Below are 65,586 nucleotides of genomic sequence, written 5' to 3'. Positions count from 1 at the left end.
TGGAAGAAACTAGGCCTGCCTAGGTCATGCATACTCGATGACCTCTACTCATGATGTGGGGGAAAGAATTTAAGGAATACAGGAATACAGGAATACATAGGATCCACCATGAAAATAAAGAAATAAAGCAATAAAGGAATTTTTAATAATAATAATAATAATAATAAAGAAAAGCACATATTCACATCCATTTCTACCTCCAGGTCTTAGAATGATGGTGGAGCGTTTGGATAATCAGTTTAATTGCTTTCCTGGTTTCTAAATGTTACAAACTACTAACTTTAATACACTGTCTAATTGGTTCGTAATAGGTTCGTATAGGATTTCTGTTAAACACAACTAGGAGTAACAATTTGTTTACATCATACATGAGGTAAGCAACATACAGATGAGGTAATGAGTTAATAATACAAATTAATGAGGGACAAGTAATTAACAGAATAATGCACCAACAGGTACTTATAAAATAACAGGAGCACACATCACAATTTGGAGATTATATTAAAATCACCATACATTACTGGTTCATTATTTGACATCATAGTAGACTAAATGGTAATTTGTTACTTTGCGAATCTGTGGGATGAAAAGAGTTACTTGCCCTGGTAGGGATTTGAATCTAATGGAATTTATGGTCTCAGATTCTTGCAATTTAACCAGGCGGGTAAGAGCTTTTACCTTACCATCCATCAGTTCATGACCCTTACGGAGAGGTGGCTGAGGGTCAGGAGCCAGGTTGTCTTGATAGCTGGGCCATTTATGGCTTTGTTGCTAATTCTCGAGGCCCCAGCATGTCCCAGGTCTGGTCTGTGGTCCAGGGGTGGAAGAGAGCCACCCATTTTGAGCAGGTCAGAGTTTCAACAGGGGAATAAATTTTAATCTATCTTCACCACATAGGTATACCACATGGGGTGCATAGCCCAGTTGTGTGCACAGTTTGTTGGCGATAATGAAGTGGGGTGGGGGATCCCTTTTTGTTGATTTACATTTGCTTGCTCTGAAAAGCTTCCATACTGCAAACACAGCCCAGACAGTGCTAGGCTGAGCTAGGCGGCACAGGTGTTCCAGAACACTGGCCCAAAGCATGCCACCTTGTGTCACTGTCCCTTAAGTATGGCTGCAGTATCCACTGACAGCAAGCATGAGCTCTGTGTGCCACTGAGCTCTTTGAAACTTGAATGGGTTTCATTAGCATGTTTGCTAATGCTCCAGGGAAGTGCTCACCGTTTCACTTGAGAAGGCGGACATGATGACAAAGGTGTTCTTTCGTTGCAGTAGGAATGCTTCTTTAGTGTTCATTCTCGTGGCTCAGTCATGTGATTATTTTAGTACAGAGAAAACTCTTAACTTCCTTATTTAATATGGTGTCAGCATTGTTAGTAAAATACACACCCTCTTCTAATGGTTAACCATATGCTAAGCATATGGTAAATGTGAACTGCTAAAGAGCGTTTCTCCTGTGGGCCCTGGTAGTCAGGGAGAGAATCTGTATCTTTTTTAGTCTGAAGACTTTATGAGACTGTTGGCAGTGGACAGAATATCGCCTCCATTTATCTCAGGGGCAAGCACAAGTGGTTATCGCTAACAGTAAACAATGTTTATTTATTTATTTAAATTCTTTCTTTAATTTATTTTTTTTAACCGCCTCCACAGATTTTAGCAGATTGCCTTTTTAATGTGTGAGTTTTCACAGGTTGTTTGGAACAGAAATAGTTAAGTAGTATGTTTTCTTCAAGTCTATTGCATGCTTTCTGAGCTGTATGAGAGCAGGCCACTCTGAGCATGGCATTGCTGTGCCTCGCTGGACTGTCTCTGCAGCTGGGCACAGTGGCATTACAAGAGGGATTTCAGTTGGCATCGGGACCAGTGCAACACTCCAGGTAGCTTATGTGACTAAGAATTAGACACCACAGCATCTGTGAATTCCACACCCAGACAGAGCTGCAGTAGTTTTATGTTTTAAATGTCCGACTCCAGCACAAGGTTCTAGTAACACCCTCATTTTAGATTACATGTCATGGTTTTGTGCACAGGCTGAAAACCAACCCCCCCCCCCCCCCCCCCCCCCCCGTGTTGTTTCTCATTTGCTTTGGTTGATGGCGCAGTTTCTTGGTGCCAGTTTCTTCTGTTGTGTAAACTGAAATGTGAACTTTTTTGCCCCATTCCACAGGCAAGCAGGAGGTTTACAGTCCATTGGAACTCTAAAAAACCTCCTGAGGAGCAGTATTTGTCCCTGTGTTCATTATATTTTCTCTTCTTTAAGCAAAATAGGAGATCTATTTTCAGTCATTCATTAAAATAATTTCACAACCTAATAGCTGGGTTACTGTAACTTTTTAAAATTCCCTTTTTAAAATTACATCTCCAATTGTTAAACAGCAGGTAAGCTTATGATTTCCCTATTTGTACTCCAAGCAGGAGTTTGGTTGAAGCTGGTGATTTTGCACAGTTTAGGCACAGGATACAGGAACAATTCCCCCATGCCCCATGCAGATGTAACCTGCTCCCCCACCAGCTGTCAACATGCATGTTTCTAATGAGCAGTCTTAAAGAATTTGTGGTGGGCTGTCACGCTAGCTATGATGGGGCCAAGTTGCACAGTAATAGTGGTTGCTTGGGGGTTGGGGAGATGGGGGAATGCCATTAATGACACAGATGACATCCGAAAAGGAAATGATCCACAGACTCTGGTTGACATTGGCTGGCTGGTTTTAATTGGTTGTTGAGCAAAGTGTCTTATCTTTGTAGATCCCTGGGGAGCCATTCACACTGCTACTTACGTCTGACTCACAATTGCATAGTTTTTCCGGTTTTCATGCATATAACCCACCCACACAACTCACGCATGCATACAAACACACATATACACACATGCACACACTTGTACACTAGTTTAATGGAGCTTAAATGGAGATGGTCTTTTACCAATAACATCATTTCAGTCCAGCTGCTGCAGAGCCTTGCTGTGTAACTTTCTCGTATGTCTTCACTTCTGAACTCCTCACTTTGTTCCTTACTGAATGCAAGGCAGCTTCTGAGAGCCTCGTGCTGCAGTGCTGGTTCTCGCTGGTCAGTCCAGAACATGCTCATATTACCACCATTACAATAACCAGGCGTCCGGGGAGAAGTTAAATTTAGAATCATCTGCTGATTAGTGACGCCTGCTCATCAAACAGACATCAGAGTGGAAATGGCATGCACTGTGCTGGCCTATGCAGTCGTGGTCACCCTTCATCTTTAGGAATGTCTTAAAAAAGAAGAGGAGGAGGAGTAAAGTAGATTCTGGGAAATTATGAGTGGTTTTGTGTTGGGTCAGCAGTTTCCCTCGCCTTGCACACCGAGTAGAAATGGATATGGGGATGATATAAAACCCAAGCCTTTCCCACACCCTTTATTGATTTCTTAATAATGAGGAACCTAAAACAGGCCCAGTGCAGTGAGCTGGCGTGTGGCAGACATCTTAAAGCATGCTCCTGCAGCAGTCTACTGTAGCCTGGCGGGACATAAAAACGATCCCTTCACAGTTGGCTCAGCTCCTTTGTATGCCTACGCTGCATCACGTTTTTATGTGATGCAGGTACATGATGGTCTACTTCAGGAGGTTTTAAGAATATCGTGGATTTAATTTGTGGTTTCCCATCAGATGCCACTGATGCCTTTCCTCTGATTGTATATGTATTGTGGAATCAGCAGTGAGTTGTCCCTTGTCAGGCTATGAAGTGGCAGCTTTTTAAGCAGTAAAATCACCCAAGAAAGTGACCAAACATGTTGATACAGAAACTAAGCCAATCTACTGATTCTTGTCCTTATCTGTTGAGTAGATGAAATAGTCTAAAAATACTGATTTTGATTTTGATGATAAATTGCTGAAGTGATGGGGGGAAAAGGGGCAACTTATTGCCCACTCACAGTTATATGTCAGTTTCCATTGTAGTTATGCAGGCTAATATAATAAAACTGATATAACAGACTGAGGCTGTAGACTTGAGAGTTAAGCTCCTTATTTAGACCAGTCAGTGATTTAGCATCAGAAGAAGTACGTTTATTTTGATATTTTAGCATATGTCATTACAAACATATATATATACATATACACACAAAAATCAGAGATGCTATGAAATATGAATGTGCCTTAATCTCTTCCTAATAATAAAAAAGTGGAAGGAGTGGGGGCCGAGGATTAGTGAGCAATAGGTTGAAACATCCAGGGTGAAACATCCAAGATTCTGGAGTCTGCCATGAAGATGACACCAAGCGATGAAGTGCTTGGTGAGTACCTCAGACAGTGGAAACCTGAGGAGGAGGATGGGAATGAGGAGGAGCAGGAACCATCATGGGAGGATAAACCCCTGCACAGTATGTTCCAAAAGCAAATAGTGGACGTGGCTGATATGGAAAAATCCTACCAATGGCTGGAAAAGGCTGAACTGGAAGACAGCATGGAGGCACTAATAATGGCAGTACAGGTACAAGCTCTGAATACATGATCAATAGAGGTTGGGACCTACCACACCACACAGGACCCCAAATGAAGGCTGTGCAAAAACGCCCCTGAGACAATCCAGCACATAATAATGGGGTGCAAGACGCTAGCTAGTAGAGCGTACATGGAATAATGCCATAACCAAGTGGCTGGCATAGTATACAGAAACATCTGTGCTGAGTAGCGGCTGGAGGTTCCAAGGTCAAAGTGGGATACACCCCCGAAGTTAGTGGAGAATGACCAAGCTAAGATCCTGTGGGAATTCCAGACAGACAGGCAGACAAAATGTTAATGTCTAAACAACTGGATATAGCAGTGGTAGCTAAACAGCAGAAGAGGGCTATAGGGACAGATGTGGCAATCCCAATTGATAGCAACATCAAGAATAATAAACACAGAAAGCTTGAGAAATACCAAGGGCTGAGAGAAGAACTGGAATAGATGGGGGTGAACGCAACAGTGGTTCCAACAATAATAGGAGCACTATGGGCTGTGACCTCCAAACTGGGAGAATGTCTCCAGCAGATCCTAGGAACAACATCTGAAATCTCCATCCAGAACAGTGCAGTCCTGGGAACAGCTAAGATACTAAAGCTCCCAGGGCTTTGGTAGAGGACCCGAACTTGAAGGAAAAAAAGAGAGACCGCCTGGAGGAGGGCGAGTGGGGACTTTTGGATATAAAATTCCCCGTGTGTGTGTGTGTGTGTGTGTGTTAGTTTGTGCTAGTATGTGCGTCATCAAGTTAAAACAGTAAAAAAAGATGCAAATACATGGCCTTTTAGGGCTTCCGTAGATATGTGAGTACAATTGATATGTCAGTATAATATAATTTACGATTGTAAACTCTTTGTTCTAAGTAGAGAGCTAAACGCGCTTTCGGAGATGTAACTAGAATGGAAAAATTTGTGAAAACATTTGGATTTAGCATGCAAAAATACATAACAAACAGCTGTTTTTCTTTGCTCTGAGTCTTTGTCCTACTTAGATAGTTGGTTATGTTTAAGATGAGGTTTTCACGTGCATATAACATAAACCACAAGCATCACATCGGTGGGAATATCCCGAGGTCTTGCAAAAGGTAACTTAATCGACGTTTTACTGTTCGTTATATTTAACTTGCAATTAGGCCATCGATTAGTCAAGATAGCTAGATATCCTACGTTACCTAACCTAGTATGTGTTTGAAAGAAATATAGCTAAATATATTAAATCAATAATAAATGCTGCATTTATTTTTCTGGTGCTTGTAGTTTATAGCTACGTAGCTAGCTAGTCATTTCTTTTTCGCAGAATATTGCTGGTATTGGACCAAACTTTACTTTCATATAAATACTGCACCCGAGGAGAGAGCACCGGTTTCACACACACACATATATGTGAGCTTTAAAGAAAAATATATATATATATATATTGACAGCCACTTTTCATAATTGTTATTCGAGTCCCAGATCAGAATATGTTCATCATGTCGGTCTACTGTCCAGTTGTCTAACTTACTGAAGCAAAGCGCCGGCACTCAATGATCACCTTTATGGATTTCACTAACCCTCCCAGACTTGACAGGTGGAGATGTGCAAAATGTAAAAATTATTTTTAAATGTAACGGGAGGAGCGTTGATGAATATAACGGTGTAAAAGTACATTTTTGACCTCGCAAAGGTACTCGAGTATGAGTATAAAGTACCCTCTTCCAAAACAAATGTATAATTTGTAAAAGTATAATTTGTTAAAAAGTTACTTAAATAAATGTAACAGTAAATGTGGTGCGTTACTACCCGCCTCTGATCACGTAATTATAGCAAATTAGCAAATACTTAAATTATTAGACATGCCAAGCATCGCTCTAAGGTCGTTAGCATTAGCATAGTAGCATCAGGTTGATATGTGACTTTCTCCATTTAAAAGGTTTTGATGGTTAGTACTTCAAATAAATCACATGTAAATGTTAATCTTTGGCCAGAATTCTCCAGAAGACACATTTTCCATTATGTACCTCTGGTGATGTGGAAAGTCTCCCTTTTCTGACCTGTGAAATGTATTGCAGTAGCACTGCAAAAGTGAAGTTGTAATTAGCTTTAGAATAGGAAAAATTCTAGGAATTTATAGCAGAACTCAAAGATAAGCGGTTCTTGTCTGTTGGGCTACAGAGCGGTGCCACTATTCGGAGCATTTGTATGTGGGATGCATGTCAGTTCTAGATTATCCACTCACCAAGAACAATTTCAGTGTATTGCATTTTTGTCCCACTCCTCAAAACATAGACTAAATAATTGTTCCACATTGTAACTCAGTGATGAGGCAGGATTTGTTTTTTTGTTTTTTTCTCTGTGTGTGCACTAGAATAATTATGCTATGTTGACATCACAGCGATTTCAGGATGAACTTTCTGGGGACACATGCACCGCATGCAAGGTTGGGCTCCTGTACTCCTCTCCTACGCTTGCTTCACTTCATCGGTTACCTGTAAAATTCCGAATTGAAGCTCTTTTTTGTTTATTTTTAAAGCCCTTTATAGGTTAGCACCACCCCATATATCTGATCTTCTCTCTCAGCATACAACAGTCAGGTCTCTTAGATCTTCTGAGAAATGGCTCTTGTCTGTTCCACGATCTTCTCTGTGGTTGCTTCCTCTGCTCATTAGATCCGCTTAGAAACATATCTTTTCTTGCTGGCATTTCTGGCCATTTGTGCAATGTTGTTTAGAAACTTTAGCAGCTTTTTGCCTTATGTATATGTGCTTCAGTCCAAATTTTATCCCTCATGTCACATGTTTATTTTACTGAATGTAAAGCGCTTCGGTCAACCATGGTTGTTTTTAAATGTGCTATACAAATGAACAAACTTTTGAAGTCTTGAATAATTACAGCTGGGCATTGCAAAGCAGATTACACTGATTATTTGTATTTATTATTTTGTAGCAATATGCCAAGCTTGAATGAATCTGCTCAAATGATTAGATGGCTGTCTCAAACAGGCAACTATAAATGGTCTTGACTTGGAAACCTCTTCCCATAAGACTGTATACTGTGGCTTGGGTTGTTGCCTCTACCACATGATTGGAATCAGGCTTTACTGGCCAGGAATGTCTATGCACACTACTTCTACAAATAATTTGTCTTTGGTTTTTTAGTAGCTTTTGACACACAGCATGGTGGTGATAGTGATTCCCTACAGAAAGAGGATGTAATGGAAATGGGAAGAAAATAAATGGTGTGTGTATGTGATGGAGAGAGAGAGAAAGAGAGAGAGAGAGAGAGAGAGAGAGAGATGGGACGGTTTGACAGTGCAAGCCTTGCTCACTGGCCTGGGACTGATCTGTGATTAGCGGAAACTCTTGCAGGGTTAATCCAGGCAGCCTGGTGAGGCCCGGACTATCTGCTGTTGGTTATCAGTGGCCCAATGCACACCTCTCCCTGGATCTGCTCCACAGAGCTGCACATGCCGATAAAGCCCTGAACAAGGACGCAGCTAATGCGCACACCAGAGAGAGAGGCAGCGTTGTGTGTGCGTGGGCATGTTTGCATCGACATGTCCAGTTTTCAGATTTGCACTCTAAATTAAATCTGAGCTAATCTCTACCTCAGCCGGTAGAAGAAAACAGGTCAACATTCACGTAGAATTGCGAGCATAGCAGTAAAGAGTCTCGCCTTAGTCTTCTTTACCGTTCATTCTATTCATGTTGTCTTATTCTTCATAGGTTATCTGTCATCATATTCTGCACACCACATAGTATACATTATATGCAGTGGCATCTTTTCATGCACTATTACTCCTGCATTCCGATGCTTGGACTTTTCCCTGTGAAGGTCACTCTGCTGTCATCAGCGTTATTTTCATGAGCGAAGGTTCCGCGAGACTGGAACCCTCCTGGCACATCCTCCGCCATTAATCTCTCTGTGCAGGTCTATAAAGGAGGCTTGAAAGGAGGAGGCGGGAGGCAGCAGACAACAACGAGCATCCTGGGACGCTTCTCTCACGAGCCATGGCGAGCCAGCTATTGGTGATGCTTTTCTCCCCTCCTTCTCTTTAAAGGCACGTTCGTGGTGGTTAATAAGCATTAGTGGGGATGATGAGCTTTTAAAAGCTCGGCACGCTCTGCAAAGCTGCGGTAATTAACTCCCATCCTCTCTCTCTCTCTCTCTCTCTCTCTCGCTCCCTCTATGCCCCGCCCCTAGCTCCGCCTCCTGCAGACACCTTTCCAGACCCCAGTGCTGCATGACAGCACATGACAGTTTGTCTCAGGAGTGGCAGTCACACTGGTCCTAATCTGTAGTGTTTGCATTGTTCGTGATCGGTGCAGGTTCACCTCTGTGTTTGTGTGTCCTCTATTAAAAACCCTACTGAGGAAGGCTATAAATGTAGCCCACTCCGGAGAGAAAGGTGAGATAATGTGGCAGAGCCTGTCAATTAAGCGCCTGCAGCTGACAGCACTGGCTGAGTGGGCTGGTGGGAATGTGGGAGAGATGCAGACAGACAGGTGTCGTTTTGCCCTCCAGGAGGGTCCTTACAGCTGGCCAATGAAACCTACTTCTGTTTTCAATCTCGCTGCTAAGAAAAGAGTCAGATAATAGGGTCCCTCGTGTGTACGTGTACGTGCGCGGGTGTGTGTGTGTGTGTACCACCCATGGAACGCACGTTCATGAGTGTCAAATGAAACAGACAAAGTGTCAGTTTTCACCTTCCAGCAACAAAACGCCTGCTCCTTCGTGCTCGCACTGGTTCACTGCAATTAATGCAAATTCTCCCCACCACCTGTCGGCATGTGCGTGATGCTGTTTTGACTTTGAACTCACAGGGGGCACGTTTAGCCGATTTTGAGATGCCTTTATTGAACAAGTTGGCAGGAGAATTATTCACTTAATTCACTAAAAGTGTAAACAAGTTGACATCCTCACATAATTTATTCTCATGGCACTTTTGCTGAGGCTCGTTTCATCTCCTCCAACATGTTCCGACTGTAATACTGACACATTATATTAGGTAGAGGATGTACCTAAAGGTCTGAGTAACTTACTCTTCTCATCATTGCTAGAGTTTAGAGTGTAGGTGTTTTGACAGTAGGTACAGCTATGTTATCTGTGCTCGTAATAAACTTTATTTAATATATACATTATGTTAAACTGTATTTTAAATGTCCAGTTTACCCTGTTGTATGAGCATGACAGTGTCAGCCAATATAATTTATTGTCCTAATGACATAAAACTGATGTCATTATGACTAGGAACAAGACGTCAGAATAGATTTTTTCACCATTCTAAGATGCATAGCATGGTTTTATGGTTCACCAGGTCCATCAGATCTGGTCATAGGGGATGTGTAATGAGTTCTCCAGGATGCCACAGGACCGCTGGACCGTTGTGCACTGAACGGCGGTTTTCTGTTTCCTTCCATTTGTATGAAATTGTCCATGCTGGATCTTATGAAGTGGTGTGTTACAACATGCAGGCTTGCTCATTATTGCTCGAATCATCAATCACACTGTCTTGGGGTGTCTGAGTGTCACAATGAGTAGGAGCTGTGGACAAATCTATATTAAAGCAAAAAGTTCTCACAGGCTACTTGGCTAGGGATTTATAGAAAAGGTTTTATAAATGTCTTTAGGCACACTTACATAAGTGCTTGCAGTTTTAGGGAGAAAAAGTAAGTCTTGGAGATGTTTAGAAATAAAAGAGGATTAGAAAGTGCAGGAAAATGGATTAGAATTGTTCTCTTTTTTGAGAAGAGAAATTACTGCAGTTATAATAAATCCGTTATTCAAATCCCTCTCAAATGGGCGTTAAGAAGTCACCTTCAAACAGCAGTACTTTTCTTTCCCAGTGAACACTTTGGCTATAAGCATGGGCAATATTGTTGATAGTGGTCATTATTTTCTGACGTTTGAAGTGAAAATTGAGAAATTATTTTCTCGTCCTGAGATTTTGCGCAGCGAATTCTAAAACGAAGCGGCGGTCATCGAAAGCATTACAGAAGCACCGAGCAACCGTTGGTAGAGCAACCGTGCGAACATTAGTATCGCTCAATTCTGCTGCCTCTCTCTTTAACGTCCGCCAATCTGTCTTCATTCGCCTTTTGGGCCTGTAATGTTCCTAATAAATAATGATATGTAAAGTGAAGCCCCGGTGCGTGTGCGAGATGTGTACTGAGCTGGATGTGAGCATTAAAACGTATAGGCGGTCACTATCTATCAGTATTATTGCTGCCAGAGTTATGGGCCGCGGTCTCGCTATTTTCATTACACTAGCTAACTTTTTTTTCCCATCGATCATGAGTGCTCACGGCTTCAGACTCAAATCTACAACAATCTGTGAACATAACTCGGTCCGAGATATATATATATATATATATATATATATATATATATATATATATATATATATATATATATATATATATATATATATATATATATATATTATATATATATATATATATATATATATATATATATATATATATATATATATATATATATATATATATATATATATATATAAATGTTCACTCCTCCCTTTTCTCCTCTTCCTTAGTCCCACTGCACCTCTGTTCATCTTTCAGAGCTGTATGTTTCCATGTTGCTGAACAGGTAGACTGTTTCCTTGGGTGAAAGCACTGCAGAGAGCCCTCGGAGGGTCTCTCTTTTAGCCTGCGCATGTGTGCGATTAACGTTCGCAGTATTGGCTTTCTGGCAAATTGGTAACCGTCGTCTTCAGCGCTCCATATGAGCTCAATAGGAGGAGACAAAGAGCTGCGCCGGCTTCCTCAAGGTAATGCTAAAGATTGCACCTAATTACGGGACTTCAGCGGGTTTATTTCCTGAAAGCAGTCATAAAGTCCAATAGCCAAGGCCCTAGAGACACATTTAAGCTGCGCTGCCTGAACAAAGCAACAGAAATCGACGACAGCAGACCCGAGGACATGGTTGCTTGGGGGGAACATGAAGTGGTGAGTCTGGTTGCGAAATTGGGACAGAAATGAATTCAGTGTGCGCAGTTTCCTTTACATAAAAGTATAAGGAGACATGCGAGACATTAAGGGAAGCGTACTGAAAGAGGAGCCGGCCTGTTGGACCTAGGCGGCAGCAAGGGGATAGGGACAGACTACTTAGAACCTCTGGTATTTATCATGATATGCTTTTAAAAGTTTCCCTGATGCATAGTCTGCTTTGATGTTAGCCCAGGCAATGTGTGGTGAAAGAAGAAGAGTAACCTTGAACAGCGCGTTTGCCTATAGGCCCAGCTATCGGTTGATTGTGCATCTCCCCTTTAGCTGCAGGAGGTTTCTGATTGTGTGCTTAGCATTCATTTCCAAAGCCGTCCATATTCCTCTCTACAGTAGCCCACCTTGGTTGCAGTAGGAGTGTGGGGAGGCCTAAGCAGACATCTTGAAGGAGCACCGGCCCACCTCTGATGTCCATGCGAAGGACTGGCTGCCATGGAGTGCTTGCAGGAGTGCATCAGGAGTGAGACACAGAGCATGCTCAGTATTAACACGGCTGTACCCGACATGTCGTGGAGTAAGCTAAAGGACCCCTTATGTGAGAGGGGCAGTTTTTCGTACCACTCTGCAAAACTTTGACGGTTGTTAGATGTAAGCAGGAGAATTTCTCAAACTTCATCCAATGTATGAGACTGACCTTCTGATCAGAGAGAATAGGTCAAGTTAGTATATCTAGTTTAGCTTTCCAGTATGAATATAAACTGCAGCTTGGTACTTCAAACAGTGTGCCCCCTGCCCCAAAAGAATGGGAAAAAAAGAAAACAACCGTTAAGTTAGCTTGCACTAGACAGAGCAATACATCTTTTCTTATCTTACCTATACATGACATCCTAGGTTTCTTGTCAGGTGAGAAAATCTATGTCCACGTTAAACCAGGCCAAATTTTCCCCCAGGACAGCATTCTACTGGTGGGCTATATTGGGGCTGAAATTACCCTTGAAGATTAAAACAGTGCTCACTGCTCCTGTCCAAGGTTACTGCTGGGTGTCTAGGGTAGAGGAGACTTGAATTCTGCTCGCTTATACTTTCTGCCCCCCACCCCACCCCACACGCACACAGAGACAGAGAAAGAAAGAGGGAGAGAGAAAGAGAAAGAGGGAGAGAGAAAGAGAGAGAGAGAGAGAGAGAGAGAGAGAGAGAAAGAGAGAGATGCTTGTCCATTCAGGGAAACCAAAACATCTGTCATGCATGCATTTATGCAATTACATTTCTAAATCAAATTACACAGAGGGACCATTAATAAAATGACCAATTGCCCATATACAATCACGTTAACACAATGTAACATTTAGGGCTCTAATTGGATTTGGTTATGGAATGTAAAGAGACTACCGTCACAGCCTTGGACCACATATTTGTATTTTGTTTTTTCCAAATGTGATCATAGCCTTTAACGTTCTTCCCCAGAACCCCATCCATTCTGTTTACATAATCCCTTAAGCACGGTGGTGTCACTGCATTGATTTACAAGAGCTTTTTCCTCCCTCCTCAGGGCAGGTGAATTGGCAGTATTATTCCCCATCCCTATAGACACAGACATGAAGCAAAAGTTCAAAGAGAACATTATCACCTCTTACCAATACATACGGAACGTCTGGTAATGATCACGAGAAGGCTCTCATCTCCTTTGCACTGTGAGAGGCATAAGCGAGTCATGCGTGAGTGACAGGATAAGCAAGGGCCCGTCCTCCCTTTAGCTAGACCACCAAATGGTGAAACACACTGCCAGCTCAACACTCAGGCAGGTCAGGCCACCCGGATCAAATCCACATGCTTTGCCTAGCCGGCGAGCCGTTTAAGGACAACAACAGAAATAGCCACCGTTTTGCAAACAGGAAAGATTCAAATGTTTCCTTTGATGGCATGCAGTGCACTTTAAACACAAATTTTGATGTTGATAGGAAGTCAACATTCACTGGGAAGTTTTTTTTGTTTAAGCACCCTCTGGTCTGCAGGTCACCGTGGTTCATTCGAAGTTCACGGGTGCATGACACATTCCAGGACCTCTCCTCTTCAGCCACTAGCGTGTCAGCTAATTTTATAGCATATACTAACTTCCCTTCAGAGCAGGAAAAAAATTAACTAGTATAAAATTAATTTAAAGGGCATTGTATTGAGAAAATTTTATCTAAAATTACAGCTGTATGCCACTTGTGGTGGGTGCTGAAGACTTATCCTTTGTGTTTTTGTGTTCAGTCTGGTGGACAGGTGTATAGTGTTTGATTTTGACTTCATCTGGCCACGTGGAACTAAAACCAAATAAGCAAGCTATTCAGTTAATGCTGAATCCAACACAAGAGGTCCTGAGATATGACTCTAGAGACTTTCTTTGGGAGTTTGTTGCTGTTAATTTTTGGTCTTGTACTTCAAAATAGCATTTGTAAAACTGGGCTATGTTCACAGGAATGTTTGAGCAGTTAAATGTGTGAAATTTCATACCCAACAGAGAATACTTCACTTCAGATTAAATCGTACTCAGTGATATTGCCTAGAGCCTAGGGTTTCACATAGTCCCTGGAATTGGCAGCTTCTGAATGCAGTTTGTATGTTTGGCAGGCAAATTGTTTACATTCATTCTCTATGAACAGATATGATTTCATTTTTCATTTAATTCATTTATAATGCTTTATTGACATGACTGTGATCATGCAATTTTGCCAAAGGTATACAAAAGTAAATATGTATGTAAAAAGAAGGGAGAACCTCGCCCCCCAACAAAAAAACCAAATGAATAAACCAACAGACAGCCATACCGACAGTATGTCTTTATAGTGCTGTCATAAAAAATTAAGAATTTCCTGAAAATCCTTTTTTAAACATTATATATAAATCACTAATTAAATGACAGATATGAATCACTTTCAGTAAAACCTTAATGTGTTTTAAATCATACCAAATGTGACATAGTACTGTAGACAAATATTTAAATCCACAGACTCCACCACATTTTGCATACTTTTAATTTCTACCAGTATGAGTAGTCTTGGGAGGGAGGGGTAGAGCAGCAAAGGCATATAATTATTTCAGACAGTTTTGCTGCACAGGGCCAGGCGCTTCAGACTGCTGATCAATGCCTCTGTAATGACTGTGGATCTCTCTGACTGTGGCATTTAAAGACGATCAGCGCATCTCGACTCACGGTTGAGCGGGAGAGGAACGATTGGCCGTGATAGTGCTCCACCCCCAGCCTCCCTTGTGCTGCTCAGCAGAGTTGGTCTGTGCATTGATTGAGCTCTGTCATGCTGGGAACATGTGTAAAGATTCATGTAACACAACTGCAACAGATGCCTTCTTTGCTAAAAAAATATATCTCCAATCGGGCTGGATTTTTTTATTAATCTACCAATGCTTGGAGTGGGTCCAGCTGCTTTCCAGGAGCTAAAGGAAGACTGCAATCATTTTGCAATTTTAAGCACAGAACAGTTCAGCTTGCAATTCTGACCTCCTGCAATAAATTGACAAGCAATCCCAGGTCCTCTGAAATAATGTTTGTGCTTATGTACTCTTGCCTTCAGTGAGCTGTATTCACTTCACAGAAGGTTGTAAATGTTGGAGGAAGCCTAACCCACTTGGTTCCACTCTCAATGCAGCACGACTGCAGGTGCTGCAGACATGTCGCCGTCGGCCGATAGCTTTTGGCACAGCTTTATCTGTGCTCAGGCCTCAGCGGATCTCACTTATCACTCTCACAGCAATGAGAAAAGCAGGCGAAATTACAGTCGTCCATCATAGCCGATCCTGCTCAGTTTACTGTCCAATTTGTCTGGGAGCTACACGGATAAAAATCCCCGAAAGTGCTTCTTTGTGCTGATCAAATGGACAGGAAGTAGGTCAGGATTCGCGGGACCTTTCTAAAACCCATTTCTCTCAAGCTGCAATTAGACAGATACTCTTTTTTTTTTTTTTTTTGCGGTGTTCTCACAGACCTAAAAGCATTGACTTTGCAGCACAGTTCACCTAAAGCAATTAAGTCAAGAGTTGGCCTATGAATGCATGTTGTTTGTCCCCAGATGTATGTGAGTGGACATACATGCTAACGACACCTGCCAGTGGTCAGTACACATACAGTGATGCTGGCCTTGTATTGGATACTGTACTACTTGAAATGAGTCAATAGTACTACATAAATAAGGTTCACAACAGATTTTCTTTTGATTTCTTTTATTTTAAATGTCACATTGGTTTATGAGTAGTTTCAATAGACATTAAGGTGGGTGGAATTGTACACTGGGCCATATATTTTCCAGTCGAGTTGTATGTTCCAGGGCAACCCCCTGCACCGCCGAAAAAAAACGACACTAATTCCTCCTCAACATGAATATGTCATGAGTTGTTCACCCTGTATTAGCAGCTCAGCCTTTGGTGCGGAGCTGGACAGCACTGCTTGGTCAGCAGGGACAGGGTTGTGGTGTCAGGATCTCTGGAGTGGATGTACTCTGTTCCTATAGGTCACGCATCAGCACCTCGGCCTACACTTGCCCACTGCCCTTGGGGAAGAATCATCACCTCACTGAGTGATGCAGCGCCTATTTGAGTATAGGAATAAATCATAGCTTGAATCCACAGCATTATAGGCTTTCCCCCCCAAGTCATCTACCAACCCAGACAGGGTTTTTTCTGCTTTTGTAAACTGGATATCACACATTAAAACTTTCCATTAAGAAAAAAAAGGAGCATGGAAATCTGGTCTGTTATATTTCTCAATAAGGAGGCAATCGAATGACAATTTCTACTTGTTAATAAATCTGGATATGAAAAATAGTGATTGTAAGAAGCAACTCAATGCATTTCACTGGTAAAGTTCAAAGGACTTCTTACTTCAGAGTTCTTTTTGTTACTTATCAACCTTTCAAACCTCTGAGCCACTTACCAAGATAACCTTGTTTATTGGGTTTAATTGTGATTTAACTGTTTAGAAACTGCTGCATAAGCACAGTGTTGGTGCAATGATTCATTCCAGGTGGTAAAACTAAGTCAATTTTAGGTGCAGTAGTCTCACAGGTACCAGTGTTATAAATCATAAACAGTATGAAATGGCACTATTACACATATCTATGACAATAGCAATGTACAGTTTAAATCTGGAGTTGAGATACTCTGTGTGGAAACTTAGGCCAAAGTTTTATACAGCATGAGCTTGTGAAGGTGTCATCAATCACTCCTCTGGCCACCAACCTTTCTTGATTTTGAAGAATGATCTTAGTTCTTTTTGAATTTTGTTATTGGACTGCCTGTGTCTTGTGCTATATTAAAGTACTTGCAAATGGATGCTTCATGGCTCATGGAGTCATAGTCATTACAGAATTCTTCACTCCAAGCAGATCCAAAAAGTTTTTGGGAGCTACATGCAGCTTTGGCACTCATGAACAAAATATCCAACATCTCAGCCTGGTGGTAGAAGATCTTGTTCACACCATCAGTGGTCTAACCAACAAATTCACCCCAATGGTGCCAGTTTACACACCACCTCCTCAACCCCCATGAATGCTCGAACAATCCTCGGTCACTCTGGCATGTCTTGCTACACTAGATAATTATGATGGCTCACCGGGTCTCTATCAAGGCTTTTTGCTACACTGCTCATTGTATTTCAGCCTAATGCCCACCACTTTCTCTTCTGATGCTACAAAAATCATGCTTATTATCATACTGCTCACTGGAAAAGCTCTTCAGTGGGCTACAGCTATCTTAATCACACAGCCCTATGGAACTCACACTTATGCTGTCTTTGTATGCCATTTCAAGGACGTTGTTGATTACTCTTGACCTGGAATTGACCTGGAATTGACCTTGGTGAGGTTGCAGCTCAATTAGGGGGAAATAACAGCAGCAGAGCACTTGCTTACTTTTTAAAAATTGACTGCTAAAAGACGGCATGATTAAAGCACTACCATCTACTGCCAAAGTCTCAACGATACATTTGAAATCAGAAATGGCTTGTAAAGGCAGTCCCTTACCTTGAACAATTCTTGTTCAACTGGAGAATGTCCAGTTTTATAGAATCCAGACCTGTGTTGCATTATCAGTGAGTATAGGGCCCTTCAGAGGATCCTTAATTTGTTAAGAGTGAGTATCAACATGTTTCCTACAGTAGAGACTTGCACATTCACTTGCTCCTAAACTGATATGTTGTTCTTCCCTTTATTATTGTTTCAGCCTTAATTGATTCTGTAGCTGACAGGAATTTTACAGACAAAGCTTTGATTCAGGCTGCATCTATTCCAGTACCCCCTGCAAAATATCACTTTGTATAAACTGCATATTCAGTCAGCCTATTGGTACCGGTACTATTAAAGAAGTTCCACTTACACTCACTATAGGTATTTTTCATACAGAATCAATTTTTTGTCAATTCCCCTGAAAATTCAGTATTACTAGGATTCACATGGTTGACCAAACATAACCCTGCCCTTTCTGGAACCACAGGTGATCTTAACAAAATGGAGCACCTATTGTCACACACTGGAGGATGGACACAAACACTGAGAAGATGTAAGCAGTCAAGGCAGTGGGAAGCCAATTGCAAGAGGTTTTATTTTCCACACCAAGCAGGGCACGGAGCACTTGGGAGTCTGGCTTAAAGCCCGACTTCTCTCAGCTGGGTACAGTGAGGGCGAGTTCCTTCTCATAGTTCGTACAATCCAAAGTGGCACCAGGAAGCTGGAGTCCAGGAGGTATCCGAGGGTTATTCAAGGGGCAGGGTCTGGAAAACAGGCAGAGTTTGGCAACCAAAAGGGAATCTAACAGAAAGGGCTAGGTGAGAGGCAGGGTATAGAATACAGGCAACGTTTGGCAACCAGCACGGCAAACGACCAGAATAAAGGCTCTGTAAGCAACATAACAGTGGTAGTACTTTGCAATGAGGTTGAGATTGAGAATAGAATAAATAGGAAGTTTTACAGGAGGGGAATTAATGAAGACTAGGTGAGGCTCATCAGTACTCTGATGAGCTAGATCAGCTCTGTCACTGAGGACTGGATATGGGTGTGGCATTGGGTGAGTGGGTGAGGTCTGGAGGATTCATGATGGAAGAACCATGATTGAATAACCAGAAGATCCCTTAACAGAGAGACAACTGCAATACATTACTAGGTTTAGGAAAGGAAAGCAAAACATGAAAACTAAACATGGCAAAAAAAAAACAAAAAACGAGAACAGAAACAGACTATCGCAGTGAAATAAACACAGAACACACTAAAAATTAAACAAGCAACAATACAGTACATATAACACAGTGTTAGTGCAATGACCAGCACTCAGGAGAGGAAACAAAGGATTTGAATACACAGGCTAATGAGAGGGAAATGAGGAACAGGTGAAACTAATGAGGGGTGGAGACTAGAAACAAGTGAAGCCTCAACAGGAAACAAAGCATGAAGGGAAAACATGACACACTCACACTGCATAGCCATACTGTTTGACCACTAGTATTAAAAGCCATAATGCCTAAACACAGCTCATCTTACCCCCTGAGTACAAAGACTTATACATTATCTTTAGCAAAGCCCAAGCTGCACAATTAAATAGACATGAGGTACCACGGCCCACAAGACGCGGGCTTACCCCTTTCCATTGCTGAATCCAGTATTATGGTGGAATACATCCAATAAATACATCCAATTTATTGAAAAAAAAGATCCCAGGCTAACAATGAGAAGAGCTTAGGGTTTATAATGATGGTGTTGGGAGATAATGGCGGTTCTTCAGCTTGAGTGGGAAGCTGAATGTATGGTGCATATCTGTGTGGCTTCACAGCTCAGAGACAAGGTAGTTTGAAGCCTTGTTTGTTTTCTAATGACTGACTGAGATTGACTGAGGATGTCAGTAGGAGTCACAACTCTTATTGTGTACTTTTAAAACTTGCTTGCCATGGTGTAAGTACAAAATGTTCTTGATTTTTGCACACCTTGAATAAACTCACTGGTACTTACTGGGAGGTGTCTTCACCGTCTCCTTGTGGTGAACCTTCTCTTCGCTTCTGCTCGAGATTGTTACCCCACCACAAGGAATTTCATCTGAAATGGTTCCGTTCACTTCTCTGCTCAAAGAAAAACCTCAAATCCTGGCTTGGAACACAGCAGTCCAAGATACCTCTGAAGGCTTAATAAACTACCATCCCTATTTTGAAAGTTCCTGACCCTCACGGTGTCATTGCTTGTGGTAGAGGTGGACCAGAGATTGATAGTGAAGCAATTCTCTCCCAGTACCATGGTATGCCTGTTAAAACTATGCTTGTGCTTTTTATTCCTGGAAACTCACTCCCATAGAAAGCATTAACGAAATTGGAGAAAAAGTTGTTAGCCATTAAAGTGGCCTTGGAGGAATGGCAGTACTGCCTAGAGGAGCCCCATCACCCTTTTCTCGTACTCACAGATCACAAGAATTTAGTGTATATCAAAGCAGCAAAGTGTCTGAATTCCTGACAATCATGTTGGGCTCTGTTCTTCACAAGGTTTAATTACACACTCACGTTCAATTAGGTTCTAAAAACACCAAGACATATGCACTCCTAATGCATGCATTCCTGATCCTGTCAACGCCCCTGAGTCTAGTAAAACCATAATATCCCTTTCAGGCATTGTGGCCCCCATGAAATGGGACATTACAAATCAAATGGAACAAGCCCCTTCCTCTGACCCACCTCTGGAAGACTGCGCCCAAGAGAAAATGTATGTTCCATTACCTCCAGTGGACACATTCGTTACTCAGCTCTGAACATCCTAGTATCTAAAGAACCCTCATACAGGTAAGTCACAAATATCGGTGGCCCTCTCTCCCCAATAATGTCTCAGAGTTTGCCATTAACTGTACTGTATGTGCACAGAGCAAGTCCTCCTATCAAGTTCTATCTGGCTTACTGCAACCATGCTTAATCTCTCATCTTCCATGGTCACATATAGCTGTGGATTTCATAGCAGACCTACCCCTCTCTCAAGGAAAAAATACTATCCTGGTGGTTATTGACCATTTGTCCAAGGGATGCAGACTCCCCAAACTACCCACAGCCATAGAAGCAGCCAAAGCACTCTGTGCAACCTTGGATATCAGCCACCTCTCTTCCTCTTGCCCAGTGAACTCTCTGAAGTCCCTGGTTTAAACAAAGTGAACAAACTTGGGAGGATTCTGGTGCACCAGCAGAGGGCAGTCTGGAGCAGAAAATCCAAGCAGATGACCAGAGACTGGCCTTCATATGCTCTGGGGCAGAGATTGCCCTCATCACATTTCATCCACCATCCATGTTTCACTGCTTCCTCTTCCGAGCAGCCATCCTCATAGACTATTTTGACTGACTGTTGGAATGTTCGCTCTTTTGCCTTTTTTTTTTTTAGAACTTTGCTTGATTTTTGGGAACGATCTTGGATTGGACCTTTTTTTGCTCTTGATTTTGTTTTTTGTACTGCCCTGTGTCTTTTGCTGTATTAAACTATTTGCAAATGGATCCTTCAAACTTCTGAGTCTCAGTCATTACACAAGGTTGTGTCCTCTATTTGGACATGTGCGCCGAGTGTCCTAAAAATAAACTTGTTTTTCGTGCTCTGTTTGCTCCCTCTCCCATCTGTCCAGCAGCACCTTGTCTCTCCCCCAAAGCTGTACCTGTGAACCTGTGAGATGTGGTTACCATGGAGACCCGTGGGCTTGATTAAAAGCAATGATGGATGGTGACCTCATGCAAGTTCTTCTCCACCTCTTTCAATCAGCCTCCCTTCTCCTTCACGCAGCTTATTTCCCTTTTCCGAGAGACGGGAGGAGAGCTTTTTTGGCCTATACAGGTGCCATGCAGTGTGCAGAGTCAAAGGGCATGTACTCTGTGTGTGTGTGTGTGTGTGTGTGTGTGTGTGTGGGTCTGTCATCTGAGGTGAGCACACATGCAGTGACAACAGTTACCTTCTAGTCCACCTCGACTTCCTCCCCACACTCTCTGTGATTCATTACACCTCTTTTGTCAAGGAACAGGCAGACGATCAGCGGCCAGCTTTGCCAGGATAAATGGCTGAATCCGCCGCTCCCCCAAGAAAATTAGGAATCCAGAGAAGTTTCTTTGTGCTGCTTTACTGCAGAAAATATGAATGTTTGTTGCTTTATTTAACCAGCCTGGAAGAAGATCACTTTTTAATTTATATTTACTGTCTGGGGAAAGAGAGAGAAAGAAAAAGAAAGAGAGAGAGAGAGAGAGAGAGAGATGGAGAGAGAGAGAGATGGAGAGAGAGGGAGAGAGAGAGAGATGGAGAGGGAGAGAGAGAGAGAGAGAGAGAGAGAGAGAGAGAGAGAGAGATGGATATATGAACACACGTTGCGAACAGAATACAATATAACATCTGGCATAAGAACGCTTTTTTTTTTTTGGATGATGAAAAGTACTGAAGGGCAAGTTAATGAAATGGACTGTCCGAATGACATATTGTTATTCAGCATGTGAAGTGCACATGTCCCTGCAATTGCTCGTAATAAAAGCAAAACACGTGATTTCTTTATTTAAAGAAAGGGCTGTATGTATTTCAGAGCATTCCTTCTAGTGGCTGGCTTGTGTAACTGAGCTATTTATGGACATGTGTGCCTCGAGGATCCTTAACAGAGACGAGCTAGTAGAGCTGGTAGCATTAGTGTTGTAGCTGAGGAAGGATTAGAACATGGCCGAGCCAAGAAGACCCAGCGCAGTGTATTATGCTCTTGGTGGAGTGTGGGCCAGTTAACAGAGTTGTTATTTGATGTTTAAAAAAAGAGGGTTACTGTTCATGGTTCAAAGCATGCCGGTTCATGCGTGTAAGACGATGCATAGCTTGCAGGCAAATTGGCTGAATTGCGTTTACTGATGATGTGACTATCGGTGGCAGTTGCGGGATGAATTGTGAAGAACACTGAAGCATTGTGACCTCTCAGAAAATGGAGTGGGACAATGACCTTAAACATACCACTAATAGAGATCTGATCTGAGATCAGATAGAGATCCTGATCTGATCTGAGAGATGGGTATTGAAAGCACATTGTAATTGATAAGCATCAGCTGTGTTAAGCCTAATCAAATTCTGAATCTTTGTGTTATTTAAACACTTCCCTTTTCATAAATGTAGAGAACAACCTGTGGCAATGAAACATATTTTAAAAGTTGATGAGGCCTAACTAAATAATTACAGTGCAGAAGTACTAAAGTGTACATGCAGTGTGCACTGTGCAGATGTGTTTTGTAAGAACATACAAGCTGGATCATGAATCACTAAGATACTCAGATACTCTACATTAAATGGTAAATAACATTAAATGAATCAGATTTAGATGGAGGATAATAAATGACTAAAACATCCGTACCCATAAGTAAAGACAGTGGTTTGTTTATTAAGGCATTTGATTGGTCTATTTTTATTTCCCTGAGATCCCTGAGTCACATTGCACCACAATTGCAACAGTGCAACTATACCACAAATTTCACTGTAATATGCTGAGTAACAACACATTGACTGGTTGCATATCACTGTGTTGTTACATATTCTTACTTAATTATTATTAGACTTTAATTATAGTGTATTTACACTATGGTATTATAATGTAAAGAGCTATCATCCCCTGGATTTCCAGCAAATACCCTTGATGGCGACTAATTCGAAAGGTCACAAAGACAAACATTTTTTATAGTTTTTTTTTTTTAGGCGCTGGCAGCCCTTGGCATCCCTGCCACTGCATTAATCAGACATTCATTAAGATTGTTTGATTTGTCTAATTACTGTGGAGACCCTAAATGATGCAATACATAAAAAGAACTGTAAACACAGATGCACATACTGTAACGTTGGCCCAAGTGCTGCAGGGTGCAGAGCAGGATGCACAGACTCCCTTGATTTGGTGAAACATTTAATGACATAAAACACAGAAGACAGTGGTGGCACTCACACATAACTTTAACAGTGAACGTGAATACATTTAACGCTAACAACGATGACTAGAACATTTAACAGAGACTATACACACAATAACCCTAGCACTAGCCATATACTGACATTCTACACAAACACTAACAGTGACAATAGCAATGACCAACGATGAGGTGCACACTGACACTTAACAACAAAAACCCTGTGAAGGTGTGCGCCCTTACGGAGGGTGTGGCTACAAACAAATGTGAACCCCCCTGCATGCGGCAGGCTGTACCACATGACTCGTGGGGGGGGGGGGGGGGGCATTCCATGACACCCTCAAAAATTAAAGCTGACATTGCACTTTGTAATCTTATGTTCAATACACTGGAGTACAGAACCAACATTAAAGCTCCCACACTATGGAATAACCTTCCTGTAAATGTTTGAGACTCAGACAATATTTAATATTGTCTCAATATTTAAGGCTAGGCTGAAAACCTATTTGTACAGTCAGGCATTTTATTATCTACTTCCCATCTTAGGTAAAGGTGTAGGTCTGGGGTCCATGGGCATTGAGAGATGGTAAACTGGGATGTTATGATGCTGACGCTTCACTTCTCTTTTGTCACTCAAGTTTGATGACTGAGAGCATGATGTTACTGAGCCTCAACCCGTCTCAGCTGCCATGGCTATTCCCACCACCCCCTGATGATGTCCCCTGCTGTAGCCCACCACACCTCAAACCCAGCCAACTACTTCTCCGTTGGCCTTGATGGATGTTCTGTTGTGGGATGGGTTTCGGACACCTGCACACCATCGAGACAAGACTCGGACTTCTAGAAAACCTGACTGAACATTAATTATTATTATTTTTTATTATTATTTATTTTATTTTTTTTCTCTTAAAAATTGTTATTACTGTGATGACCGTCGGCCAGAGGAGGTTGGGCCCCCCTTTGAGTTTTGGTTCCTCTCAAGGTTTCTTCCTCATGCTCTAGGCAGTTTTTTCTTGCCACTGTCACCCTTGGCTTGCTCACTGGGGGCTTGGACTTGGACATTTGTAAAGCCGCTTTCTGACGTCTGTTGTAAGAAGCGCTATATAAATTAATTTTGATTTTGATTTTGATTTGATTTGCACTAGTGTTTAAATACATAGCCACTGCACTGTAGTCCTTGCCTCTTTACTGGTAGCTGAGGCACCGAGATACTGCCTGTTCATACTGGCCTAGATTGACGTGGATATGACCATGGATATTGCACATGACGTGCTACTGTAGAAGCAACTTCAAACTCGTCATATAAGCGGCGATGCCCAGGAGGCAGCGATGCCTCTTGAGCCGCTGCCGATTCGGATGAAACGAGGCTCCTTTCAGCACCTGCTGCAGACGAGCAGGGTGCGGCCCACCACCCTGCAGCTCTGTGCTCGTTAGCTGCTGGAGCGGCAAGCCTCATTGTCCGGGAGAAGGCGAGAGATAATGTGGGGGCAGATGGAGATTGATCTGACAGGATGAGGCCATTTAAAAGGCAGCCCGTGATTAGAGAGAAATGAGGCAGTTAAAAAGAAGAAGCAGCCAAAGAAGAAGAAGAAGACAGAAAGCTTTCTTTTCTCCTTTGCTTTGCTGTCCTGAAGCTGAATGAAATTGCTATTGACATTTTTTTTCCTTCCTCTTTGTCTCTTATCCTCTTTTCAATATCCAGTGAACCATAATGTGCCTCCATACCCATCCTTTAACATTCAACAATAAATAGGTGACACATGAACTTTTTCATACGAACTATTTTTGTGGTTATGTAAAGGGGTAGAAGATTTAGGGGATTACTGTTGTCTGCCATCCCTTGCAGTCAATACGCAGAGAGCAGAATGTTCTGCATTTTGAAAGGGAGGTGATCAGATCAGGGAGGCCTATCAAGTTTTAAATAGATGCACTGCTACTTAGGTGAGAGAGTTGGTCCAGCAAACCTAGCACTCAACACACATTGGATAAAAAGAGTGTCATGCTTATAGGCAATCTGGCTTTAGTCCTGTGCTTTTTTACTTACTAATGCATTACAAATATAACGAAAAGTCGATGTTTCGGTATCTGACATCAGCAATTGTGGTTAATGTGGATGATGTTAATATGATAAGAAGGACATGTAGAGAAGTATGAGTAATGGCCCAGGTTTGCTGATATCAGTCTCTGTAGGTTTTGCTAAGGCTGTATGCCATTTAATGTGGCACAATGTGAAAGTTAAATTAGTGGGGGTAATTTTAGAACAGGCTCCATATGGGTGATAACAAAAAGGCTGTCAATAATTATCAAGGTGATGGTAACTGCAAGGTGGCAGATTGTCCCTTTTCTCATTCGCGTGGAATGCTATTGCATAGGTCTCCTGTTCACAAGATCTAAATAAAAAAAGAAACCACCACCATTTCACTGCGAGTTATATTGTGTATGACTATGTATGTGACGAATAAACCAAACTTGAACTTGAACTTGAACTTGAACATTAAAAACAACATCAACCAACTTATTTTTAGCTTTCTTGGAGAGACATCTCTCTATAATAAGAGCCTATTGAAATATATTGCCCAGCAGAATCTTACACCCGCAGATGAGCGGTAGTATGTAGTTGTGTGGAAGGAAACTAAAGGTTTAGGTTAGCGATAAAGCCGTGGATATTGCCTTCTGACTTCCAATGCCATCACCCATGCTTGATCTGATTCCTACACGTTCTTTGGTAGGGTGAAGCAGTAATTAATTGGTCGAGACACTGGTTTGCCTGTTTTATCTGTGTGAATGGAAGAAGTGCGCCTCTCTTTCTGAGTGAGAAGTACACGTCTCTCTCTCTCTGAGTGAGATGTCTCATTATTTTGTTCTTCCCCAACAGTTGTTCAGTGAGAGACATACAGGTGGTAGAGAAATGGAAATTTCCACCTTATCGCCACACAAGGTTTTGTAATAAGCGGATTATGGATTTTTGGATTCGCAAGATAGAGCCGGGATTGCGGGTGACACCGTTAAAAAAATAGAGGAATTTTCTAATGGTTGTCATACATTGGAGGAAGGTAAGAACCGCACTAACACACAGCAACTTTTAAATGTTGACATTTGGCTAGGACTGTGTGTAAGGATAACCTGTCAAAAATAAATAACTGCATCTATACTGTGCATGATGAGCTACTTGGTTTGGTTCACACACATTGTTTAAGTTGGGTTGTGTCAGTTGTAAAACCACAACACAGGTCCCAAATGTTGCATTGTTAATGAAACAATATACACTGATCATATACCATCTCACATCAGGAATATATAGACTGAATATATATAGACTGGCCACTTTATTAGAGGCACACATCTAGTATTACACTGGACATCCTTTGGCCTTCAGAACCACAGCAATTAATTGTGGCATAGATTTCACTAGGTATTGAAATTTTTCTGCAGGAATTTTGGCCCATGTGGACAGGACAGATTCTCCCAGTTGCTGCAAGTTAGATAGAGGTATTGACATGCTCTGAACACCCATTCTATCTCATCCCAGAGATGCTCTATAGGATTAAGATCTGGGGACTGTGCCAGGGAAGTAAGAAAAACTCGCTGTCATGTTCCTGGAACTAATACATGACTATATGACCCCTCTGGCATGGAGCACTGTCCTGCTGAAAGTGTCCTTCTACCATAGAGCAAACAGCTGCCATAAAGGGATGAACTTGCTTAGGTAAGCCCTACTGTCCATATGTCCATCTTCAGGTATCTGAGTACCCAGGCTGACACCTAACATGAAGGACTCATCAATTCATGCAGCCAAAATCTGTGCCAAAATCTGACCTTCCCTTCGGCATGGTGCAACAGAAATCTGGATTCATCTGACCAGGCAATGTTACTTCACTGCTCAGTGATCCAATTTTTCCACTTTTTTGCCCACTGGAGTCTTGCCTTTTTTCGTTTCCCTTAGACAGCAATGGCACTCAAACTGGTCCTCTGCTGTTATAGCCCATCCATGCTAAAGAATGACAAGTTGTCCATTTAGCCACATTAGTTGGAGCACCAGCATTGGCTGCAATGTGCTTGACTGTGCGATGTCTGTTTGTCAGAACGATTCTTGACATCCTCCTCTGACTGGCTAGTCTAGCAGTGATGAGCATGCCTCATTTAAAGTCATTCAACATTCCACAAAATGCTCCATTTTCCCATTTTAATGTAGATTCACACAGAAACTGATCCACGGAAAACTTGCTCACCTGATTTTATGCTGCACTCCAGGGTCACGTGTCTAATTGCCATACAGGGCAGTTCCAATTTTGAAAGGGCAGATGTAACGTAGCCATTCAGTGTATGTGGGAAAGGTGTTAGCATATATATGAATTATTTTCAAAACACACACACACACACACACACACACACACACACACACACACACACACACACACGCACACACAAGTTTAGATGCTAATAGTTTCAGAAAATAATTTCAGAATTTTCCGTATTTGTTTATCACTGCATAATCACATATTTGTTATTTCTTTTGTTTGATACCCCCCCCCCCTTATTAACAAAATTTAGAAAATAAAATAGTAAAAATAAACAACCAGTAAGTGTGTCCAAACCTTTGACTGGTACAAAGGTGCAAGGGGACTCACAGTTGTTATTGTAACCACACCCACCTAGAATAGCACACACCTGTGCTGGGTTGAATGATACATGTCTGTCTGGCTACTTTAAACATCTGTTAGTGTCATTGTCGCTACTTTGTATTTACATCAATCTCTATGTACATCGCTGTAGCAGTAACGTGGGTTTGTGTTTGTCACTCATTTACTACAGCAAACTAAACACTGAACATTATTTTCACTTGAAAGAAAATAGACAATGCACAATCACTCTCCCTGGGTTCTGTCAACATCATCTCTCTCACCTCCTTTTCCCTGCAGTGGCTTGCCTGATCTGCCTGCGGCTTCGAGCCTGACTGGAACGCAGGGCACCCTCCAGAACCGTGGAAGGAGAGAAATGTCCACGTGCTTTCACTCTAATTTTCTGCTTCATTTCTCCTTTAGCGCCAGCGGCTGCCTCCTTGGCCTGCTCTTTCGACAACCTCGGTGTCTGTACACGTCAGTCAGATGGCTCTCACCCACCCTCCTGCTTCAGGGTCTGCGCTGAGGCAGAGACCTGGCCAGGTTGCTGCAGTTCAGCCGAGGTGACACAGGAGCTCTGTTAGGTCTGCGGCGGGGCAGCCAGAGTGTGGCAGCTGCCACTCTCACCACGGCGCTCCCCTGTCATGTCAGGGGCCTGCATACCACCAGACAGGCTAGGCTACAGGAAACACCATTCATTTGTACCAATCCAGAATGAGTAGGATAAGTAGGCCTGGCTGCATAATAAAGAAGTTATTAAAGTACAATTTTTTTGTGTGTTTTATATCCTGACTGAAGGACAGCACAGAGGCAGTAATTATGGCAGCACAAACACTAAGCACTAGGTTAATTGAAGCAGGGGATGTTTTATACACCCCCTGCATCCTAGTAGCAGGATGCAAAATGCCGGCAGGGAAAACTTACATTGAGAGACACAACTCGCAGGGATCATACACAGAAACATATGCAATGTATATACGCTGAACACCCCTGTCTCCAAATTGGAGGATCCATAGAGAGTGTTGGAGAATAACAAGGCTAAGATCCTGTGGGCCCTCCAAATCCAGATAAATAAGCACATAGTGGCAAACCAAGCAGACATCATGATAGTAGATAAAATGCATAAAACAGCAGTGGTAATATATGCAGCAGGCCTAAGTGATGTAATCCCTTTTTTGTCCTTCTGCTGTATCACTAAATAATGAATCAGTTTTCTCACTCTAACACTGTAAGTTCACTAAAGCTGAATATTCACACCAAAGGTGTATGTTTACACCACATTTTCAGACTTCAGATAGAGCACATGCACTTGTCTGACCATAGCCCAAACCACTGTCCAAAGGCAACTGAGTCAGACTTGTCTAATCAAAGAATGGGGTCTTCTTAAAACTTGACTGGAATAAAAACCTGCAATCAGACTGGCTTTTTGTAGAGGAGATCAGACTCCCTGGCTACTGAGCACATAATTATATAATTAATGTGCAATTATTCTATATTAACCAATTATACTATAACTAATTACAGTATATAATAACTATATCTATTTCAATATAAAATCACTCAATACACAGTTATTATAAATTGTTGCTGTAAGGTTCTGAGCATGAGCAGAGATGGAGTCGAATGCAGGTATAGTGGATGCAGTTAATTAGAGAACAGGGGTAGTCCATAAACGTAATCCAAGATACACGCAAATTTCGTAATCCAAAAAGCAGTCCTCAAGGCATGCAAGACAGGAAACAGGCAAATAAGGTAATCCAAACACACATGCAAAAACATGCTCAGAACGCAAAAACGGCTCAGAAACGCAATACAAGATGGCAAGACATTACAAATACAAACTGGCAAATACAAACTGAACACACACAGCTTATATACAGAGACAAACAAGATACAGGTGATAGCAATAACAGGTGAAGATACCAACCAGAATGTGGAATCGAGAGAAATCAAAACAAGGAAGCACTAGGAAACAAAGCCAGGAAATAAACAAACATGGTAGTGTTGCCATGAGAAACGTGACGCGAGGGAGCTGTAAACGTGACAGTTGTATATAAATGCATGTTATTGGATCACCTCTGTTATCAGTTTCCAGTACTGTAGGACTGAAGTATTGAAGAGTTGAGCTCTTCCATGATGTATTCCCTGCTTCACAACCAATTGGTGTGTTGGACTCAAACGCAAAAACCCAGTTCTTATTTCTTTATATGAGGTAGCAGAGCTATGTGCTTACGTAAGAGGCTATTTGAGCAAAGTTGTGAATTCACTCTCGGGGAAATTACTGAGGCAGCTTCAGAAGGCAGGCTTCTGAAATAATTCTGCCAGTGTCTCTCTTCAAATCTGCCCTGCTTATTGCACTCAGGTCGTTCTGTAGGTACAGTACGATGACTGACAATGAACCCTAATGTCCACTTTATATGTCATGAATTATGGAGCCCCTGTTCCGAGACCATCTTTCAGGCTCGGAGAAGCCTTCACCGGGTCTGCAGGTTTTCACATGCACTTCACTTCTTTCCACCCTTCCCTGTAAAGGAGGCAATAAAACGCATGGAGGATAAAGACGCCCTAAGGCACAAATTGGACTTGTCAATGTGTGTAATTTTGAGACCTGGTTCTGACAAAACCCCTGTGATTGGGGCTTGGTTTATTTTAGCCTGTGCCATGCATTAGACCAGCAGAAGAGGTCATGACAGGTTATTGTGAATAAGGCAGAGCTCCACAGAACTCAGCAGAACCCCGAACAGTGGATAATCATCTCCCCAACCCAAGGGCTCTCAGACGGGGTTGAATAATTTACATCACATCCACAGGCTTAGAAATATGGTTATGGTGAAGGAGATGGGAAGAATGCAACTGAAAGAATGTATGTGTGTGTGTGTGTGTGTGTGTGTTGTGTGTGTGGCAGTGATGAGATGAAAGCACATAGTGTACGCCAATCGCTTAGTCCTGTCATTACATGGCATTTCATTACATGGAGGTAAATTGCTCTCATTACGCTGTGTGTAATTTCTGCGAATGGAAAGACACTTGACAGCCTTCGTGAAGCCCCTGCTGTCAGGCGTCCTTGACTCCTTCACCTTGTTGTTGTGTGGACCTAATAAGCTGCGAACACTGTGATCATTCCGCTGTGAGCAGTTCAAGGGCACATATGTGAGTGGAACTTTTAAAATCTACACTTTTAAAGATGCTCTAAGTTTGGCAGGTGATTTGTGAATGAGCAAACACCCCAGCACCATTTCATAGGGCCATTACAAGCCAAAAGCATTAGCAATAAAAGCAAAATTATAGTGGAGTGGAAGAGTGGCGCAGGACGACCACCTGGAGCCGTCAGAGTCGCAGTGCGCCACTCTTCCAGCACTCCACCTCTGCACGTTTCCCTCACTGCCCCTTCTACTCCGGATCTCTTGCTGGGACAGCTAATGGTACATTATGGCATGCATCAGCACCTGAAGCTTTGTGGGTTGAAGGCAGTGGTTAAAGGCGGCCTGACAGTCCAGGGAATGCAGAGAGCGCAGTGCTGGCTAAGTCCTAAACTAAAACTTAAACTAACTAAAACAGTAAAGTAAATTCAGTCTATATCTTTAATAAAGAGATCTGCATCCACGTGTAACACGTGTAACAAAGAGATTTGTATCTGAATACGTAACATAGAGACATGTATCTGCATCTGTAACAAAGGGAACTGTATCTGGATCTGTGTCAACATCTGTAACAAAGAGCACTGTATCAACATCTGTAATAAAGAGATCTGTGTCAACATCTGTAACAAAGAGATCTGTATCTGAATATGTAACATAGAGACATGTATCTGCATCTGTAACAAAGGGAACTGTATCTGGATCTGTGTCAACATCTGTAACAAAGAGCACTGTATCAACATCTGTAACAAAGAGCACTGTATCAACATCTGTAATAAAGAGATCTGTGTCAACATCTGTAACAAAGAGATCTGTATCTGAATATGTAACATAGAGACATGTATCTGCATCTGTAACAAAGGGAACTGTATCTGGATCTGTGTCAACATCTGTAACAAAGAGCACTGTATCAACATCTGTAATAAAGAGATCTGTGTCAACATCTGTAACAAAGAGCACTGCATCAGCATCTGTAATAAAGAGATCTGTGTCAACATCTGTAACAAAGAGATCTGTATCTGAATGTGTAACATAGAGGCATGTATCTGCATCTGTAACAAGGAGATTTGCACGTGTAATACAGAAATCTGTATCTGTATCTGTAATAATGAGATCTGCATTGTCATCTGTAATAATTAAATTGGACAGCACTAGGTGTGCAGGGCCTCCCTGTATTCCTGGGAGGACAGAATCAGCCTGGTGGTCAGGTCACGGCTGGAAGCCGCCTCAGGGTCTCATTGTGACCTTTAGTGGCAGAGTGGACAAAAGGAGCAGTGGTGAGTGTCTGATCCCACACACCAACACAAGGGCCTCCACACACCATGCACACCTGCTACGGCTAGTGGCCATGGCAGGGGGTCTGTAGTCACCACGTTTGGTGCAAAGCCAGAGTGGCAGGATAAAAGCCAAGCAAATGAAAACAATGCGGGCTGTGTGTGTGTGTGTGTGTGTGTGTGTGTGAGAGAGAGAGAGAGAGAGAGAGAGAGAGAGAGAGAGAGAGAGAGAGAGAGAGAAAGAGAGTGAGTGAAGTGTGTGCACGGTGTGTGAGAGAGCGCTTTGTATTTATGGTGTTCTTGTCTTTTTTCTGAGAAATGACTGCACTTTCTAAACTCATCCGTATTCATCAGTGTGCTTCTCCACAGGCACATTTTCCTGAACTGTTGATGACTCAATGAATAATGGATGCAAACAGCTCAATAAAACATTGGGCTCAGTTTGGGCCAGGTGCAGTTTCAGTGCAGAGAGGTCTTAGCTTGTGTCACCCAGTCAAAATAGATTCACCTTAACAGCCACAGATCCCTTTACGTGAAATGTCAGGGCATCAGAATTTTCAGGCTTCCTCTCTGATCAAAATGTTTGATAGGCTGTTACTGATATAAGTAGACACCCCTTCAGATCAAAAAGAACGCTTTGTGAGATTACAGTGAAAAAAAACCCCTAAGAGATATGAATTAGGCTTCAGAGTACAGACCTATTGAAATAATAATATTTTGAATTTATAATTGTCAGAAATTGCTGTTTGTTTTGTTCATGTTTGTTTGGGTTCAAATAAATGTTTTCACTGAGAATCAGTCATTTGAACAATTACTTATTGAAGATAAAAAGCATAAAACCATAAAGCAAACTTTGGTTCATATTGTATCTGTGTATTATGGAGCAGAGGAGGTGGAGGCCTCTTGCTCCGTAGTGCACTGTGTACTAGTGCAGGGCCCAGGGTAATCCAAGGAGTGGGGAGGCATGCCCCGACCCTTGCTCAAAAAGCTGCATCAAGCAGGCTCCGTGAACCCTTGACTCTTGGTGTGGCCAGTTCAAAATCCTCCAGCTGCAAATGGAAAGAGAATTGAAATCAATGAAGACATCATTGAGGGAGGACGGAAACAAGCACAGCACTGCATTTCACCTCTTGACCTTGTGCCACTCGGCATGGGATTGATTTTCACCAAAAAAGGTGTGAATGCACACAAGCTCTCTACATGCTGCCCATATGCCCAAAAGATTCCATTCTCCAGACGCCTTTACGGTTGGCGTGGATCTTCAAAGGCTGCTGTGAACATGCTGGACCTCCCCTTCAGTGCCGTCGTTGTGAGTTTTAATTAAGATGATGAAGTCCAGTGGAAAATGAGCTTCAGTGCTTCATAATTTCATGCCTTGCTTCTAGGGGTGGAGCCGAATCCAAATACGCTATTCGGCACAGCACAAATAATGGCTTTTAATAATATTTATTTCGTAAACGTATTTTAATATTTAAATTATTTGTTTTCGGGAATGGAAAAAATTTCAAATAGCTGGTGTGTTAGCCAAGTTGCTTCGCTACTGATTCAGAAGACGCAGACGCAGTGGAGCTTAATTGACCGGGTGGATATTAGGCTGGCGTTGTGTAGCCGATATTGTTGGCAGTGTAGAAGTAGCTCTACCTTTTGGAAGGGATTGAGATATTTGCATAGCCTGCTAGGCTGCTCCCCTTTTTGCAGATAGTAAGCTGTATTGTTATTTCTCCATTGTTAACCCCGTTGTTTACTAGTTAACTTACCTCAGTTTATTGAAGAACACTTATACTAGCATTTTAATATCGTACAATTGGAAGTGTAAAAACTATTTTCACCATGGTCGAAGCTCTAAAGTAACCGAGGTTCAGATCCGATTAATTTGTTATAGCTAAAAATTTAATTTGAAGCTAAATATAGTTGGATAAAAAAAAAAACCAACTAAACAAACAAACCATGGGCAGTTGACAGCTTCTCCGACGAGACGAGCGCATGCTTAATTTAGTTTGGACTTATTTAGCGCGCGCTGTTTGGAGAGCGAGGGCGCGAGCGCGGCCTTCTGGATCATCAGCACTTTCACTGACAGCAGCTGTAATTTACGCGCGCTGCCAGTAGCCCCATTACAACAGGTGAACTGTGTGTAAACTGGAAGGCAACATACCACTGCTGCTATGCTATAAGACAAAGCAATGATCGGTATGCCATTATTTGTAAGAAACGTTCAAAACAGTAACCTGGTACAGCGTGTTGAGAAAATAAATATGCGAACGCTGGCCATGATGAAGACAGGGCAATTTCTTTCGTATTAGTAGGTTAACATTTTAGACACTGAATGAACAGCAGCCCTTCGAAATATTTTTAAAGCAAAATTTGAAAACGAATATAAATGTTTAATGACTGTCTTGTAATGGTTGTATTCTTAAGATTTTTCATTGATTTCTTATTGCTAGCTTGCTAATGTTTCATACTGTAGATCTATTTATTTTAATGCTCTAGCTAATGTTCTTACGATTTATTTTTCATGCAATGCATATTATGCTTTATACCTACCGTATAGTAAACCATACTGATAATAGGTCTGATAGGCTTAATTTAGAACTACCGATGCCAATAGACAAGCAGCACGGTTGAGCATATAAATGTATTTCTTGCAAGTAGCAAAAGTTCGCTTTCTATTTAGGCAAGTATAATTATGTGTAATTTTGACAAAACCTACCCCCTCATGAAAAAAAAAAAAAACAATCTGAGAAAGTCTATCACTCCCTGGAACTCACTGCCTTTTCAGTTTTATTTGAATACAAATAAAAATCATTTAGCTAAATATCCCTAAACATCCCTGTACATATCCCTAAAAAGGTTGGTTTTGGTTTCATTTACCATAGTAACATGATAGAGCTCAGAAAGCAAATGGTCATTGCAGCTGCAGCTGTGACCACTGTGAGACATTTTTTTTATTTCACTAGACCCAGCATGAGCAACAGAGGAAGGCTTGACTACCAGAAGTCCCACCTCTTCATGCCTTAGTGCTTGTGTGATTTGTGAGAAGAAAATGACTGACTCGGATGTGAACTGTGCTGTCCCCTTTCCCAAAATGGTATTTCAGTTCCATGACAACAATCAAAGCTGGTGTGTGTGTGTGTGTGTGTGTGTGTGTGTGTGCGTGCGTGTGCGCGTGCGCTCGTGTGTGTGTGTGTGTGTGTGTGTGTGTGTGTGTGTGTGTGCGCGTGTGTGTGTCTGTGTTTTCTTTCAGGTGAAGTGAGCATAATGTTTTATTCATCTCTTGATCCCTACTGTGTATGTTTTGGCATTTCTCTGCCTCCACTCCTCACTTACCATGTCCTTCTCTGGCAAACATTTCCTACTGAGGTGACAGTGCAGAAAACCATCACATTGAGATCTGTCCTCAGCTACACTAAGTGTACTCATAGAATGTGAATATGAATTACATTTCTTTTCTCTCTCTCTCTCTCTCTCTCTCTCTCTCTCTCTCTCTCTCTCTCTCTCTCTCTCACACACACACACACACACTCACACATACACATTCACACTTTGCACTTCGTATTGTGTCACCCTTTTGCCTCTACCAGAGGATTCTGGTATTTCAATTTTCCCATCATAATGCATACACGAAACCATAAAGCACTTTTTATCAAGAGGTAGTTGTGTGTGTACGTGTGTCACAGAAGGGAGTATGTGTAAGAAAGGGAATTCATTGACTTTTTCTATAAGTTTTGATGCTAGATCTCAAAAATGATCTTTTTGCCACATATACTTTTGTGTATTGGGAGTGGCAGTGTGTGTGTGTGTGTGTGTGTGTGTGTGTGTGTGTGTGTGTGTGTGTGTGTAGATAATTAGCTAACAAAACAGAACAGAAAAATAGGTTTGGATTAGGTTTGTCATGTTGTTGTACTTTCACCCAGGGAGTTGTTTGGCCCTACAGGAGAGGGGCCAAACAGAGTGATATGCACAAGGTGCTGAGAACACAAAGAATCTTCCCCAGTTTCCTTTAGGGTGAGAATAGAGCCACCACAACACAGTCCACAGATGGGCTCGTACAGCTGTTGGCTTTTCCCCACAGTTACGGTCTGTGGATTTACGCGATGCTGTGATGTTGCAATGATTGCCAGAAAGGTGCTACAGTAGTGATATGCTAGTCACGAACCAACACTGTTAATTGCTAATGTAAGATTCCAGTCAACTCTTCTGTGAATTTGCCCTGACTGATTCACTTGTGTCTTTGTTGCCGTTCATCATGGGTATCTTTGTGCTTGACAAAGACTCAGTGTTTACATTTGGAACACGATGCTAAGCTCTGAGGATATGAGCATATGCACATTCTTGATTACATTAAGCCATTCTGTTAAGTGAATGGCAAATGATTTGATGTGAACGGATGCTGATTTGACTTAATAGGAAGAAATTGCTTGTTTTGTTCCCTGCTGCATACTGTGCTCATTTTTGTGTTAGGAAGACATGGGTAGACATGCTGCAGGTTTGGACTGCATTATTTAAAACATTCATTATTCAAAATGAAAAGCTGTAACAGTTGTCCTTCCTGTTACAGGCAGGCTGGAGTTATACCAGTCCCAGCCACTAGGGATTAGTAGTGAGTTAAAATACCCTATAGAATAAAAAAAAGAGTGAGCGCACCTAGAGGCAGTCAACTATATGTGTTTTATGCTGCTCTCAGTCAAGTATGCAATTGGGAAACTCTGTTTTCATGCCCAGTGAAAGTAGATGCCCATTTTTGTTGCTGATGTTGTAAATATGCACTGCATAATGAATGTCTGAAGGCTTGTATGAATATCTGTATGAATATATGATCATTATATAAGTTTGTCTATTTATATCTGTAAATGAGAAACTCTTTTCATTTATGGAGTTGGCTTTGGAGATCAACCTCAGTGATTACAGCCTGGGAACTAAGCCACAGTTAACTTAGTAACTATAGAGGGAAATCTACCCTATTGTTGATCTCAAATCCCCACTTAGCTAGATAAACATTCAAATAGAAAATAAAGGTGTAGACTTCAGAATTAGTTGAAGAGGATAGCTGGTCCCATCCTTTATTGCAAGTCAGCGTTAACAAGCATTATTGAGACACCCTCTGGAGAATGTATAACAATCACAGAAAGAACCCACAATTTTATACATTTTTCACAAGTGATTATATATTTGCCCCACCTTCTTTTACATAGTGTTGTTTTCATTCTCCACCATTATATCCAAACCACACATTAGTCAATATATGCAAACTGATATTCAAGATCCACACCAGCTGGAGCCTGGTACCACTACATTCCAAGAGAAGACTTCTCTTTTTTTAAAAATAAGTTCATCCTAAAGAAAGTTGTTTTTCTATACTATCCTGTGCCTGTTGGAGAGATAATACATCTTACACCGAGGTCTCCTGAAGCCTACCCAGAATCCTTTGTAGAAGCCTGCAGAGACCTCTACAGAGGCCTCTGATCAGTACACAAATCATTTTAAAAGGATACAGAATCTCTATGATTCTTTATGTTTTATGTTAGTAATATTTCTGATTCAGTGTTTAAACCTCTATTTCCTGTAAACGCTCTTTTTATTACCTCACTATCATCCATCACATCATTACCACCATTATCCAGACATCATTCCTACAACCATCATCATATGGACTATGGAAACCAGTGAGTTAGGACATTCTTTAGACTGTTACATGTGTACAAAGATTGCATTTGTGTTACAGAGACTAGAATGGCATTGATTTCCTGTTGAGATTGTTGGAAAGTTGTTTTTTGTATTTTTGTTTGTTTTTGTTGCTTACTTGTGTATACAAGTATTATTATGGCTTGGTTCCCTGTGTAGATGTAACAGTATCAGTTATATCTTTGCAAGATATGTGGCTGGATAGCTAAGGCTCCAATATTTGTACAGTATATATTTATTTTTCTGTGATTGTGCGGGAGAAACACCAGCACCTTTACAATGGTTCCATAGCCTGGTTGGGTCATTAAAGCTTCCTGAATTTATGTGTCAGTAACCTGGGGTTCATATGAGTTATGCACTGCACTGAAGAATTGAAGAATTGGCATGAGTATGATAACACACCACGCATAACTTTCCATCTCCCAAGCATCCGAGCATCAACTGATATCTGATTAATATTTTGTCCAAGAAGAAGGTCTGAATGGTAACTAAACCAAAATCATTTGCCAGTACCACTATAAGGCTCTTGTTATTGTGATAAGTTAAACCATATATCTTGTATGTTCTTCATCTACATCAAGGCAGGACAACACAACTCATGCTGTCTAAGCCCTGATAATGAGTCCCATAAGTCCCATAATATTTCTGACTTCTGTAGTGTAACCTCCCACTGGCTCCCAGTTTTTCAAGGCATAAAATACACAACTTTTTTTTTCTTCTTAAAGACATACATTCCAGATTGTGATTCAGAATTACATCCTTCTCTGATATCATCTGTTCCATAATGTCTGTCAGTCTCAGCTAAAACCTTGAGTTCGAGAAAGGCACTATATAAATGTAACTAATAATAATAATAAAATCACTGAAATTTATTAGATATTGGTTAATCTGTTTACTTTCAGTTGTCTGTAGAAGTTTCTAAAAGTATTTGTACCACCATAGAATACTATGGCAGTGCAAATTTACAAAAAAATATATATATTTTTTTTGTTCAGATCAAGAGGTCAGTGGTGAAGTGAGGCCTTTAATAGGGATGGAACAAACATGCACATGACTTAATGGGTTAAACTACACAGTGAACTACATGGGAATGTTAGGTTGGCCTTATCAGTGGGCAAGCTCATAGCACCGATGCAATGACTGGAACAGCCCTCCTCTCAAATCACAGTCCATGTATAGGTCATGTGTCCCATACCTCAACCAATCAGATGACTTGATGCATTTTCCTGCAATGAAGATAGATAGAAAAAGAGCAGCAGGACAAAAATCACCAGCTCACAAACGCGCACTCATTTTGGTCAGAACAATGCGCTGATTAAATGTGTTTTCTGCTTGGACCCATTTGCTGCTAATGTAATTTTAATACAGCTTGGATCATTGTGCTGCACAGAAATTGAGCGGAACAAATTTTGGTGAAAGGAGGAATCTCTCAATGAGGAACTGAAGGAAGCACAGGACACACTAAGGCGGAGGTGGGATTAGGGTGAGGGCCCATCAGAAACAAGCAGGCAGTCAGAGCGGCAGATATGGCTTTCAAATGAAGTGAGAAGACCTGTCCACCAGATCTGAGTGACCGACACACCCCAGAGAGAGAGAGCGCGAGCTGCGCTCCGATGCTTACAAATGCATCATGTCACTCCACTGCACCTGCCTTTTCATACAGGTCGTCATTCACTGCCAATGCTTCTCCACTCATATATTGTGAGTCTGCAGAGTACAGAATTTTGGGGGTCTTGGGTCTGTAAATTTCTTTGATCCATTTCCTTCCATTTCCTTGGACCTTGCTGCCCTTGGACCCGGAACAGACAGCAGCCACTTGGGTGCGGTGCGTGAGGTTAGGTTTTACAGTGATATGCTCAGTGGAAACAACCACTTAGCCAGTGACATAAATACCCACTACTGGACCAGCAGAAATAAACAGGTGTGGGACAGTGTACAAGAGTTGGCCACTCCCTGATGGAACACTGTAGATGATCAAACGACAGCAGTGCACAAGGAAACTCGAGGCCCAAAAAGAATTTAGGCTCATGCATGTATGAAGGGAGAGGCCGAATGTGAATAATAAGGGGAACATTCTTAGTGTACCAAAATTATAGAGGAATTATATAATATGTTGACAGAGATTTGTCTTATAAGAGCAGAAGAGTCCAAGTTCACTGATGGAGCACAAATTTGTGTTCACTGACTTAGAGCTGGCAGTCATTTCATGATAATGACTGTGATTAGGTTACAGCCTTCTGATTCTTCACTGAAGGATCTGTAGCCATAGTATTTACTAAAGCAGTATTTGAACTGTAGTACTGTTAAATATTACCCTCCTGGCTTCATAAAGGCCATCATAATGGCCATTATATCAGTACTCCTTTTGAAATTTTGTGAATGATTTTGCTCTTTCATTTGGTGCAGTTCTTGGACATCAAGATGTTCTGAGTATGGTTTAAATGACCTCCTAAAAATCCCAGTGTCTTCATGCCTCAGTGGCACGTCACATGGAAGAGGTCACTTCCAAAAAAGATTTCAGCAAGGTTTGCGTTTATTCACCAAGTGGTACATCTCTGTTTTCAACTGTAAAAGTGTAAAAAGTTTAAGCGTGCCAAAGTCACACTGATGGACAAAGGACAGAGGGCAAGGATCTAGCATCTTTGAGACGCCGCCCTACAGTTGTCCTTATTCAGATCTGAGAAGCAAAAGCTCTGATCCTAGATCAGCATTGTGACCCACACACTCATACTATCTTGGCTGCGTTTATGCTCATCAAGTTGCATCGGGCACGTCATGCCGCATCAGTCTGCGAGGCAGCGTGGTGCGTGGTGGCCTTTGAGAGCACCTCAGCCTGCTGGAAGAGACCCAAGGCCATTCCTCAGCCTCCTCTGACCTTCCATTAGTTTTGTTTCGGCTGGGCAGTTACAACCGAGAGCATCTAAACCCGTAATGGGAACACATGGTGGCTGAAACAAAACAAAAGGCCATGGGGAGTTGCCTTTTCACTTTTGTTTTTGGCAATTGAGATTCTGACATTTTCAGTGTTCGTTTATAACCGAGGCACATGTGTAAGGATTTGATTTGATTATTACTGGACAGCTCCAGTCAAGCAAGACCAGTGAAGAGGGCAGGTCAGGGTTTGCTTGTGGGTTGTGAGACTGCAGAGTAGACATGGTTGCATGTGTGCAATAAAAATGCCTCAGATCTATTGTTAAACACACTGTTCTATGCTTTCATTCATTCTCATTCATTCCCTGCTCCTGTCCTCGATATCCTATATGAAACACAGCATACCTACAGTGAGCACCACACTAAGATTGACTGAGAAAAATGGTACATAAGCAATTACGTATGTACTTTGTAAACTGTGCGTCTGGCATCTTTTACTGTTTAACATAACGTGCTTAGGGAGCAGAACACCTGCCTGTTGGGCCCTCGGGGCTGCTGTTTTGACCCTTGCCAGCTGGCTTCCATCGATCACCCCAACAGTCGAGTCCATCCTCATATTTCATGCCCCGTGCTGGTCTTCCTGAATCTGTAGGGCTTTAGCATCTGACTGTTTATTTCTGGACCCCCCAACCAAGCATTTTAATTATATGCACCTAAAATCCATCCCCTTGCTCCATCTGTCAGCTTGCTTCAGTTTATCCAATGCAAATAAAGCCTTAGGCACTTAGCCGTAGAAATGTCACTGAGTTCTTTAGTAAAAAAAAGAAAAAAAAACATAGTTTATGTGCTTGCCTTATGGGAAAAATGTATTGTTCACTCACGATTTTTCTGACCTCCTGAGACCAACAGGCGTGATCGAGCTAATAGACTTGCTCTGGATCATTATTAATATAATGAGTGTGACGTTTCTTTTTCACCTAATGTTGTACCAATTTACATTTAACAAGCCATTCTAAATATGAACACTTTGCATACTTTTTTTAAACCTCAGATTGTACTACCTTTGCACTGAGCCCATAACTGTTGTTTCGAGCACTGTTGTATTGTGTATAAGTATGTATGTGTTGAATACAATTTGATTTGATTTGTCTTTGTTCCAGCCTGCAATCCACATTGCTGTCTAAAACCTTTGCATTTGCAGCTGTGAATATGCTGCCTTTGTTGAGCACATCTCACTGAGAGAAAGGTAGAACTCAGAGGTGCTTGCCCCTAGTGCCCTGCCAACATTCCTGTCTGTGGGATCTGATGCTGAGGCAAGAGGTCAATGAGGAGTTTGTTCATATATATATGGTGCTTTTGATCTCCTCTCAAAGAGCATCTTTGCCTTTTCCATTCTGCCAGAGAGATGAAGGTTCTCACTGTTGATTTTGAATAATCAGCACATGCAGTAAAGAAATACGAATCACATGGGGCCATGGCTGTCAAGAGTGATGCTTTGTCTGTGAGAGTGAGGTTAATCACATTCTCTTCTCGAGGCTTTAGCAGACAGAAACAATGTAAGAACCTTACACTCAAGCTAAAGAATGTTGAAATTGTTTTTATTTTTTTACTTTCAACTGACAGGTCATAGGAGGGACTTCACTGCAAACTTGTGTACAAATTGTTGAGCAAGTCCTTTTTATATACATACAGCTGTATATATATATATATATATATATATATATATATATATATATATATATATACATACTGAATTATCTCATTTGTTCATAAAGCAAAATTAAGATTATCAGGCCACTGTAACTCATCCTGTCCGTACACAGGGGAGCTGATGGGAAGAAACTGGGAATGTTCTGTCAGCTGCAGTAGGATATCATACAGCTGTAGATGACAGTTTTTTGTTTTTTTTTCCAGAACTCCTTCCTCTTTCCAAGGTATACATGCTGGGAAAGCTACCTTTATGGATTTATTATCTGTCCATTGACATTCATGACCAAAACCAATTATATCAAATTTTGTAAACATCACAGCACATGGGATTCAAACATGTTTTTCTTCTTTTCATTCTGTTGTCAGTAGAAGTGTTCACCATTCCCTGCAGTACTTGTGCGCATGTGCCAACCATGCTTGTGGGCTGGACGGAGCACTTTTAGCCGAGCGTCTGAGTGTGTGCAGCTGGGTGAGGCCAACCCTAGGGTCACTGTGTTGCCAGGATACTCAGAATCCCTTTCCCAAAGTGGAAAACCACACCGGATAATGAATGCAAATTAAACTAATATTGCTGCTTCCTCACCAAGCATTCCCTATGATAATGAAAGAAATTATATTGGCATAATTCACTAATGAATAATGTATCTCACTGTTGGTCTCAAATGAAATGAATGGTAAACCAAGATGGACTGCAGAGATGAATAAATGAATAAACTGTGCCCTAATTACCTCCAAATGAGGTAATTGAATGAAAATTGAGCTGAAATTGACATGGCTGTGTCATCAATTAACACTGCATATCAAAATATTTATCACCGTTGCCGTTAGATAGAATAACAAATACATGCTGGAAACATCAAGTCAATGAATTAGTACATCTCACAGTATATCTTCACTTGATTGGCTGGAGCCTTCCTCTCCCCTCCTCCGGCCTTTTTTTTATACTACATGGCCTCCACACTAACCATTCTTTCCGTTTATAGAGCGTTCTCATTAATGATGCATGTGTATCCTTGATTAAACAGCATTTAAACTCAGCAAGCAAACACACCTCCCACCCATCGCTGATTAAGTCTTACACCATCAACACTAGGTCCCTGAATAGGAAAGCAGGCAAACACAATCACCGGCATGTCTGTTGATCCTCCCCGGCATCTCAATTTGTTTCTGAAATGCACGGATCATCTCAGGACTTTGCCGCAATGAGCCACAGGGAAAAGAAGTCGGAGCCGAAGTGGGATGACGACCGCGTGATCCTCAGTCGATGTTTAACGCGCATGCAACTCCCCCGATCCCAAACTCTCTTGCTCCGGAGAGTGGAAGCAGCCCCTCCGCACACACCCAGCTGGGATTGCTCTCTGCCGGGCCCTGGCACCAGCAGCGAGCACGGGAGGAGGAGAAAATGATCAGTGACAGCTAATCTCCGGTCGGTGCGCATACGACAATGCTGTGGCAAGTGTGAGAACCGCTCCACCTTACTGGATGGCTGATTGGCCGGCTGCTTGGTTCCAGCAAGTTTCTTTTAGTGAATATCTAGAGAGGACATCAGGAATCTAGATCATTTGCTTTTTTTGTTTTTTTTTTCCCAATGAATAATTCAGGCCGCCAACTTTTGTTGTTTACCGTGGTTCATGCTGAGATGAGGGAATGAGCGAGAGAGAGAGAGAGAGAGAAGAGAGAGATGCCCTTGCTGAACACCTGGGGTGCTTAACCTTGCTGCGTGCTACTGTGAGTGGGTTATTATTTGTGTGTTTGGTGGGCTGGATGAAAGCTGATGTGGCAGTGTTGTTAGCAGGAGCACAGCTTACTGCCTCTGGTTAAACACCTCTGGGCACACGTGCTGTCCTGCTCTGCATTCAGCGTGAATTCGAGACACACACACACACACACACACACACACACAGTGTACTGAATAACATGATTTCAACTTACAGCTTTAAAATCGCCTATGGAGGCAACAAAGATAGGTATTTTGTGTATCAGCTTTGAAATGTCATACATTTTGATTCTTTTTGCAACTTCAATTATACAGATCAAGCTAGTTATGTAACTTCCAATAGACTGTGCCTTCTGCAAATTCTATCACACTGCTGTTTTTCTCAAAAACACCTTTATTACTACATGGCCCTGACTTATTCAAGTCTCTTTAACTCTCTTTACTGTCCTTTTCTTTCCTCTCTTATGGCAGGAGCATTTGATCAAAAGAATCCTTAGAGGCTACGAATAAATAATAGACTAGTGATGTAAACATTAGATAATATTTGATTCTGCATACCTTGCTTACAAATGTGCTTAGCATTTGATCGAATGAGTCACTTCTGGTCGCTCTTTTCCAAAAAAGCTTATACACAGCTTTGATCGGCCTTATTTGTGTCTGAGAAACGTTTGTCACTGAAATCACTGCCCTTCATCCTGCCACGATGACCTGGGAAACAGAGTGGTGGAAGCAGTTAGCTGGACCGCATGGCCGTAATGCCACGCCAAAGAGACTGCATGCAGCGACCACATGTCATGTGACCGCAAGCCGTGCCCGTATGCTGGGAGCTGATGAAGAGTGAGGGGGTGGCAATACCACTGCAAGAGTTCCTTGTGTTTTACCGGATAGGCGTAGGTTGTAGTTTCCATTAAACACTCCATTAGCATTCATTTGTTTAAATTGGCCCTGTGATTGATTTCACAGGCCAACTTTGAATGCAAGGAGTTTCGTTCCTCAGCATATTGCATTTAGCGTAATCAATTTGTTTATCATTCTACTCACCCCTGGGTCTCTTTAACAGTCTCTTCCTTTTACACAATATAAGCCCTCCCTCACCATACACAAACGCACTCCTCATGCATACATCATCCACTCAGAAAGTCATTTTTTGCCGCACAAGGGGCCCTTCCTGCCTGTGTATCATCTGTCAGCCTGGTGCGTGGAGTGCGGCTGGCCAGAGGTCACCGCTGACGGTTTAATACGTTTTGACCCGCAGTCCCCTCGCTTCCACTCAGCCGTTTAATGAATCCAGGGAAGGCAGGACGGAGTGCCCAGTGCTGCCGTACATGGATGGGAGGTGAGACACAGAACGAGAGTGGAGAAAGTGGCCCAGATTCATTCCTCTCTCGTTTGCACGCTAATTAATAGCAGCGCCCTGCCCCCCCGCCGCCAAGCCCGAGAAAGGGGCGTTTTAACTGGACAAGGGCCACTGCGCGGGTCTGATCGCAGCTTCCAGATTTGGGGTGAGCCCAGCTAAGAGGGCTTGGGGTTGTAAGTAACTGCTTGCAGACTGCTTGATCCCTGGGTAAGCTGTGCTATACAGGGGCCTTGTGCATGTGCTGGGGGATTCAGGGGACAGGTGGAAGATGAGGGTTTAATATACACCATTCTTTCCATATGCACATCATTGAAAAGAAAAGAGAAAAAAACAAGCAAATGCTGATATTTTCTGCTCAGTGGAATCCTGGGATTATGAGGATACGAGTGAAGAGTTACCTGTTCTCTAACAGAGACTTGAAAGCCTGCATAATGTAACGTGCATAGGCAATAGTCACTGGGGGACCATTTTTTGTCTCCAGAAAAGTACTTTCTTAGTACTCAATTTGGAAACAGGTGTAGGGGATCATTCACAGCCATGTCTGTTTTTGAAACTGCTTGAATCAGATTCCAAAAGGAAGATGCATGGATAGTGATAGAAATAGCCCCTATACCACACACACTTTTCCCAGTGTACTATATAATGATCTATCAAAATAGAATACTTTTTTGGCAGTATAGCTTACAGTTGTTTCACACACCATCTCTCTCTCTCTCTCTCTCTCTCTCTCTCTCTCTCTTTATGTCTCCCACAAACATACAAACACACACACAAACACATTCCTGTGTGCAGTTGTCCTGGCTGGCTTCATAATGCTTTGATGAATCAAGCTGCATTCTTTTTATAGCGTCTCCCTCATGACATACTGATGTCAGCGATACATCCAGATATGCCGGTGGCACCCTGTCTGTGTGGAATACTCTCTTTCTCCTGCCAAGTGCTTCTCAGAACTCACTGAAACAACGTCTTACCATTCTCCTTATGACCTCTGACACTGTTGGCCCTCCGCCCTACAGTTTGCGCATGAGGATGGGTCTCCTTACAGAACGAATGGTTACCACGATCACACAGGATTTCTTCAGCGGAACTAGCCGACAACCTTCCAAGGCTTGCACTGTTATCTCAGGAGTTCTGGACACTGCTTAGTCTGCCATTGGAATTGCTAAACCTGACCTTCAACGAGACATTTAAAAATGGCCCAAGTTTGCTCTTCTCCCAACAGGTTTCCACATAGCTCTTTGACACTGCCCAGAGCATCCTCCTGAACAGACAATGGCTCACAATACCTTATGCTGTGAACGAAGAAGTGCATTACTACAATGCCTAATATATCTTAGTGCCAGAGTTCCTCATCACAAAACTGAACAAAGTGAAAAGTATTAAATAATGCCATTGTCCAAGGCCTAGTGCTCTTTGCTCTTTGTTGAGGGAAAAATGTTTTTCAATACTATTTTGAAAATAAAGTCAGGAATGTCTTAAATAAAACGTTAGAAACCATAAGTGAAGTGTGGTCCATGTTTGTGTGTTTGTGTTCATATCAGCATTACGTGTCATGCACCACATCTGTAATGTGTTGTCTTTTTTTGCCTTCCACTGCTTTGCACAACTGTACATTTGAGTTCCCCTAAAGCCCCTTGTTATTAAAAAGAGCTTCCATGGTTCATGTGGTGTCAGAGTGACTGAAAGGACTAGTCCAGTGTTCACTGTTTGGCATGGAGTACTACCAATTAATCAAGGAGCAGACATTCATAATGGAGCCCAAAGGTGCTGAAAATGGATACCTATGACACATATGCTTGTCTTTCAACCTCCTTTTTTAAGTTAGAGGGCTCAAACATTTAGACCAAAGTTGTAGACTCTATGTAGAGTTGATCTGGTCCTGTTTAAGGAGTGCCAGGAGCCAATGTCTCAGTCTGTCACCATGAGAATGCTGAATTAGGAATTAGTTTTTGCATCACATTTCTGAATATGCTTATATAGACTTTGCCTCTGAGACACTCTGTGCCCATGTACCTAGAAGACTCTCTTTCTGTGAAGGATATAGATAAATTTTAAAGCTATACAAAAGCAAATCAAAATCAAATAATGACATTATGTATGGTGTCCGTGTAATGTTCCTTTGATGAGTGCAATAATTTCCTTATTTCAATTTTAAAGGTTGGGGCTCACATGAATTATGGTTGACATAAAATGTTTAAAACTGTTAAAAAAAAAGTGCAGGCATGTTTCTATGGGCAGATGTATTTTACTGTTACTTTTAGTGCACCACATCAGTTTTTACCTTGTACTGCTTTGTACAGGAGAACATTGGAGTTCCGCCAAAGCCTTGGATATTCATAGCTTCACCTGTGGCAGAATTCAGTTGACCTGAAACACCCAGTCTATCTAATCCAGGTCTTCTGAATTTTCAAATTTAGTGAATCAGACATGCCATATTGGGGCTGGAATGAAATTGTAGGAAGGTAGATGGAAGGTTGATGACTTGGAGATTTTTGTGTGTGCATTGTAATAAATGCATGTATATCCTGGAATATTAAATATCTATCCAGAAAACAGAAAATAATTTGAATCCCAAATCACCCTGCTGTCATTCCCAAAGGTGTTCCACAGAGAGAGTCTTAAGTCCTCTTCTGTTTGCCATCCACATGCTCCCCCTGGGCTCTGTCATTCTTCGGCATTCCAAATTTACCTTAGCATACGACCCATTGCTTCTTATCCTTCAAGACCTATAATACACTGCATACAGGACAGTAAACACTGGATCTCTGGAGTTTATGAAGCAGCTTTCAAAAGCCGGCAGAGATCCTGGCTCATGATTTTGTCATCCATTTTCTGAATTATTGCATGCTATTATTTTCTTCTTATCTTATTATTCTCTATCTTTCTGTGAAATCAGTCAGCAAATTGTCATGTATTCAAAATTCAGCTGCTTGGCTACTTACTCATAGAAGGAAATCTGGGCTTATTTCTCCCTTTTCTTTTCCATTTACAACATAATTGGCTTTCTCTTACTGCCCATATTCAATTCAAACCCCTCATCATCACATACGTAGCACTTAATAGTCTTGCTCTTTCCTACCTTTCTGAACCCACCAACCTGTTCACTTAGACAGCTGTCTACAAAAAATGTAAAAATTAAAAATTGTATACAATTTTTCTGTTTTATATATATATATATATGTGTGTGTGTGTGTGTGTGTGTGTGTGTGTGTGTGTGTATGTATATATATATATATATATATATATATATATATATATATATATATATATATATATATATATATATATATATATATATTTATGTATGTATGTGTGTGTGTGTGTGTATGTGTGTGTGTGTGTGTGTGTATGTATGTATGTATGTATGTATATATATATATATATATATATATATATATATTTATGTATGTATGTGTGTGTGTGTGTATGTGTGTGTGTATGTATGTATGTATATATATATATATATATATATATATATATATATATATTCTTATTTTCTGTTGTTTCAAATTATCAATTTTACTTTATTGCAACTTCCTTGTTTTATTCTTGCAATGTATTTTACAGGTCTTCAGTGCTGTTGGTTAAGCCTGTATTATGTTACATCAGTTTTTACTCTTTGATTAGTTATGCATTGCTTGCTGTTGTTATATAAATACACTCAATGCCAATGGGTGTATTTGGACAATTAATTAGGTACACATCTTATAACTTTTATAAATCCAGTGATGGACTGCAGCTCATATGTTGCCATGGACCATTTATCCCCATCCTCCTCCTTATCCATCACTGGTGACTAGACCTTTGCAGAATGGGTAGCACAGCATGGCGATGGTTGTTGTCATAGTACGCAGGTGTTTAGAGCACAGCAGTGTTTCTGCAGATTTTTTATTGCTGTTGCTGTTACAGGTAGAGGTACAATTTTCATTTGTTTTTTTTTTTGTTTTGTCTTTTTTTTTCTAAAAAAATAGCTGTTCACTGAGAATAAAACACTTTTATACTGTCTAATTTTTCAATATCATGCCACTCAGTGATGGATGAAATCACTGCCTTCACTCAGTCGGACCCAATTATTAGCATTTCCACAGACAATGAGGCGTAGCCAGGGTGAAAAGCTGTCCCCAGCCACGGCCCACACCGCCTGTATAACTACAGCTCTGTTGCACCTAGAACCTGGAGAAGCAACATGATCAAATGATGTGGAGGGAGAAAGATTCATCTGGGTGCACCATTTTAAATCTCTGCCTGTGCAGCCGACACATCTCCGGGTGCAGCCACCTGACAGGCCGTCAAATTTTAGTCTCATTGAACGATAACATTGGTCATTGGGGTTTGATTGCGCAAGGATGAGAGAGGCGGGGGTTTGGGACATGGAGCTTGGCTGGCGTGCTGGATCGCTTCAGTCACTTCATTCACTCTGATCTCCCTGAGAACACAGGAAGTGAGCCCAGAGGAGCCAGCACAGAGACACGTGAAAGAAGCAGCTCTTGCGTTTAACATCGGTGTTGAAACACGTCTTTGCGTGGACACAAAAGAACAAAGAACTCAGGTGAAGCATGTGTACTGGCAGTTGAGGCGGGGCCAGGATGAAAATGTCTCATTTTAATTACACGTACATTTGTTTGCATAGTGAATCAGAGTCCCTGAATCATTACAGAGTATTTGACAAAGCAATTAGCACACAAACAAACGCGCGCGCACGCACGCACGCGCGCACGCACGCACTTAGGGATGAGATGGGATATGTGATGGCAAAGGGAACAGGAAGGAACCCCTTCATATATATGTATGGCAGACTACTCTCAGACTACCCTGTAAAACATCCAGCAGCTGATGCACTCATACCAACACATCACCCAAAGCCACACTACTATCATTTCAGCATCAGCTGATCTGCTAATCAAATGATATCTTTTCAACAGGCTGAACCAGTAGTGAATGTGGTGGAGAGGGGTTGATGAAATGTGCATGGCGACCGATGTGCTTGAGCTTGTAACCATACACATATTAAATAAGCCAATTATACTCATATTAAATAGCAGCAAAACTTTATCTATTGTGGGCAGAATGAAAAAGGAAAATATTTTTACCAAGAATGGGTGCAATTTAGGGAGAATCCATATGTCCACTGATGGGTTCACTGACAGCTGTGCTCAGCAACGCTGTTTAAAAAAAAAAACCAAAACGTTATTTGAAAATGCACCTCTTAAAAACAGTTGAGACTTACTTTCTTTGAACTCATCCCATATGGTGTTCCTGTCCTCTGTCTTGGTGTGATGTTTTCTTTTTAATGCCACCTATTTCACTTTATACTGCCTTCCCTGCATAAAATAATTGCTATATACATTACATTCATTACTGTAATTCTTATACCTGAGTGATTGCTGTAACTGATCAGAAGGAAAAAATTGCATCCTCAATGACTGCATTTGGGACTTGGGGAGGGGGGTCTATAGACAGAGATTGAAAAAGACACGAAAAAGAAAATATTTGGCATTTTGATCTTCCCTCAATAATTCACTCCAAAAGGCAGACAGGTTTACAAGAGCTTGTTTTTTATGAACTCATAAGCGAGCCTTTGGAAAAAGCAATTTCACGCATGAGAATACAACGCAGGAATTCAGCATTGTCCCTCTGATTAATTCTTTCCCCTCACCCTGCAAACAAAAGCGTGACAGGTAGGGAAATTAATTACCTCCACAAATATGCAAATAATCCTGAGAGCCCCACACAGCGGAGATGCAAAGAGGCCGGCAAAGATGAGCTTGGATAGCCCCAAAATGCACGGCTGGGGACACGAAGCAACAGAAGCTATATGACAAAGCAAGAAATACTCTCCATTATAAGCTGCAGGTACATAATGACCCAACTAGACATTCCAAGCCTAACTAATAGTGTTTAACTTAAATGTAGTGTAGCAAGCCAAAGTTATAAACCATCTCGTATGACCGCCATTCTAACAGGCTATTCATTGAGAAAGGAAATGGATCTTTATTATATCTCTGGCTTTTGCATGCTTTCTGTTGTTCACTTTAATAAAAGGCTGTGGTGTTCTGCATATTTGCTCTGCACCAAGGATTCTGGCCAGGGTGGTTTGGAGTTATCCCAGTGTCGGCAGTAGCAAAGACTCTTCAAACTGGAGCTCAAATGGATTTCTCAGTTGGCCCCACTTTCCTGGACTTGAGATACACTTTACTAATTACATTTTGGAATGGTTTTCCCAACACAGATTAAGCCTAGCTGTTATTAAAGTGGTAATTTACATTTGGATTAACAAAATTTGCTTGTCTGAAGCCCATATTAAAATAATCTTAAAGCTTCAGCTTGAGATGAAAATAAAAGATAACAGTGAGCTAGTGGTGACCATACATTTACAGTGGAGGAAAGATTTTATTTTAAGTAATAGCAACTTTCTTTATGCACTTGTGATGTGCATAGCATAATTCACAGCTACATTTCACCTTATCTTTGAGGTCAATGGCTGTTGGTATACAAGTGTTGAGTGTTTTAGCAGCTCATCCCACAGATAGCAGATGATTCCACCATTAGTGTGGTGTGGGAGGAAGAACTATGGCCATGTGCTTGGGTTTCCAGCCTGGGGCAGACACACAGAAATTATGGCTTATTCCATTATTTCCATTATTATTCTCCAGAAACCTGTTGATTTGTTTAAACTGTAATGAAGGTTTTCATTTGCAGAATTGTCCCATATGAAAGCAACTACAGGCATAATCCTGAAATGATTGGCACAGATTTTTTTTAATTCTTCATATCCTTCAGTAATATTTGATACTGCTTTTCCAAAGTCTTTTCAATGATCACTTTCTATGGCAGCTTTCTGTCATAGCAGCAAATAAAAATGTTACTTCTAATAAAACACATATTTCCAAATCAATGTTTGTTTCCATTCCTAGAGGACCAGCCTTTGAGCATGGATAAGAGTAATTTCTAAATATCAGTGATATGTTTTCTAATTTAAACAATGGTTTAAATCACAATATGAAATATGTGCATATGGGTGAACTGCTTTTTTATGTCTGTGTGTGTGAACAACACGCACATGCACACACACGCGTGCACACACACACACACACACACACACACACACACACACACAAAAAGCAGTTTCAGTGAATCTGTCATCACCTGTAAAACAAGTTAGAAGAGGAAGTAAAGTTTTAGAACTCACTTTCAGCTCTGCCACACAAGAACTGTGGCTCAGACACTTCAGCTGCCCCATCCCTGACCTTGGCTGGAGAATGATAATGATCTATAGATTATTGAATTACTTACCTTCCATTTCAATTTTTGTTAAATTTATTACATGTAGCGTTGGAAATATCTGGAACAGTTCTACAAAAACTTACAAAAGCTCAGAATGGCTCAAATATTTTAGACACCTAAACTAAAGAAATTTAGCTAATTTATGTGTAATTAAACTTTTTGATCTAGGTGCCTACAAGTAAATATTCCCATGGAAGTGCATAAGAAATGATTGTATTAGTCTTCACCTATTCACAGATTAAGTCTGTTACTAATTTTGGTTTATTAGCTACTTTTGCAGTAAAACTAAATAAATTCCCACTTGTGAAGACTACCCAGAAAAGAGAAGGTGCCAATATATTATTTTTGGTTTTCATATCTATGGATATTTTGAATACATCAGCAACTGTGGTTGATTTGTAGAAGGATGCCAGAGCAAAACAAGGCTGAATCTCCTCTTTGATTTGTAGATTTTTTTTCCTCCAGTAAATTGGAAAAAATCCGCACCGTGTTCTGTACTTTGATTTCTGTGCCACGCAGTGTTTGTACTCCCAGAAAAAAAAAAAGAAAGAACGAATCTGGGAGAACGGCATGTGCAGAACAGGACGTGCAGCAGTGTCCCTGCCGAACAGAGTAAGTGTTCCTCCGTGAGAGGATTTATCATAGCTTATACCTCACATTAATTAAACGTGGAAGGAATGAAGAGAAAGGCGTCAGCATCCAATCGCAGTAATTGGTCACCGTGCTGTAATTGATATTGTTCTGTTGCAATGCAGCTCTGGTCATCCGGCTGTGAGAATGTATAGTGGCTTAGCCTGTTTCATTAAGCTATCAAACGGACGGAGGCATTACATGCTCAATTATAGGAGGATATTGGATTTTTGTTATTTATTTATTTTGGTTTGGGGGGGGGGTGCTCGTGGAGGTCTAATCTCTTCCAAAGAAAGCGGGTGATAAGTTAGAAAGGAGCTGAAATTGACTTGGCCTTTTAGTATAACAAATTCTAATGGCATCAGTGTTTGGTGTGCAAGGAGAAAAGCACTCTGGAGACAGCAGAAAAATCACTGTGACAGGCTTGCTCTCCACCCCACTCAGTTCTCTGGTTAAGGCAGAGCCATGCCATGCCTCGAAGGATTATTTTAAAAATATACAAATAATAAAGGAATAATATAGAACTCATTTTCGCATGCACAGTAGTGGGGAATTTGCTAGGTAAACAGACATGCCAACACTATAAATGTGTCTATTTGTATATTGGGCATTTAACACCATGGAGGTTTTTTATTTTCTAATACATATTCGATATGTGCAATGCAGACACACTACTGGGACGAAGATATTACAAGCACAGTTGAAATTGGATGGTCTGAATTACATTATTGTAGAGCAGATTTTCTGCAGCAATGTTTTTCTTAAAAATGTCTCTATCTCGCCCACATTCACATGCAAACATACACACACATCTCACACACATGCACAAACACACAATGACACAATGACAGAGAGAAGTAAGAGAGAGCCACAATGTTTTCTGCTGAGTGTCTGCAGAGTGAGCTGATTGTCTGAAATCAATAAGAGAATCCTGTACTGCAGCCACCTGGATGCACACAGGTTCTCATTGTTTAACATTTCCACCTGAGACCTAAAAGAAGCAGCTCCTCTGTCGTTCGCATCGGCCTTTGCAGACGGGAACCTTTATAAGATAGGTTGCCACCTTGCCCTGTCTGCATTCGGCCTTCCCTCGCTGTTGTATTTTTTCAGTGCATTGTACCTAGTCCATCCTAAAAATGATTGTGAGTTTTAGGCCACTGGTTCATCCCCTCACCTACATTGGTCCGGATATGGGACGTTCCAATGTTTTGAGGGTGCGCTCCAACAGGATTCTGGGAATCTGAAGAGCAGCCTGCTGGAGGCAGTGCAGACTCTTTCCTGGGATCAGTATGCCAACATTGGACCTCCTCTCCTCTCCTCTCCTCCTCTCCCCGCCTCTCCCCGCCTCTCCTCTCCTTCTCTCCTCTCCTCTCCTCTCCTCTCCTCTCCCCACCTCTCCCCTCCTCTCCTCCTCTCCTCTTCTCCTCCCCTCCTCTCCTCCTCTCCCCTCCTCTTCTCTCCTCTCCTCTCTCCTCCTCTCCTCTCCTCTCCTCTCCTCTCCCCTCCTCCTGTTCTCTCCCCTCCTCTCCTCTCCTCTCCTCTCCTCCTCTCCCCACCTCTCCTCTCCTTATTTCCTCTCCTCTCCTCTCCCCACCTCTCCTCTCCTTTTCTCCTCCCGTCCTCTCCTCCTCTCCCCTCCTCCTGTTCTCTCCCCTCCTCTCCTCCTCTCCCCTCCTCTCCTCTCCTCTCCTCTCCTCTCCTGTCCATGGCTGCGAGGTTGAATTGCCCAGTGCAAGGCTGCTGTTATGATAGTGCAGAGAGCTGGACATGGAAAGTGTGGTGGGCAAACAGTGATGTGTGTGCTTTTTCTGTGGGTACACATGCACAAACACACTGTATTGCAGTATCATTCTCACCAAGCCCAGGACACTCACACTCGGTGTGTGGTGCAAGGTGGTGGTATCAGGACACTCACACTCGGTGTGTGGTGCAAGGTGGTGGTATCAGGACACTCACAATCGGTGTGTGGTGCAAGGTGGTGGTGGTATCAGGACACTCACACTCGGTGTGTGGTGCAAGGTGGTGGTATCAGGACACTCACACTCGGTGTGTGGTGCAAGGTGGTGGTATCAGGACACTCACACTCGGTGTGTGGTGCAAGGTGGTGGTATCAGGACACTCACACTCGGTGTGTGGTGCAAGGTGGTGGTATCTTTTCCCCAGTAGCCCTCATTACCACAGCACACCTGGAATAGAAATATCTCTCGCTGTCTCGTTTTCTTTCCATCAAATTCTAACCTGTCCCCCACTGGGAATTCTGCCTGTGTCATCTACTACCTTCTACTGTTAGTTTGTTGATTTTGGCATGCAGGGGGCAATGAGCCTCTGTCTTGGCCTCAGCATCGGTAATGCAGGGGCTGCTGATGGAACTGTAGAATTCCCGACAAAAGTAATGAGATGGTGCCCAATTTTCTCCCTTTTGAAAAGGGCTTCAGTCACCTGTTACCAGCAGAGTGCAGTGCTTGAGAATGGAAAGTAGCATGTCTAAAAGGAAGGAAGGAGTTCGGCGGGTAATTAAACACGGAGGGAGTAGAAAACATAAGCTGTGGGGAATTAGGGAGTGCAAGTTTAATGTCATTCATTTAATAATTCAAAGAACTCTTAATGAAAAGCACAGATATGAGAATTGGGAATTCCACAGTTTACTCAGGCAAAATGTCTGCGCGTGTAACCAAAGTGCTCTTTATTTGACTTTACACCCTACCAGCCACTTTGTTAGAACATGATTTTTAAATACTGAAATGCAAAACCCAATTCCATACCACCTTGTACATAAACACAATAAAACACTTCCCTCCATATTCACAAGCTATCTCCCTCACATATACATGCAAATACTCACGCACACACACAGAATTGTATCCCTGTATTTTCTGTTGTTTAGTTTGTTTGTTGGTTTGTTAATGTTTATACGTCTTCCCTCATTAATGATACATAATTACAAATAAACTCTTAATAGTCCTACGAAGAGGGTTAATAAAAAAAAAAAGGAACCGTGAACTGGAGCCTACAGCCAATCTGTTGCTATGTGCAATTTGTATTGGCTGCTCTTTATGCTCTTTTTGGTCTCTGAGCAACAGGACTACTGTTGGCTGAACATTTTTTGGTGGCAGACAGCAGGGATCCTGTGGTCATAAACAGACCAGTGATGGGGTCTGCTGGTGAACTGTGCATACCAACAGATGGGCTACAGCCTTTGATTGTACACTCATAAAATACATCTATAAAAACGTATGCCTATAGTTGTGGACCGTGAGTTTACCCAATGTTCTTCGCATTTAGCCAGCGCCAATTCCAGCTCCCTAGCTAGGTATCCTTCTACTGGTGACTACCAAGTGGGGAGGACGAGGGCTTACACTTGCTTCCAGCTGCTGCTCAATGTCATGTGACAGCTGAACGTGCTTGGAGGGGCACGCTAGCTGCCTTTTTCTGTATACGTGACCCAGCAGATGCCTGTAATTGGCTGGCATCACACAGATCAATAAGAATAGAGGGAAACAAGACCATTCTTCACATCCACAGAGCAAGGCCTATTATGTTCTCATAGACCCCCTGCATTGTCCGGGTTCAAACCAGTGGTCTCCTGAGAACAGGGAGAACTCCTGGCAATAGGATGAGGCTTAGCTAGTCTCAGTACTTGGAAGCTCCTGGTCTGACCTCTTTCTAAGAAAGCGGGTGAGTGAGTGCACATGACTGGATCTGGCCAAGCAATGTGGCGAACCGATGCACCGAGTGCCCATAGAGCTGCTTCCAAATGCACGGGTCCTCGTGCACTTACGGGAAGGATGCTGGGAGAAAGGGCTCTGTCACGGCCACCCGACCTATATCCTTAGCACTCTACATCAGTGTGGCAAGGTTTCACACTTATGTCAGCGCTTTTTTGCTCACAAATCGAGACGCGTCAGCCCTGCAGCACGTTTGCCGTGGCCAGACTCGTTGAATTGTCAGAGCAGCCTGTCACATCATGCCGATACAATTATAGCTCTGCTCGATTCCCAGGGTGCTGGAAATGGGTGGCGGAGGTGTCACTGTGTCTTCTGTTTGTCCACTACACCAAGCTGTTAGACCTCTATAATTGGTGCATTCTGGGAGTGTGTCATCTGGGCTAAAGTCGCAGGTGGCATGTGTGGTTCTCTGCTTGTCTCTCCTGAGCTTGTTTGCGTCCCGGGCCGCACTACACCAGAGAAACAGCACATGGGAGGCTACTGCTACTGTCCTACTGCTCATCCTGATGTAAATTAGTGACGGGCTGAGAGTTCTGGCTGTCAGTGCTAGGACACACTGTCGCACGTGCAAGGACCACTAGGCTTTAGTAGGTCCGATCCAACAGCACGGGTGGGAGTGGCTAGGCACGAGCCTGACAAGGAGGCGCATCTGCGTGCGACCGTGAGGGGAGTGTGTGTGTTTTGGGGGGATGGAATGATATTCCGGACAGCGGATAAAAACTAATGTCTGACAAAGCCGCGAATGGTTGTGCTATTCTCGGCAGCAACAAATATAGGGCGAGGTGGTGGGGCAGGGGTAAATTTAAGACCCACCCCTGTTCATAGTCCTTGATCACACCAGAGAGTCGGGGAGAAAAATGATCCTCTACTGCTGGAACAGGTGCCTGTGAAATGAGCAATTTTAAGCAGCTCAGTGGCTCCGCCCCATTTCCCACGCTCAGCATCATTTCCCCTCCCCCTCACCCATCACCCACGCGGGCAATGCTCCCAGACCAGACACATCCGCAAACAAGTCCGGGCCCGCCCTCAAGCCTTTTTTTTTAACTGTCTGACCAATGGCAGAGCAGACATGTTGAGAGGGTAGATTTTCATGTGCTTCAATAAAACAAATGGCCTGTGAAAAAGATTTGCTTTTCATGTTTAGAGACAGAGGTGCAGTGGAATCAAGTTGACCTCACGTCGCTTTAAATCTCATGCGCCATGTGTTGAGGGAAATTCTGTAATTCTCAGAATTCTGGGAAGGATGTGATTTTTTTCCCCTCTCCTCACGTCGTGAGCGGGAGAAAAAAAGTGAAAATTAAAAAAGGGCCAGCAGGCAATTTGTCATGGAAAGTGTGCCAGGCAGACTGCCATGCCCTTCACAACATGGGGCCAGGGGCCACATGAGCACTGGAGTCCAGCTTGAGCGGAGGGGAAATTCACAACCCTTCATACATTATTTACATATGTAGAGGGACATAATGAGGTATTGAGCTGGATGTGTCAGCATCGGCCAGTCTAAATGTCTTCTGTGCAAAGACAAGAGTATTTCTATCAGATCAGAGTGGAGAACAGCCATACAGGTAGCCTGGATTGATTTTGCAGTTTCCCGTGAACTGGAAAATTAGTGATCCATTCCTAACTGCTGTTAAATAATTATGTCTACTGAATGTCTCACAATTTGCCATAATATCCTAGTGAACTGCCATCTTGCCTAAACAGCAATGTGTTTTTTCCTCCTTTAACTTGTAATTCATGGCATATGGAACATTTAAACCATCAAAAAACATATTACATTAATTAGGATGCATACATTTGGATTTAGCTGTCATTTCAAAAGGAAACACTGCCAGTGTTCAATAGTGATGTATTTCTGTATTTCAGCACATGGAGGTGAGGCACAGGGAGAGACAGGGGGGATTATAGCACATTAATTTTGGCACATTTTTTTGTCTCTCATTGTGTTTGCCTATGTGTCTTCATGGCTTGGATGTTCTTTTCCCAGCCCTAATGCATTCTAAAAGCCCCAAGCATGAAATTATTACCGGTTCACAGTGTGTCGGTCCTGATACGTGACAGCCTGCGTTCTCCCAGCAATTAAGCAGCGGCCGTGCGCTGTGGAGGCAGGGTGTGCTGTCACGCAACACTCTTCAAACGCAGCGCTCAGGAGTCCTCACCCAACCTCCCCAAACAAAAAACCCGAGAAGGCTTCCATCATTATATTTCACCTTCCTGCCTCTCTCAGGTATCTGGGAGTTGTATACTTTACACAAGGAACCCATCTCGCATCAAACATACGAGTCCATGGGGTTTCATGCCAATAACCAAATGCTGACAGCTCTGCTCCTTCTTCTTCTTCTTTTTTAAGCATTTCTCAAAATATGATTTTTTATTGAGTTTGGGAAGATAATGCTAAATCTAATTAAATCTGATGTCTTGTATGACAAATGGATATGGGGACGGTTCTAGATCCATTCATAACTCCTGTAACCAGACAGTTTAGAATCTGGTATAAACTGGCTCACGCCAATTACACAGCACACATAGCTCTGAATCATCACTTTGCTTATGCAGCCCTGAAATTGAACGAAAAAATGGCCATTGTCCCTGACAACAGCATGCGCCCAGCAGTTGTGGCCAAGAAGATGATGGAACTGAAGAACCAACAACATTCTCACAGAAAAGTGCTGCATAATGGTACATCAAGTTCAATTAGACAGCAATGCTTTATGCCACAAACAAGCTTTCCAGATGAATTAGCCGAAGTTGCTCAGTGCTCCTTAACTCCGGCTGCATGATTTCTAACCATTAATTGAAATGGTTAGGCGAGATGATTAATGGGTTTTGTTTGTGTATAATTTTATCTGTCGCTCTGATGCCATGTTCAATACGCTGACCTTTTCAGTTGCAGTTGCTCCTCTCTCTCTCTCCTCACCTTTTACATATTTCTCTCTATTTTTTACTACCCAACTTTTTTCTTTGAGTCTTGTTCAAAGAATATACAGCTAAGATGGATGACTGGATGGATGACACATGAGTACACTAGTTCTTGCCCACAGGGACCAAAGATGATGCCACCAGACTTGGCACATATTCTGACTTTGAACATCAGTAATTATAGTAGTTCTATAGTATACTATAGTAGTATAGTAGTTATAGTAGGTGGCTGCTTTCCATAAGCTGATATGCTGAGAAGAGCATTAGTCATGTCATGCTGAGAAGTGAGATTGCTTGGGCTGTGGTAGCCATCTGTAAAAGCCAGTCTAGACTGAAGCCTATGCTGTTACGTGGGCTCAGCTCACATAGCATGCCTAAAAGCCACGGCACAAACATACATTTACACCCTCCTGTAGACATGGTTAAAGTGATGGAAAAGGTCTATATTACTTACATTTTTTTTTTTATCATGCCAGTCATACTTTTCTGACATTCAATTATTCTACTACTTCTCATCTGTCTGTTTTTTATAGTAATGGGATTCCATAACTATTTAATTATTCAACCATTTCCTAAATTTTATTTAGTCTTGAGCTTAAATGTGATCAGATGATGGCTTTCTTTCTGACGTGGTAACCTTTTAGTGAGAACAATTTCCAGTATGCATATCACATTCAGGCAAAGAGTGAGTGAATATCTACGCTGTTTACTTTAACTCCCAGGAACTATAGAACAAGAGGGGACAGTAGGCTACTCCTCTTGGAAGGCTTGGTCACTGGCTGACTGTGCCCCTGGTGCTATCAGCCATGCCACTGTGAGTGAGGACATAATGTGCCCCAATGATCTATAGTGAGTACAGATGTAAGAAAGAATGTACCTTTCAGCCAAGCAAATGTGTATAAACCGTGGTGCATTATGGAGGATCCCACTTTAAAGACTCTGCGCCAACCTTTTTCCACTCCAGCTTTTGCCATTTGCTCCTCCAGCTCCACCTTAATGCCTGTTATCATTCAGGCCTCACACCTGTTCCCATTCCAGCTCGATCAGAGAATATATCTGTTCCCTTCGCGCCCTCATTGTGAAGTCTTGCCATCTGCACATGAATTACTAGCCTACATTCCAGCACTTTCCAAGTTCTACTGGGTTTCCTATGTTCCTCTAGTTCTGAGTTCTTTGTTTGATTAGTTTTTCTTGCTTCCTTTGTTTTCCAGCTCAGTATTACACTGCCTGGTTGTCTGACCCGGCAGGTGTGCTCTCTTTTATGATTATAGATTTGCCTGTGCTAATGAGGTCTGCTTGTGTTTGGCCCTGTGCCTGTTTCTGCAGTGATGTTGCTTGGAATTGCTCTAATAAAGTGGAATGCATCCCAAATATTTCTGCAAATTGCTTTGTTGTAAGAGTGGAGAACAAGAATTTCTCCATACCTTTAGGAAAGCTGTATGCAGATGATGAATTAAAAACACCAGTTTTAACCTAATAACAACAGGAATTTGTCTGGGGTAGTTGTCAAGATGCGACTTTACTCCAGCTTTATGAGGTTTTCCTATGCTACCTTGTATAACCAATTTATAGATCAAATGTTTTATACCTGTTTAAATTCAGGTACATCGGGTATATGCTGCCAAAACTTTTAAATTCCATAACAATACTAAACATACTATAAAGTTTTCTGCAAGGAACATAGAATTCTTTATAAACTTGTCTCTGTTTTGTATCAGAGATTTTTTTTTTATGCCTGAGTAAAACATGGCATCGCAGTGGTGGCTGTACAGTTACCTGTGAAAAGGCATGCAGCTTTTGAAGAGGCGCTGGACTTGCTGTGTTGTAAAGGACATATTTCATATGCCTGTTCTTCCTTCTTCCTAATTTTAGTTCATCAGTTTACCATGCTGTCTTTCTATGAATATTTCCTGCCTAAAATTAGTACATCCTTACATAGTTTGTGAATGAGTTTTTATTTTGTGTTCTACTCTTACAAATATTGTAACTTGTGGTGGTTTTAACATACATGTTCACAAACATGTTAATTCCTCTAATATTGCACTGTCACGACAGGCCCCTCCCCCTCGTAGTCTTCGTGTGTGTGTGTGTGTGTGTGTGTGTGTGTGCGTGTGTGTGTGTGTTTGCATGATCACGCCCTCTCGTGTTTCTCAGCTGATCCTTGCTCTTTGTCATTATCATGCATGTATATAAGTCTCTTGTCTAGTCGTGGATGTTGTCGACGTTTAACCCCGATAACCTGCGAGCTACATCTTCTTTGTTGTGTGTTAATAAACGTATGTCTCTGTTTTGCTTGACTCTTCCCCGCATCCTGCTCTGCCTCCTCAGCGTTACATACACTTCTTGTTGATTTTTCCTGACCTCACTGATTGCCTTTCATTTAGTCATATGAGTGACTCCTTCATGTATGCATATGTGTGACTCTGTGTATAGGCTTGGCAACATCTTGCTAACATCTTGCCATCATGAGTGATGCAGTTGCTATTGATATTCAAATAATGGATATTGGCATCTCTGATCATAGCATGGTTCGCCTGGACATTTTCATTGTATGATGCTTTCCCAACAACTGCTGCACCATTACTTTTGTAATTTTAAAAGCATTGATTTACAGGCCTCTCAGCTTCTCTGTCTGTGGAGCTGTCTACACCCATTGATGGACTTATGCTTGGCAAGTCTGGGCAATTTTACAATCATGTTTTATGTGACAGCTTTGATGTGTTTGCTCTTGAGAACTGTGTGTTTTCACCATTCATCTGTTTTTATTATCTGACTCAGGGTTTTGAAGATAGACGTTCATAGACTAAACAACAGATGGAAAAAGAGGTAGCTAATTGTTATCTATGCTTTCAAATGTTGCCATATGAAGGAGGCCAGGTCTAAATATTACTCTTTGCTGACTAAGGGAAATACTGGTGATCCTGGGCATGCATTTTGTGTTTTTTTCTATCCATCATATGCTCGAATCTAATGAACTTAGTATGACGCCTACCATGGTATTGTCATCACCTTGAATTATTATTTGAACATATTTTGGTAACATTAAGTAACATTAATGTACTGTCTAAACTGAACCTACACCATCTATTTATGCCTTCCCCTTATTCATTCACCTTGGTGCTTCATTTAGAAAATTCAATGAGATCAGTGAGAACAAGCTATTTAGGATTATGAGTAAGATGAAGTCATTATTATTCTATTCCATACCATAACCACCCCCCCCACCCCCCCATAATCTTGAATCTTCTGTGTTCTGTGTCAAACTATCAGCCTGTCTCTACTTAAACCTTTTAAACCCTTACTGAGCAGAAACTTTGGGTTAATGCCTTTCTGTGATGTTCCCTCAGGTGTCCCCCAGGGGTCGTACTGGGTGCATTCTTGTTAATTACTTACAGTATATACTTCCTTTGGGTGACACTATCCATCATTATTGCATCTCTTTTCAATGTTATACTGATAATACAGTTTCATTTTCATACACATACAGATTCTCAGCTTGCTTTATCACAAGCTACACATGACCTCAATCATATAAATGACTGGTTAACATATATTCAATTACAGCAGACCAGTAGCATATTTAAGGCCATGCTGATAACCTTGTCATTTAGAAATGGTTGGACCCATGCTAATTAATGGAAGGGATTATTCGGATGGAGTCAACCGTTAGGATAGAATCAAAACTTTCATTTGATATTCATATTGATACCAATGTTCACCGATCAGCCATAACTTTAAAACCACCTGCCTAATATTGTGTCCCAGTCAAGCCACCAAAGCAGCTCTGAACAAATCAGGGGCTGCAAGATCTCTGCACGTATCTGTGGTGTCTGACACCAAGACATTGGCAGCAGTCTTGTAAGTTTTGTAAGCGGTAGGGCCTCCATGGATCCATGGATACTTGATCGGAATGAGATCTGTGGAATTTGGAGGCCAAGTCAACACCACCTTGAACTCTGTGTCATTTTCCTCACACCATCCCTGAATAATTACTGCAGCGTGACAAGGTACATTATCCTGCTGAAAGAAGCCACTGCCATTAGGGAATACCATGATGTGCTCGTGGTCATCAGTGTTCAGGTAGGTGGTACATGTCAAAGTAACGTGAATGGGCACTCTGACCAGTCTGTGGCTACTCAGCCCCATATGCAGCAGGCTGCAGTGCATTGTGTGTTCTGACACTTTTCTATCATAGCCAACATTACCTTTTTTTCCGCAATTTGTGCTGTAGTAGCTCTTCTGTGATTGAACCAGACAGGCTAGCCTTCTCTCCCCACATGCATCAGTGAGCCTTGGGTGCCCATGACCCTGTCATCGGTTCAGCAATTGTCCTTCTTTCGGGCACTTTTGGTACTAACTACGGCATACCGGGAACACCCCTCAATACCTGTCACTTTGCAGAGGCACTGACCCAGTCGTCTAACCATCATTATTTCCCCCTTGTTAAAGTTGCTCAGATATTGTATCCAACAGTTCCAGTGTGTCCTAAATATTTTCAAAAGAATATTAATGAAAACATTGGTTTACATAGCCATCCTAATATAAAATCCTAACAACAGCTTCCAATCAGTGAGACAATTTAAAAACTTGCTTATTACAAATGTAGGGCTGCCTTAAGATAGCACTGTCATAAAAATGTACTATATTCATAAGATACATTGTTATGATTTGATAAAGTCATAAAGTCTATGGTGGAGTATAACTGTTTTTGTGGGGATTTGTTTTTATTGCTTGTTTATTTTATCTCACTTTAAAAAAAAATAATGTTCTAGCATATTGCTGGTTACAGCTCTTATCCCTTCTATTAGAGGCCAGTAGTTGTGATTAACTTTGAAAACATGAACACGGAGAGGAGGAATGAAGATGGCGTGAAAAGTCTGAGATCAACGGGCTTGAGGCAGCAGTGGCAAGCTAGAGCGCAGATCCCCCATAATCCCCTGCACACACTCACATATCCCACACCTGCTTAGTCATTCTCTGCCATCTGCACCGCCACACAGCCAGCATATCTCTCTCCATCTCAGCTATAAGGGTCTGCGTATCCTCGGGAGACTGCTTTATCAGAGGCAGAGAGGGAGAAAGGGAGCAGGAGACGGCATGGCCCCGAGTGTCTGCAAGCTTAAAGCTGGGTGATGGTTTGTATTACAGTGCCTGTGAAAGAAGTGTCAAAGCAACGTTTCACTTCTAACAAGGTGTCATTCTGAATTGTAAAAGGGAAGACAAGAATTAAAGATAGGATATAAATTGTGGAATATGCTCTATCCTTGTTCGTTTAATATTACCATGAAAATGAATTGAGTTCACACTTTGCATAGTTATTCAATTAAGATATGCTAATATCC

General features: G+C 41.9%; 1 long non-coding RNA gene across 1 annotated transcript; it reads left to right on the top strand.

The window, feature by feature from the left end:
* Positions 1 to 5,277: 5,277 nt before the first annotated feature.
* On the top strand, positions 5,278 to 30,159 carry LOC113573840 (uncharacterized). Its single transcript, XR_003410247.3, has 4 exons — positions 5,278 to 5,561; positions 23,964 to 26,050; positions 26,201 to 26,378; positions 28,368 to 30,159. It is a non-coding gene; the product is annotated as an uncharacterized LOC113573840 (long non-coding RNA).
* Positions 30,160 to 65,586: the final 35,427 nt, after the last annotated feature.

The sequence above is a fragment of the Electrophorus electricus genome, chromosome 1 (genome assembly GCF_041902795.1).
Source record: "Electrophorus electricus isolate QZ-2024a chromosome 1, ASM4190279v1, whole genome shotgun sequence".
NCBI lineage: Eukaryota > Metazoa > Chordata > Actinopteri > Gymnotiformes > Gymnotidae > Electrophorus > Electrophorus electricus.
Note: the sequence above shows the minus strand (reverse complement) of the source record. Positions and strands in the feature narration are given on the sequence as shown.